Source organism: Gobio gobio (genome assembly GCF_949357685.1).
Source record: "Gobio gobio genome assembly, chromosome: 16".
Taxonomy (NCBI): domain Eukaryota; kingdom Metazoa; phylum Chordata; class Actinopteri; order Cypriniformes; family Gobionidae; genus Gobio; species Gobio gobio.
The window spans coordinates 37,177,390-37,241,019 of NC_137109.1; the positions used below are offsets into that span (position 1 = coordinate 37,177,390).

The 63,630-nt window shown below is 39.6% G+C and overlaps 1 protein-coding gene across 1 annotated transcript; it reads left to right on the top strand.

The window, feature by feature from the left end:
- Nucleotides 1-28,370: 28,370 nt before the first annotated feature.
- Nucleotides 28,371-41,352, top strand: slc7a11 (solute carrier family 7 member 11). The gene is made up of 12 exons (XM_079838658.1): nucleotides 28,371-28,944; nucleotides 32,552-32,678; nucleotides 33,201-33,316; nucleotides 33,447-33,572; nucleotides 34,564-34,663; nucleotides 34,740-34,784; nucleotides 34,902-35,025; nucleotides 35,645-35,748; nucleotides 36,072-36,168; nucleotides 38,304-38,453; nucleotides 39,712-39,889; nucleotides 40,183-41,352. Exons 1-12 carry the CDS (start codon nucleotides 28,659-28,661, stop codon nucleotides 40,236-40,238), a joined length of 1,509 nt encoding a protein of 502 aa, XP_079694784.1. The 5' UTR covers nucleotides 28,371-28,658; the 3' UTR covers nucleotides 40,239-41,352.
- Nucleotides 41,353-63,630: the final 22,278 nt, after the last annotated feature.

Below are 63,630 nucleotides of genomic sequence, written 5' to 3' on the forward strand. Positions count from 1 at the left end.
CGAAAATAAGGCGTGAATTTGATATGGCTAGCCTGATGGCTATCAAGCGGTAGGCCTCATCAGGCCTCCGTGGAGACGAGCCCCTAGGGTCTTTTTTGTTACTCTCACATTGTGCAATGTGTTTGATATCAGTTGGCAGGCCTTTGAAGCTAGGCCTCGCTGGAGGAGCGCTCTGAGTCTCAGTCGCTTGACAGCTAGCACGGCTGAGGTAGTGCTAGCAGGTGGTAGGCCTCACTAGGCCTCCCTAGTAGGCTTGCTCTCAGATAGAAGGCCTCTTTAGGCCTCTCTTTTGAGGGTGAGCTTCCGGTAGAAGTTCCCGGGCAGCTAGCATAGCTTGCTATCTAGGTAGGCCTCACCAGGCCTCCTGGGAAGGCAAGTATCGATGCAGGGCATCGTGAAAAATAGCCCGGCTGGCTTTCAGGGTATAGGCTACAATAAGCCTCCTTGATGGTCGGCTGTTAGGTGGAAGGCCTCAGTCAGGCCTCCCGGGAGGCAAGTACCGATGTGTGGGCATCGGGAGTATTTTAGCCTGGCAGGCTACTCAGGTGGTAGGCCTTATCAGGCCTCCCTGAAGGCAGAAGAACCAGCCTAGCTGGCTATCAGGGTGTAAAGAGCCATTACGCTCCCCTGAGGGTCGGCTGCCAAGTAGGCCTCTATAGGCCTCTTGATCAGGCATATTATCAGTTGGAAGGCCTCGCTAAAAAAGCAGGCCTCACTGGAGGAAGTACCGATAATCACATCGGGACAACTGGCCTGCCGGCTAGCAGGTTGCAGGCCTCATCAGGCCTCCCTGAAGGCCTGTTGTAGTGGAAGCAGGCTAAAATGGGTGGAAGGCTTTACAAAAGCTTCCCTGAAAAGGAGTTCCCAGGTCATGGTCACTAGATCAGTAGTATATATTGCTATCTGACAGTAGGCCTGTACCGGGCTTATCCCAGAGGCCGGTAGTAGGCCTTATTAGGCCTCCCTAAGGCGTTCTTGGGGCCCACTCACTTGAGAAACAGTTAGGAACGAAAAACAAACAGGTAGTAGGCCTCTCCAGGCCTCCCTAAAGACTGGCTATCAGGTTGTAGGCCTCAATAGGCCTCCCTTGAGGGCGAGTTCCTGAGTCAGGATGCTCGGCTAGCCTGCGTAGCTTGACTGTCAGGTAGCAGGCCTTCATTTGGCCTCCTTGAGAAAACAAGTTCAGTTTTCCAGCCTTGACAGACAGCTTCAACTGTTATCAGGTGGCCCACGGGACCTCCCTAGATGTAACCTCAGCAGTAAGCATGCTTCGCTGGCAGGTGGTAGGCCTCTTTAGGCCTCCCTGAAGGTGAACTCGAACGCTCTATAAGTTGGCATATATTGCTGTCAGGTAGTAGGCCTCTCTAGGCTTCCCTGAAGGTGAGCTTGAACGCTCTGTAAGTTGCCAGCATGGCGTGCTGTTAGGTAGTAGGCCTTTATAGGCCTCCCTGGGGGATAAACCTTTTATCAGGTAGTAGGCCCACCGGGCCTCCTTGAAGGCGAAGTTCCCGAGGTAGGCACTTCTTAGTTACCAGTTCTCTGTCTTAGAACTGGTCATAGTTGGCCTACAGCTGGAGGTTACCCGCCAGGCAGGCTCAGCTGCTCCCCTCACTGAGGGTCGTCTATGAGCACACAGCCGCCTGAGCCTGGTCAGACGGTTGTAGGCCTCTCGTGAGGCCTCCTTGTTAGATCAGTCCGTAGGCCTTTCCGGCCTCCTTATTGCTTTGAAACACAAGCACCTGATAGATCCTTGATTGAGCAGGCAGACTCCCCTCGCTAGCAAGGGTTGTAAAGCGCTATGCTGAGTATTGCTCTCTTGGATAACCCGTCTCTGAGTTCCGGGCTGAGTAGGACTGCCAGTTTTTCAGTCCCTTAGTTTGGATGCCTCCTGGGCACCATCCAGAGGCTCTGTCTCTGAACAGACAGGGTTGGCTAAACCGAAGTGTCCATAACTCTTAGGGCACCAGGTCAGGCCTCCCTGGTGGCATTCGGGAGAACTTGTTTCCCGAGTAGTGACTGGCCAGGGTTCCTTCGGGTCCCCTAGCCACATTCCCTTAAAGTAACCCCTTCTGTTGAAGTAGTGGTCTCGGGCCTTTGAGCAGTCTGGATAAGAACCTCACGCAGTTGCGTTAAGGTTCCGTTTAGATGTATAGCTTGGGCTATGACCGTAGGGAATGCTGTCGCTGACAGCCCAGTGTGACCTGAGGGAGTGGCTCAGGTTTTTGTTCAGTTGAATTTACTTGTGTTGACAGTGGTCACTGCCACTAGGCAGACACTCCCCTCAGCATGGCGGCGTTGGTATATCGTTCCCCATAGCGTCAGCTAGACGCAGCGAGAGTTCCCTTTCGAAAGGGAACGTTCTAAGGTTACGTATGTAACCTCTGTTCCCTGAGAACAGGGAACGAACGCTGCGTCGCTTTGCCATGCTTCAGGGCCTATCTGCCATACAGTCCCTTCAGACGAGAAGATGTGTATGTGTTGGCACAGCGCCCTTATATACTTCCGGGTCGCATAGTGATGACGTCATGGGTTGTCGTCGGTCAATAGGATTGACGTGATTCGATAGTAGCTTCAGACACCTGTGACGCTGGAGGCGTTCCCCATAGCGTCAGCTAGACGCAGCGTTCGTTCCCTGTTCTCAGGGAACAGAGGTTACATACGTAACCTTAGAACGTTCTCTTTTGTACTGTCTCTCATCTCTCTTTCAACAGTCTCTCTTTATTTAAATCTCCCTGTTGCTCACTCTCTCTCATCCACCATCATATGTCCCCTAATGCTGATTGGCTACATGTTTGTTGTGTAGCTCAGTCTGACCAACTTATCAACAGCGTTTTTAACAAATCACTTACTGCACCTTTAAGTATATAAGTACCAACTATGACTTTGAGATGCATTCCCAACAAGCTATGAGGCTTATATCTGGAAATGTTTATCTCAGAGCAGACCTCTGGCACTTACTCTCCCTCAACCCTTGCAAAATACCTGAAAATACATAGTAACAGTGCAGTTGCTTTGACATTTGACCATCCCAGTAAGCTAAAAATCTGAAATCTAAACAGTTTAATCTTAAAGCAGCCCTCTGACACTAAAGTTTTACTAGGCCATGTCAAATGACATGCCATGTCATTTTGAATATTAATCCATGAATTTCTGTATGGAGCCTTAGTGTGAATAATACAAATAGCTGGCCAACAGTAGCAAATCTGCAACATTCAAGAATGTCTCATTTTCATGGTTTATATATATATATATATATATATATATATATATATATATATATATATATATATATATATATATATATATATATATATATATATATATATATATATATATATATATGGGGTTGTTGCCATTTGGGGGATGGGGGGAATGTTGCCATTTTTCTAACTAAACATGTTTGGAGCTACAGGTCAAATACGAATTTTGAAAATTGCTATATTTGAGCCAATCAATTGGCTTTGGAATTGAAAATTGAGAGATTGAAATTGTAAATAGTGCCAAATTATATTTCTGCTATAATATATTTAATAGTTTAAAAGGGCACATTTTCAGATCCTCTAAGAAACTGTTGGCATGAGATATGAGTCTAATAAAGGTCAGTTTCTATGATGTAAGCATTTCAGAAAATCTCCATTAAATGTTACAGATCAATCTACAGCAATAAAATTTGATTAGCTTTATAGTTCAAGATTCCAGGTTTATGCGTTTCAAAGAGAACATTTATTCTCATTAATATCCCTCAAACCTCACAACGTGAACATGAGGTATCAAGACCTTGTCTGAAATACTCTCTGAATATTTATTAATATTATATCACATCATATAATTAGTCTGTTTCACGTATCATGTCAATGTTCACTAGATTTTGTACGTGTCTGTGTGTGAGAACTCCAAGCTCGCTTTCTGTAATAATGCAATGCCCCTTTCCTAATGTGGAATAATGGAATTATGCATGGTATTCGCATAACAAATCCCTACTCCACCAATTAGTTTAGCCGTGCCATGTTTTTGGCTCCGTCTTTCTTGTGCATTATTATTATTACCATTTCCTCTCCTCAGAAAAGCACTCCAGTGGCCCACGGCTAGCATTTTCTGCAGCTTCTCTGTCGGACTAGAAGAGTCCACACAATAATATAAACCTACTCTGCATAACAATAAGGTCAGAGTGCATACATTACATCCATGATGAAAACACTTCTTCAGTGTGTGTGTGTACTGAAATACGGAGTGTGACGACCGGAATACACAGAAGCAGCTCTGGCAAGCCACTTTATCTGTTCACCTCACGTAAATGTCAGCATTTAAAAAGCAAATCCTCTCCTGTGATATATGCTAAAGCATTAATATGACAGCAGAGCAGATTTCATTATGTCAGATGATGATAAATTAGGGCCGTTGACAAACTATTTGCAGCATCATAAAAGATGCAGATTCCTGTAGTCAGATGTTTAATATAGTTGGACGTGTGTTAAACTGAGGTGTATGACCGCAGTCAAGATGAAACCTTACATCAAACTGTAGGCAAAAAAGTTGAACTTTTATGGGATCATTCGTGCCACAGCTATGGACCTACTGTGGCAACAGCATACTGTAACCTTTTAATGAGTCATGCAGTCTCGCAGTACTTTTTAACATTCATCATCACAATACCTGTCATAAGGGGTGGCATCTTTGTGTTACATGCACACGCACACAGTCGTGACTAACACTTCCATAATTCCTTGCAAGCGCCTTGTGAAATAAACCACAAAGTGTGAGATGCACCGTCAGAGCGGAATGAGTAATTACTAGAGTGGGGAAAAGTACTGTATGAGCGCCCACCTGCTTGCCCACTGCTGAGAGAGAGAGAGAGAGAGAGAGAGAGAGAGAGAGAGAGAGAGAGAGAGAGAGAGAGAGAGAGAGAAAGAAGGGGAAAAAAACAACAAGATGGAGAGAATACGGTTCAGAGTGTTGGAGTCAGCGACTGGAGCCGCTCAAATGAACGTGTGACAGGACATCTGTCAAGTCCTGATAAGCAAGGCATTGCGTTTTGGCAGTCAAAACACGATTGTTTCTTCAGCGTTTGATACAATGTGAAAACGACAACCCAGACCCTGGCTCACACAGACAACATCGAGATTTTCTGCATTGGCACCCCTGTATTCAATATGTGTGTTTAGGAGTGTAATGAAGCTTGAGAAAGACAAAGCCCAGTGGCTTTAATACAGACACATTGTCTGAGAGAACAGACAGAACAACTGTCCATTCAGCCCACACACTTTCTGCATCCCTAAACAATCTCACACACACACAGATGTCCAAACAATGACAAAATCTACTGATATTACTATAATTGTGGGGACATTTGGTCCCCATAACATAGGGAATACAAGGATCACACACACGCACACGCACACACATATCACGGTTTGAATAAGAATATTAAGCAGCAAAAACAGTTTACACAGACACTTTTTGCTTCAATATGAATTAATTCATTCCGATTGATGAATCTGAAGGTAGTGTTTACATGAACGCTAAATAAAGTGATCGGGTTTGATAAAATAACCATTATTAATAATCAGTGTTGGGCAAGTTACTGAAAATTAGTAATTAGTTACAGTTACTAGTTACTTCTTTTAAAATTGAATTACTTGACCAATTACTGTATATCAAAAGTAATTAGTTACTAGGGAAAGTAACTTTTAAGTTACTTTTATGTTTGCTTTTTAAATGTAAATATGAACAGTACTGACCAGTCAAACACAATAAACATAATTTTTAGACCTATTTGTTGTAATCAACAAGGCAAAAGGACTTCAAATTCGTTTTCTCTGACCAGATATCTATCGGATTGTGAAAAGACCAGACTAGTAAATGCCTTCCGAGATTTTTTCGAGACGGATTTAAATCCGATTACTCAAACAAACCAATTCGGAAGGTGCAACACGCGTCGCCGCAAATGAGCAAAAAGCAAGCCAACACGCAAACTGCCGCCAGTGAAACTGAAAGTAGGCGAAGTCTTAGATGCTCAGAAACACGATAATCTTCATTAAAACTAATGAGACTAAATTATCTTAGCAGTGCATGGTTCGCTCTCTCATATTGCGGTCTTTTATCTTTTAACTGATAAATGAAACGCAGCTCATATATTTGGCTTTCGTTGACGTGAACTCTGTTAAATATGCATATAGCACGGAAATTGAAGATCGGATTTATATTCATTTTGTGGAGAGGTGTATGGTAAGACAACCTGCATGTTTTTATTTTATTTATTTTTTTAGATTGTGTAGCCCGTTTCATTTGCGAGCGCCTACCTCAACTTATACAAAAATGCCTTTTTACTGTGGTGGTGGTGGTGGTGATAGTAGTTTAAACTAACATTGTGATACTTGAAGTGTTTGATATCTATGGATTTTATTATAGGCAAGACAAGTCAAGTGTTGATTTGAGAGGCTAGTTGGGTTAACTCGCTGTCAGCTGACGGGCTGGTAGTCACTTTAAAGAAATAACTTTAACAAACAAAAAAATGCTCCAAACATTTTTCTAAATTAACATAATAAAGAAACGAAACAAAATATTTTGACATTAAACAACTACTTTGACATTAAAAACAAAAATTAACTATTTTAATGGCTGCAACAAAGTGTAATAGGGAGGATAAAAAAGCACGGGCCAGGCTAGGGACTAGATCTGCTTCTTGTCTGCAAGCGTTCATTTTTCACAAAAGAGAGTAACGCAAGTAACAAACTCATTTAAATTTCAGTAATTGTAATTGCGTTACTTGATTAAAAAAATATTTAGTTACTTGCGCGTTACCACTAAAAGTAATGGAATTACAGTAACACGTTATTTTGTAGCGTGTTACTCCCAACACTGTTAATAATTGAGCACCATATCAGCAGGCTATATTATAATGATTTCTGAAGGATCATGTGACACAGAAGACTGGAGTAATGATGCTGAAAATTCAGCTTTACCATTACTGGAATAAATTCACAGTATTGTAACATAAATATCCCCATAGTATGCCAGATCATGATTAGTGCATCCCACATTATAATGCAAACCATTTCTGGTAGATTCTCAAGGCATGGAAATTCTAGAAGTAGCCTCTGCAAATTTGAATACAGCACGTTTCATCCACACTTCCATGTGGAACTCCAGAAAGTCTAATACAAATTGTCTGACATCAATGTCAAACAGAAATACACATTACACATTACAAATAAAATAGGAATTTGGACAACTCCAGGTAAATAATGCCCTCTGAAACTGGAAAAGTTGGTCAGGGTTTTCTTGATGAACTGACAGCAGAGGAAAAGTCCTTCATCTGGCCCTTCCTCACATCAATGCATATCTCCCAATCTGACATCTATGTACCACTCGTGTCTAAAGAAGTTCTCTCCAAGTCATCCTCATTATTTCTCTGTGCCATGCCAATTCCTCTGAAGTTTAATCAAGAGGAATTGTCACTTAACTTTAAAAATCTCACATTCTTTCTGACTTTCTCTTACTCTTTCTGTCATAGTAATACACTTCAAACTCACACTGGCATCTAACTTCTTGCCAAACTCTCACCACACCGAAAGACAAAAAACTCTTCTATAAAACAAACCATTTCAACCAGAAGTAGAACGCCTTGGCCAGTGAAGGGTTCAGCAAGCAGCCAGGTCATTTAAACTTTTAAATAAATTAAAGTTCTATATTAGCATTAATTGTTCCATTAAGAACCTTTAACATTCCTGAAACCTTTCCATTGCACAAAATGTTCTTGATAGTCTGAAGAACAATTTTATAATCTAAAGGATCTTTTTCCACTAAGACTTTTTCCACTCTTTTATTTTCTTTGGGAAGCTGAAAATGGTTCCCCTATGGCATTGCTGTGAAAACCCCTTTGTTTAAACCAGCCATGCATAACATTATTCCTAATATTGTGTTAGTCTCCCTCTTGCTGCCAAAACAGCCCTGACCCGTTGAGGCATGGACTCCACTAGACCCCTGAAGGTGTTTTGTAGTATATGGCACCAAGATGTTAGCAGCAGATCCTTTAAGTCCTGTAAGCTGTGAGGTGTGGCCTCCATGGATCGGACTTGTATGTTCAGCACATCCTATAGATGCTCGAATGGAAGGTGATCTGGGGAATTTGGAGGCCAAGTCAACACCTCAAACTCGTTGTGCTCTTCAAACCATTCCTGAACCATTTTTGATTTGTGGCAGAGCGCATTATCCTGCTGAAAGAGGCCACAGCCACCAGAGAATACCGTTTCCATGAAAGGGTGTACATGGTCTGCAACAATTCTTAGGTAGGTGGTATGTGTCAAAGTAACATCCACATGGATGGCAGGACCCAAGGTTTCCCAGCAGAACATTGTCCAAAGCATCACACTGCCTCCACCGGCTTGCCTTCTTCCCATAGTGCATCCTGATGCCATGTGTTCCCCAGGTAAGCGTCGCACACGCACTCGGCCATCCACGTGATGTAAAAGAAAACATGATTCATCAGATCAGGCCCCCTTCTTCCAATGCTCCGTTGTCCAGTTCTGATGCTCATGTGCCCATTGTTGGCACTTTCGGCAGTGGTCAGCATGGGCACCCTGACTGGTCTGCGGATATGCAGCCCCATACACAACAAACTGTGATGCACTGTGTATTCTGACACCTTTCTATCAGAACCAGCATTAACTTCTTGAGCAATTTTAGCTACAGTAGCTCGTCTGTTTGATCGCCTGTTTGATCGGTTTGATCGCTCCCCACGTTCATCAATGAGCCTTGGCCACCCATGGTCCTGTCGCCGGTTCACCATTGTTCCTTCCTTGGACCCCTTTTGATAGATACTGACCACTGCAGACCGGGAACACCCCACAAGAGCTGCAGTTTTGGAGATGCTCTGACCCAGTCGTCTAGCCATCACAATTTGGCCCTTGTCAAACTCGCTCAAATCCTTATGCTTGCCCATTTTTCCTAGCCTAGAAATCTAGACGCACCCTAGCGGCAGCAAATCTAATCTGCCGGGAGTGTAGTCTAGCAACTCTCGGTAGACCTGCGAGCTGGAAAAACCAAACTCTGGTCAGGCCAATCACATTGTGAATAGAGTGGGTGGGCAGACTTAACATAATGACGGCACGTCACGGCAGAGTTGCGGAGGTTCTACGTGCTACTTGTAAACAAAAAAGCTGGCGAACAGCAGTCTTTCGAATCGGCTTTGGCCGCGACTCTGGAAGACTTGGAGTTAAGATTTTCTTTGAGAAAAGAACAAAGAACGGCACTGAAGTCATTCTTAAGAAAAGAAGATGTGTTCAGAGTTTTGCCGACCGGATACTAAGTTTAATAGTTTAATCTATCAACTAACGTTAGCTCCGCTTCACCTTCTTCTTTGCTCTGGTTGGTTGTGGCTCTCATGGCGCTATCCAATTGCATGCAGAGGGAATCTGAAAGACAACCGTTTATCCCGCCCCTCGGATTGAGCCCTGCTAATGGTGAGTTTCCAGACCCAACATCTTGATGTGGGTCTGGCTTGTCAGGCTACATTTTTCCTGCTTCTAACATAGCAACTTTGGGGACAAAATGTTCACTTGCTGCCTAATATATCCCACCCACTAACAGGTGACGTGATGAAGAGATAACAGTTTTGGCAGTGGCTCAGCGGTTCATGTAGGTTGTCTACAAACCGGAAGGTTGGTGGTTCAATCTCCGGTTCCACCTGACCAAGTGTCAAGGTGTCCATGAGCAAGACACTTAACCCCAGCTGCTCCCGACGAACTGGATGGCGCCTTGCATGGCAGACACCGTTCGGTGTATGAATGGGTGAATGTGAGGCAATATGTACAGCGCTTTGGATGGCCATGGGTCTGTTGAAAGCGCTATATAAATGCATTCCATTTACCATAACAGTGTCATAATGTTATGCCTGATCGGTATATATCTCAGGAATATAAAACACTGATTTGCGAGATGGTCAACAGCCACAGAAGAAAAGATCAATCCTCAATGCTACTAATCAGCTCATTTGATAATGTCCATACAATGAAAGTTAAGCATTTGTCAATCTTATTTTGTGCTCTACAGAAGAAAGTCAAACAGGTTTGGAACAACATGATGGTGAGAAACAAGGACACTTTTAATTTTTGGGTTGTAAATTTCCATCCATTAGCCCAAAAACCGAAAACTAATGACGTGGTCAAAAGGAATTCTGCGTGTAAGCCTTTTCAGCCTTTCGGTGAAGTTCTTTTAATTTATTGATATCTCATTTTAAATCTGACTCCATTAATAATTTTATCTGACTCCAATTCTATCTGACTCCATAAAGTGTGTTACATTTAGAGTTTATCAGCTGATTTGAAGATTAGTTGCGATTTAATTTAGATCAATGATTTTTCGTAGTATCACTTATTTTCAAATATTAATATCCTCCATGGGACACGGAGTCGCAAATAGGCTAAGCGTCCAGATTTCGCTTGCTCCAACGGTCACAGATTAGTCAGTTCTGATATTACAGAGGATTGCAGGGTGAACTATCTTACCTCTAAGTGAGTCACACATGTGCACTCATAATAAAACATGTAATTTTAGTGATAGTCACGGAAACTGCAACTTATAATAACAGTGGCAGGTCAGAAATCAGGTTTTCCCTCATGCATGGCTCAATGCTCCCGCTATGGAGTTCCCAGTATGGCCTGCCCTGGCAGAGAGATCTGCGGTAACCCCTACAAAACCCCGCATGGACATGAATAAAATAATGATTTCAGAAAGATACAGAATAAATCAAGATTAACATTTATTTTGGCCAGACCGGAAAAGTAAATAAGTAAACAAGAATCCATGGTACACAACTGATCAGCGTAAAAACATAAAACACAATTGCAAAGCAATATGAAAATAATTTAAAAGAGTCATCATGTCTGGCACATCTACATGCAGTTTGCACGGGGGGTCTGATTGCAGAATATTCCCCCAGAGAGTTAGAACATCCAGCCTTAAATACTCCAACCAGAACAAAAGGGCAGTAAATATTTGCAACACCCCCACCTGGTTTTGGGGGAGTGGATCAGATATCTTTGAAGAGACTACTCAAAGGAGAACTGAATTCTCATTAGTTTTCCAATCTTTCTAATACTACCAGTGACTGCAGTGAAACTGAGACCATTTTACCATTCGCACTGAGACCTTTAAAAAGACATCAAACATGAAAGGGATAAAACAATAGATTTACAAAATACATCATCACTGGTATATCTGCATTTGGTGACTTGAAACCAGGACAAGGAGAGGGCAAAATGGGGAGGGGGGAGGAATGTTTGTCAGGGTGTTGTCACAGTTTCTGTGAGATATTTTCCTCAAGATTAGTGACTTTTATTGTTCAATTACTGAGGTGTGTATCTCAGCTTTTGTCTTAGCAACAAAACCGACTCTTACAGGGTGAACTATCCCTTTAACTTGGCTGTGTAAAACACCTTTTATACCGCAATTAGTCCAGGTCCGGTTGATATTCAGAACAACAGTGCTCTTGCTCATGTGATATTTCTTAAATAACAACTTTGGGCAGTCATTTGTTTTTGTTTGTAATGTTTGCATGTCAACCAGACAGACCTGATTAGTATTCAGGCCAAAAAGGAATGCTCAATGAATGTGTTAACACCAAGCATCCTAATTCATGCCGACACATCTGTGTAAGAGCAGCCCTGTCCTCTGAGAGTTCCCAGGATGAGGCTGTGCTGCACTCACACTGACGAGCACTTTGCTCTGATAAATAAACAGACTAATTATTCCCTTATTTGCTTATATCTATAAAGCAAAGAACACATGTCTGATCAGAATCTCATCCTCCCAGCTTCACCACAAGCCCTTAATGTTAAGTTTTTTTTATTCTTTCACTCCCCCTCTCCATCTTTCATTTTTTCCCATGACTACTTTAATATGTGGTGGCTGATAGATCGGTACAGCTGAGAAAATGAGAGAGCAACTGATATAAGCCTCTGCTTTCATTCCCAACATATGAAACAATGGGGGAGAAGTGAAGAGAAAGAAATCTAATAAAATGTCTTCAATTAAAGTGGAATCAGGCGGTGTTGTCTGTCAGGTTTGGGGTGGATTAGACTAGAGCTGCGGCTCTCCTCTCTCTCACTCTGGAGCGGGTAATGGCATTATGTGAGCTGCATACTCATCTCCAGACATTCTTCGCCCCGTTCCTTTGCTTTCTGTAAGAATCACGTTTAGGATTAGGAAGCTAAAATGCTCAAGGATCATTTTGCTGGAAATTAGGACAGATTCTGTTGATTGACCCCCTCTAATCGCTTTGATTTCCCCTCTTTACTGAAATGAGGTGTCACAGGCAACTTGCACAGGAGAGTGAGTGTGTAATTACAGTTGTGCCCTTTGTTTTCCTGCACACTTCTAGAACCACAGCAGGGGAAACACATAGCAAAGGTTTGTGTATGTCATGCACAAGTATGTAGAAATAACATATTTCACAAATACGGTACCCAGTATTCCAGTATTTTCTTTAAGCATTAAAGCATAAAGTAAATCTCATTGTAATTTTATAATTGTTTATAATACAGTGGATATAAATAGTCTACACACCTCTGTTAAAACTATTTTTGTGATGTAAAATGAAACAAAGATAAATCATATCAGAACTTTTGCACCTCTACAGTTTTCCTCTATCGATTTGACACATTTCTCCAAATGAATGTAATTGTTCTCAAAACAACTAACACAGCAAACTAAACGAATGAAGCCCTGCATTTTATTAAAGTAATGCATTTATCAAAAAGGCTGGGGCACAGACTCAGCGAGGGGTGGCACATTTAAATTCATGTAAACAGTGAACCAGTATAAATAGCCCTAAATTGGAGGTAATACTACTGTATATTATTGATAACAAAACATATTATTCTGCGTGAAAACGAATTCAAAATAAGTCACTTGAAATGTGATATGAAATAACAAATAACTCAATTAATAATTAGTAATTTATTTATTGGTTGCATAGATATGAATTGTGATGGTATACGGCACATAAATGATAGTTCATAAATGGCAAAACCTTTAGAGTATGCATTTGAACAATACAAAATATGTAGCAAAAGAGGTTACCTTTGTTGAATTAACTTATTTTTAGAATAATTAGTGGGGCCTGTGATACATATTTATTATGTACATATTTACTAGGAGTGTAACTTCAAATTACTCATGGTTCAGTTTGTATCACGGCTTTAGAGTCACTGTTTCAGTATGGTTCAGTATGTGCTGTATGCAGGGAAAAAATAACTGTCAAATAAAAATAAAGAAAATAATAAAAAATAATCTAGCTAAGCAACAGCACAAATACATACAATTAGAGCAAATATACTAATAAAATAAACTGTGCTTTTCAGGTTTTTCTGGTAGGTCTTCCAGGTACAGAAATTGAATAAAGTAATCAAATGTAAAATAACATTGCATATTTGACTGTTTAAATTAAAGATGGTTCCTTATTAAAGTTACAAAAGCTATTCTGTTTTGAGAACAATGACTTGAGTTTAGAGAAATGTGTCAAATCGATTGAGAAAAATTGTAAATGTAAAAATTACAACCTAAGTGACACATACCAGAGAAAAAAGATAATAAAATCTTAAAATAACCTAACTACAAACAGTTAATGTGCACACACACTTTTATAATGCACGTGGCGGTGTTCAGAATGATCAAATCAAGTTCATGTGAATTACACACCTGTCTTCACTTGAAGTGACTAACTCTAAATAAATGTCAGCTGTTCTCATAAGATTTTTCTGACATCTTCTTGGTTGCATGCTACTACAAGAGCCATGTGCCACAAGGAAATGAACGAAACATCAATAGGATTCAACATAATCATTGTCGAAAGGTATCTGTAAAGTGAGGGCAACAAAACCATTTCCCAGGCATTTCACATAACATGGAACACAGTGTGACGACATTCATAAACAAGAAAGTATGAGACAACATGACATTATCAAGAACAGGGTGTCCCTCCAAAACTGATGAGGAGAAAACTGGTCATGGAGGTTGTCAAAAGGCCTACAGAAACATCAAACGAGTTGCAGCTCATTTGGCAAGTACTGGTTGCTCCCTACATGTGACAACTATTCACCATCTGTCTTGGCTATGGGGCAGGGTGGGCCTTTTCTGACAAAAAAAATAAAAAATAAATACAAATCCAAGTTCAGCTAATGTTTGCAAAAAACATAATTCCAGTCTCCCAAAACCATGTGGAAAAAGGTGCTATGGTCTGATGAGACCAAGATTGAACTTTGTGGCAAACATTATAATTGGTGCAAAAGCAACAACACATCAGCAAAATAACTCCAGAGTGAACCATGGTGATGGCAGCATCATTCTTTGGGATGCTTTTCTTCAGCTGAAACTGAGACTATAGTGAAGGTGGAGGGAATTGTGTGCTCCATGCACATCTAAATTAACAAAAGAATGACTTCAGTAAAGAAATATGAAAGGGGGGGTGAAATGCTGTTTCATGCATACTGATCTTTTGGCACTGTTAAAGACTTGGATTCCCATGCTAAACATGGACACCGTTTCATAAGCTAAGGTGGACGTTTAATGGGAGTATTTCTTTGCCAAAATTAGTACTTCCTGTTAGTCATAAGTTTCGGAAAGTTTTTTTCGATCATGGGTCCGCTTGACGTCAACAGGGCGGAATTTCCTTGTATGGGCCGTACGGACAATTCTACCGGAAGAGTGCGCGCGCGAGAGAGAGAGAGCGTGAAAGCAATAGGCTACGCCCATCAGAGCACTGGCTCGTACAGATGGAATTTGCTTTTCCGGATCAACAACTGAGTTGCGCAAATATTTATGTCTGTTCCCTGCATTTCGGTGCCGATTGTTTTATAAACAAGGCCCAGTTCGACGCCGGATTTTCAGATCGCCTAATACTGAAGGATGGAGCGGTCCCAACGATAAAGGTCCCAACGTTGGAACCGCAGGTTTGACTGCTTCAAATGTCTGTTTTTGCCTATGCCCATCAAGTAGCCCAAACATGATCACGTATTGATCAATGGAGCATGCGATATATAGTGTGTGTACATTTGTTTAGCTGGCCACTGTATGTGTATGTTTGTGTATTGTAAAAGCACTCCAAACAACAATACACAAAGAATGGGGAAATATGTTGAACTAAATAAGCGCGGTTCTTCATTCAAATGCGCTACTATTCCATGTCTTTCTATGTAAACACTAGCCTGACGCGCAAAACCAGTCCGCTTACTACAAATCATGTCTTCACAAACCACGCGTAAACACACACACACACACACACACACACACACACACACATACACACACACACACACACACACACACACACACACACACACACACACACACACACACACACACACACACACACACACACACACACACATTGTAACACTCGCGCTTGACATGGTGTTCTAAATAACACAAGCCGCTAAACATATTATATAGTTAGTGTAACTTATACCACATAGTCGACGTCCTGCTCTAGTCATTTTTGCTGCTGCTCCTGTTCAACTTCAGCCTCTGGGTCTGATTCCGGATCATAGATGTATGGCTGTATCTGATTAAAAGCCATTTTTTATGTTGAATAAAGTTTTTCCCCGCTTTTAGGGATGACGCAGCTTTCAGACGCACTCAACACAGTAACAGCGGCGCGCGCTCGACATTCTTTAGCTCCGCCCACACGATACGCCCCCAGCCGCACGGCTTTTTCCGGAAAGACTCGGAACAGCGCATCTTTCTTTTATAATTATAATAAAAATAAAGACTTTTCGGAGATATGCAGGATGCAGTGCTACTCTATAGGTACTCAAGATTGACATGAGACTGACTGAAACTGAGTGTCCCCCCCCCCCCCCCTTTAATGTTTTGGAATGGCCTAGCCAGAGCCCAGTGCTGAAACCTATAGAAAATCTGTGGTGGGACCTAAAGAGGCTGAGCTCGTGCAATTTGGTGAGATCGTGCAAATTGTAGCCTCTTTTGCCTACTTTTAGTGGAGATGAGTGGTACCTGGTGGGGTCTTCTGCTGTTGTAGCCCATCCGCCTCAAGGTTGTGCGTGTTGTGGCTTCACAAATGCTTTGCTGCATACCTCGGTTGTAACGAGTGGTTATTTCAGTCAAAGTTGCTCTTCTATCAGCTTGAATCAGTCGGCCCATTCTCCTCTGACCTCTAGCATCAACAAGGCATTTTCGCCCACAGGACTGCCGCATACTGGATGTTTTTCCCTTTTCACACCATTCTTTGTAAACCCTAGAAATGGTTGTGCGTGAAAATCCCAATAACTGAGCTGATTGTGAAATACTCAGACCGGACCGTCTGGCACCAACAACCATGCCACGCTCAAAATTGCTTAAATCAACTTTCTTTCCCATTCTGACATTCAGTTTGGAGTTTAGGAGATTGTCTTGACCAGGACCACACCCCTAAATGCATTGAAACAACTGCCATGTGATTGGTTGATTAGATAATTGCATTAATAAGAAATTGAATAGGTGTTCCTAATAATCCTTTAGGTGAGTATATATATATATATATATATATATATATATATATATATATATATATATATATATATATATATATATATATATATATATATATATATATATATATATATATATATATATATATATATATATATATTCAGAATAGAGAATTGGCAGGAAGTGGGAGAGAGAGGGGGGCGAGATAGAGAAAGGATCACAAACCAGTTTTCAAACTTTTAACAATTGTAATGGCACGTCTAACGATTATGTTCAGTTTTGGTTTCGTTTTCTCTGTGTTCTGTTCCTGTTTTTCCTTCATTGGAGCAGTACAGAATAGAGAATTGGCAGGAATTGGGAGAGAGATGGGGGCAAGATTGAGATTGAAAGGACCACAAGCCAGGACTCAAACTTGTAACAATTGTAATGGCCTGCCGCCTGAGTAACGATTACGTTCAGTCTTGGTTTCTTTCCCCTGTGTTCTATTCCTGTTTGCCTGTGTTCCTTTTGCTATTTTGTGTCCATGTTTTTTGATTGAGGTTTCACATGTTCCTAGTTACGTTAATTATCCCTGTATTAAAGCCCTTAGTTTCATTCTTTCTAATGTCCGGTATCGTATGTTACCGTGGTTGTGTTTGTTAGTTCTCCAGCGATCTCTTGAGGGTTCTGTTTAGAAATATTAAAGGCTGTCTTTGTTATCCAACTCATTCACCATGCCACAGCCACACCCTGACAGCCCGAAGCGCATCTGTGCTACATGTCAGAGCGCTACCTATGACTTTTTGATTTATGGCCTATAACTTCCCCCAATTAATAATATAATTGTATCATTTTAAAACAATGATTAAACGTGTCTCACAAAAAAATTGTAACAGTAGCAAACATTGGCCTCTAGTAAACCTGTTTGATGTTCAAAATTTGTTTTATTATTATTTATTTTTTTTCATTTATGATTCAATCCCTGTAATTACACAGAAACAAATAAATCACAGGCTCAAATATTTTCTCAAAGTCAGTTAAAGGGATCCCATGGTGTTGAGACTTGTATGGCTTAATATAACATAAATTATGTATCTTACTGAAATATGTAGTTGAAAACCCATGATAGATTCACGTTATTTAAAAAATCCATTATATATTTGGACAATGGGCAGCGGCATTTTGTTTGCGTTCTAGGTTGATGACGTAGAATGGTTGCACTCAGCAATCAACTGGCTCTACCCGTAGCTATTTTTACCACAACACAACTCGAAAAATGTTTCAGAGTTAAACAAAACCAATCAACTGCTTTGTAATTGCATTTAAAACACACTCAAACACACATATGCACACAAACACTCTCACACACACATACACAACAACAAATCGGCACGCGCGTGCACGCTCACACACACACACACACACACACACACACACACACACACACACACACACACACACACACACACACACACACACACACACACACACACACACACACACACACACACACACACACACACACACACACACACACACACACACACACACACACACACACACACACACAGGGGGGGTTTTGTGAAATGTGGGGACATTCCATAGGCGTAATGGTTTTTATACCATACAAACCGTATTTTCTATCCCCTTACACTGCCCCTGCCCCTAAACCTACCCATCACAGGAAACTGCGCAGTTTACTTTCTGTGAAAAAAACCTTGTTCTGTATGATTTATAAGCATTTTGAAAAGTGAGGACATGGGTAACGTCCTCATATTTCACCCTCTTTTTGTAATACCTATGTCATACTCATGTCATTATACACATTTGTGTCCTGATATTTCACAAAAAACATGCCCCCCCCCCCCCCCCCCACACACACACATCTGACAGACTGCTCTGTTCTCAATCGAGATGTGAATGGGCTGCCCTCGTCAGTCTCCACGACAGGGGCTGAATCTGAAATTGCCCCTAAAACCTGAATCACTATTCCCTACGTTATCCACTAATACAGTTCACTTGATGAGTGTGTGAATTCGGATAGCCGCTGTGTGTACATCAGCTGTACACTCATTATTGCGGTTCAATGTGGGATTGAAAGAGTACACTCAATAACCTCCATTATCAAATAGTGCCCTATTTGAGGGTATAGGGGGCTATTTCGGATTCAGCCAGGGAGTGCTGGCCTGCCGAATCTGGACCAGGTGACAAACTAGGCAAGTCAACCTCATGTATAGCATTACAGCTGATTGAGCGTGTGTGCGCGCACAGTGCGTGGATGTATGTGTGTGAGCGCGCCGATCTATTGGTGTGTCTGTTTGTGTGTCTGTGTGTGTGTGAGAGAGAGTTTGTGTGCATGTGTGTTTTAAGTGCAATTACAAAGCAATTGATTGGTTTTGTTTAACTCTGAAACATTTTTCGAGTTGTGTTGTGGTAAAAATAGCTACGGGTAGAGTCAGTTGATTGCCGAGTGCAACCATTCTACGTCATCAACCCAGAACGCAAACAAAATGGCGCCACCCATTGTCCAAATATATAATGGATTTTTTAAATAACGTGGATCTTTCATGGGTTTTATACTACATATTTCAGTAAGAGACATAATATATGTTATATTATCCATACAAGTCTTGACACCATGGGATCCCTTTAACACTTAAAGTATTAGCGACCCGAGACGTCATTCACTCCCCTCCTCCTCATTAATTTTTTAAAGTTAGACATCAACCTTCTTAGTATTCCTCAATCAATCCATTTTAAACAATATAACAAGAAAAAAAAAAAAAAAAAAAAAAAAATATATATATATATATATATATATATCATTGAATGCCTGTTTTTCCACTAGTTTTTTGTCAAATTTGTATACGGTCGCTAACGACCCAAGGTGTGTACGATTGTAAGTTTTTTTTTTCTGCACAATAATAAATTAATCTATAATGACAAAATAAGTACAATTCACTTTTATTCCACAAGGTGGCAATGTCTGATACACAATGATTAAGTGACATTTCACTCATACTTACTGCAGGCTGAAAACGAAACAATAATATTTATAATCTCCAAAACTTGAAATGGCTCAGCGATTTACTGCAGAGCAAGTACTGAACACATTCAAATATTACTGTCACTGTCACTGGTGAAGGAAGCTGTCAGTGATCAAAATATTTATTTTGAAGACGTTGAAAATGAGTTTTGTGAATATGCGTGAGATCACAAATATGAGCCAGATGCTGAATGTACTGGTAAATGAGCTCTGACGAGGAAAGTGATGATGGTATGAATGTTTGGTGAAACAGTCATGCATTTAAGAGTTAAGAGGCAACTATGCTCATTTTGAAGTCCTTAGACCCTATTTTAATGATCTGAGCACTTGGTCAAAAGCGCATGGCGCAGGTGCACTTAGGACGTGTCCGAATTTCCCTTTCCCTGTAAAAGCCAGTTGCGCTTGCACCATGATGGATTTGCTATTTACGTGGCGGAATTTACAAGCGGAAACACTCTCCAGAGAGGAATCCTTTTGTGTGCTGCTGCGTGTCCCTGTGTGTGCGACAAGCAGAGTGTATGCGTGTTGTGCACCTGCCTACAGGTCTTGACTTTTGACCAGGTTTGTTTTGGTCAATGCAATGGCACAGTTGTTTTCAGTTGCCTCAGAATAGCAATGCGTCAACAATACGCCTGAACACACCTCGTTTTCAGAGCAGCACACCCATGGGTGAACAGATGCGAGTGCATTTGCTATTTAAACAACGTGGCACTGGAAGTGAAAATAATAACTGCATCTGGCTGAAACTATAGCAAAAAACACTTGCGTCACACTTGGTGTCACGTTGTGCCGGGTGTATGATATGGCCTCTTATGTTTTTCTTTCTTTGAGTGATTGTAGTGATAACGTTCTTATAAAGCCTTTGGGATTTTTTTTTCTTACCCTGCAAATGCATATAAACTGTGCAATCTAAAGAATTAACATTTTCCATATGCAGTAAGAAAGAGCATGTTTTACAAGAAAGTTGAATGATTTAATCAGCTTTTAACACGAAACTAGACAGGATTAGAGCTCACCTGGAGTGAGAAAGAGTGGAAGAAACAGCAGTGAAAGGTACACCCACCAGGGACTAAATACCGGCAATTAAGGGTACATTACTGGTACATAATTAACCCTTGAAACATTAATGCCTTTGTATTATTTATCACTAGACCTACTTCCTGCTTTAAAGACTCACTCAATCAGCCTCATTTCTTACTCTGAGGTAAGCCATTGTGTGCTCACAATCTGAAGACCTAGCCTTAAATCTTTAGCGCATTTGTGACGCTACTGGTTCTGTGGGCTTAGTGGCTCTTGGCTCTGTGGCAGAGCAGTGTTAAATTAACAGAGACCTCCCTGACCTCTTCCTGTTAATGCAGCTATAGCAGTATGACACACCATGCCAAAAGTCAACTGTCCCCTGTTTCACAACACAATTCAATTACAATAGCTAGCTCTGAAAAAAAAAGAAAAAAAAAAGAAAGGAAAACCCCCAAAAAACTTAATTAGATTGAAAAAGAAAAGTCAATGCCAAAAAAATACAATCCGTGCTTCTGGTAATGCAACTGTTTTTATTTTTGCACAGTGACCTGCGACCCAGCACAACATTAAAATTGTCAAGTAAATATAACAAAAATGTCCTTAAAATCAGACATCATGAACAGAGCCATTGCACAGGGCCTCATGTTTTATGGGGGGCTTTCCAAATTTGACGAGGGTATCATGAATTGACTATGGCCCAGGATTATAAAAACTTTTCAGAGAATAAAATAGTAAAAAAACAAGAATTTATTGTAATACGTTTTAACTATTTGCAAATAATACTTTTTATTTTAAAATATGCACACATTCACTCTAATCATATGCCTAATCATATGCCTGCTCTGTTGATGTTTCTTGTCTTGTCACATTCCAATGAATTACATTAATCAGAATCACATAAACCATATATAGGCCTATTCATTTCAAATTCACAATGGCAACATTTGACAAAAAAAGTTGAGTAGATCACTTGATTGCATTCGGTCGTTTAATATTTCTATTGTATAACAGTTGACATTTATTATGTTTAGCCTATACCTTACCTTGAACTTTTGCACCATTAAATCATTGTGTTGGAATTCGCTCTGTTAATTCACAAAAGCGACCAGCCTAAAAATTTAACATATTAAAAATTTTTATCACCATGCTCGCGATGGCCCTGCCGGTGTATATCTTACTGACCCCAAACTATACAACAAAAGACAAATAGGAACTTTTTTTACCTCCCCTTTTATAAATAGATAAGCCTATTTATTTTGTATAAGAATATGATTATATGTTTAGGTGTATTTTATTATATTTAGCATTTTTTTTTCCTGCAACAACTGTATCATAACCACCAGTTGAGAAACTTGCCCCTAGAGGGTACAAATTAACACCATAGAGTAATTTGAAAGAAAAATATATTTTAACACATACATAATTCAAAATCTATTTTCAAGCTGAAGATTATCTCATTGTATTTAACATAATGCTGGGGGTGTGTTGACCTTTTTTCCATAATGCATGAAAATCTGCTTGTAAAGCAGGCAAGGCATGAGTTGAACATGAATGAACTGACGCATTCTTTTCAGATCTCTGAGTTTGAGCCACAAAAGAAAAGTTTGCTTCCCCTTCACACACTCTCAGATCTCATTGCAGCGATATAGGTGAAACCACGATCAATCATTTTCTTGGAGAGAAAAGTCACAATCAATATAAAATCTGGGGGGAAAAAAACCTTATGTGAAAATTGGGCCAGGTTTATGACTGAGAGATTCATGCTCCACTGTGGTATGACCAAACAGACCATTGATCATCATTCGCTGGAATTTTCATAAATGGTTACCTTCTCCCTGGATCATATGTCATGCACAGCTGTAAGTGCGTGAATTACTGACGTGTATTGTCAAATCAGTCAAAGTCAGAGGACGTTTTTGACAACCTTCTGAACTGTACAGCAGGAAATCATGTAATCACATGCTCTGTATGGCATTGCGCAGGTATACGAATGTAATCTCCCTTACCCAGCTGCCACACTGACATCCACATCAGTATCTTCTAGCATTCAGTTGTGCATTTCTTATTACACCACAAACACAATGCATTGAAATAATGTGGTAAAATGGGGCAGTTAGGTTGTTCCTGAAACCATTCAGTACATGATAAAAATGTTAAAGAACAGTAGATTCAGAAGAAATTTATGCTCCATCCCCATCAAAACAGTGAACACCTTCCTCCTCCCCACAGTAAATGTGATTACATAAAGCCAGTGGCTCTAAATGCCTGTCTGTTTCTCTGCAGGAGTAATCATATATCTCTCACAAATAACTGACAGCACCAGAATCCGTGCACAGAGATCTCCTGCTAGGCTCTGAAATACTCTAAAAGCTTTCTCATCTCGTTAGACGTCTGTAATGTATTCATTTAGAGCCTGTTTCACTTTGCGCGCCTCTTTACAAGCTCACTCTTATGGAAAATTTAAAGCCTTTTCACTGCACTGATTATTCATAAACACATCTAGCCGACTGTAGATAAATGTTGTCTGTTTTATTTCCATGGAGGAAAGAACGTTCATTTGCATCGCATCAATCTCTCTCTATTTCCTCATGTATAAGGAGACATTGGCAGGGGTACGAATTCCCAAGAAAGTCACAGATGGATTGGACCACAGACAAGTCAGACGTATTGAGGTTGAAAGCTGTAATCGTTTTATGCACAAAATCCAGTCACCGTCACCTTGGAGGGAATGAAACAAAATAAGTTTTATATGCAGTTCAGTTAATACTAACAATGTCAGTGGAACCTAATTTTTACATCAAATTTCATCAGTCAGACGGATAGAGCACATCCTGAGCCAGTTAGTCTTAATCCATTTGGGAAATGAAGGAACTTTTCAACCAAACGGTTGAGTTTATTCACAGTTTACAGCCTTGAATCTTGACTGGCCTTATGTGGGCGATAGGAGCATGTTTTTAAAAGTTAGTCTATGCATTGCAATGTTATATTGAGGACTGGATATGACTTGAGGATTACAGCAGCAAGTGAAAGCAAAGGAAGTATGTTTATATCACAGCAGCTCTTGAGACCCTCTGTCAATGAACAGGTCACCCTCTGTATAACCTGCAGGGCCATAGACCTTGGGAAGGAAGCACAATGTGAACAAAGTGGTCTGGCAAGCAGACAATAATAAGATCAATATCTAGCAGTGACTAGTGAACACATGAAAAGTGCTGTAGGCCTCCATTTTGATTTAGTGCAATGGCCTGGGTCCAAAATACAACTAAAGGCGTAAGGCTTTCTGAGGATCAGGGCACCAGACTGAAAAAAGGGAGCTATTGGCTTCTAAACAGAAACATATGGGAGCCTTTAAAAAACCCTGACCCCCTTACTGACCCCAAACTTTTGAACTGTATAGTGTACAATATTACTAGTAGTTGTATACTAATAATAAATAAAACAAAAAGTTGAAAACGTTTACTTTATTTATCTGTTGTGAATATCTATCTTTAATTACACATTATGATTCAAACGACCAGTTAGTAACATATATGCACACCACAGTGGATCCCATTTCATTTTGAATTGTACAAAACTAAAAAATTATCTGTGGTTCAATGAAGGAGTCATTTGTGAATTCAGTAATGGCTCTGAACAACTTACTGACTCAGTGAGTCTGATTCAAACTGCTAACTCATGAGTGAATTAATCGGTCACACTTTAGTTTAGGGTCCAATTCTCACTATTTACTAGCTATGACCTTTTCCTCAATAAACTCCTAATTACTGTTTATTAATAGTTAGTAAAGTTGTTAAGTTTAGGTATTGGGTAGAATTACAGATGCAGAATATGGTTATGCAGAATAAAGCATTAATGTGTGCTTTATAAGTACTAAAACAACCAATATCCTAGTAATATGCATGCTAATAAGCAACTAGTTATTAGTGACAACTGGACCCTAAACTAAAGTGTTACAGAATAATCTTATTAACCTGCTTTTTAAAAAGAACCAGTTCAGATCAGACATCATGGTTATTACGTCTTTTTTATTACGTGTATCATGGAGTGCAGTGACTGCTTATTGAAAAAGCAAATGGACACACACAGGTGTTCCTGAGTGACTAATTTGTAAATTGTTTTAAAAGTTAATTTTTTGTCGCATTTGTGACCGCTTTAGAAGTAGCAAGGAGCCCTGAAATGTTGGAGAATCAAATCGGCTAACTGCTTCACACAGCAGCAACTTTGACAAAGTTACTGAACTCCATTCTTGTTGGAATGGATCCGTGAGTGTTCCTGATCATTAAGTTCGGTTAAGTTAGTCTGGTCATAGCTTCTGGTAGAATGGAGTGAAAAAGCAAGGTGTTAACTTTCCCACAGGCTTCCCTAAGGCCTCACTGCTCAAGCTGAAAACACAGGCTGACATACAGCACACACACATAGACACAGAGAAAGAGAGATTAAAGGAAGTTTGGATACATGCCTGGGGCCTCCTTTATATAGGGAGATTTTACTGTTCTGGGGGAGAGGATGGGTTTGATCCCTCACTTATTTCTCCCTCGCATTTCTGAATGATTCTACAGAGAGACGACCACTTAACCTCCTCGCTTCTTCCCTGAAGCCACCCTGAAGTACACAATCCCTAACAGATGAAGGAAACCTTAATATATGGACTGTATCTTCTGGCTTACCTTAGGAGGTTAGGATGGCTTTGCTGCACTAATACTAGTGTATATATACTCCATAAAGTAACAGGAAGGAGAAAAGGAGTTTAAAGAGAAAGTTCACCCAAAAATTACACTTATGTCATTATTTAGGCTGTCATGCATCAAAATGAGAAAAAAAGTGATCCAAACTACATCTGCATAATATTCAGTCTTGTAAAATCACACAATACCTTTGTGTGATGAACAGACTGAAAATATGACAAAAACAGCTGCATGTTGACATTTTCAATGAATGACAACTTAAAAGATGTACATTTCTAATATTAGTTCACTGAATGTCATGACAGTCCTGTATAACTTTCTTTCTTCTGTACAACATACTATTTTGAGGAATGACTCAATGAAAGACATTGATACCCAGAAGTATTCTGTTACTAACATTCTTCAAAATATTGTCTTTTTTGTTCACAGAAGAACATAAGAGGCATGAGTGTGAGTAAAAGATGACAGAGTTTTCCTTTTGGGGTGATTTATCCCTTCAAATGACAGTTTGTTCCTCACACAAATCCATATACACAGTGAAGGAAGAGTCCTTTAGTCTGTAGTCTTTATGTCAAGCTGTGTTGTTGTTGAATACTGTTAGAAAGGCACAGCTTTCTTCTTATAAAGATTTGAAACCAGATATATGTTGTTGTTTCCTTTGTTGACTCTTTTTGTCCCTTGATGATCTTTCCTCCCCCTTCATCATATTATAGTTTATTGGACTTTGCAGGAGAGATGTTTTTTGAGAAAGTTTCTTGCTTTCTTCTTTCCAGCATGGCAAGTGCAAAGTGCAAAGACCAACCGAGGGCATGTTGTTGTGGTCAGTTGTTTAAAATTGTTCTGAGAGTCAGGGCCTTCAGTCTGACCACAGACCTTTTGAGGGGCATGAGCTGAAACTGAAAAAGGGCACCCTAAGAGCAACTGCATGTCTGTTCACCTACCCCTAACAATCTATTATTAAGGTACATGCTTTATTTCCACTTTTTGAATATTTTATTCATTTTTATTGAGAAAAAAAAAGCCTTTTCGAATTTCTATGCGATGGGAAAAGGGAGTAGAGCGAGTTCAGCAAAAGGTGGATTCAAATCTCAGGTCGATTTATGACAAAACTCCAAACCATGTACTTTACCCCTACGCTATTGCTGCTGTAATTAATTCGGTGTCTTCCAATTTTGGCTGGCCCAACCAGACCTTTAGTGAAAAAGGTGGTCTATTTGCATGTAATGTAAATGACAACATTACTGTACATTAATGTTTTACTATGTACACACACACACACACACACACACACACACACACACACACACACACACACACACACACACACACACACACACACACACACACACACACACACACACACACACACACACACACACACACACACACGCACACGCACACACACACACTACAGTTTATCTACAGTTTATTTTTATTGTTCAAAAGTGACGGAAAAGACTTATACAAATGCTGTTCTTTTGTAGCCTAGAAATCTAGACACACCCTAGCGGCAGCAAATCTAATTTGCAGCCAGGGTCGTCTAGCAACTCTCCGTTGGCTTGCGAGCTGGAAAAACCAAACTCTGTTTAGACCAATCACATCGTGTATAGAGTTGGTGTGCAGGCTTAACATAATGACGGCACAGTTGCCTCGGTTCTGCGTGCTACTTGTAAACAAAGAAGCTGGCGAACAGCGGTCTTTCGAATCGGCTTTGGAAGACTTGGAGTTAAGCTTTTCTTTGAGAAAAGAACAAAGAATGGCACTGAAGTCATTCTTAAGAAAGGAATATGTGTTCGGAGTTTTGCCGACCGAATACGGCGAAAGTTTAATCTATCAACTAGCTCCGCTTCACCTTCTTCGTTGCTCTGGTTGGTGGTAGCGCTATCCATATTGCGTGCAGAGGAATTTGAAAGACAACTGTTTATCCCACCACTCGGATTGAGCCCTGCCAATGGTGTGTTCCTAGACCCAACATCTTGATGTGGGCCTGGCTTGTCAGGTTCGTTCTTTTGAACTTTCTATTAAAAAAATCCTGGTATTCAAAGAAATTGCATCATGATTTCCACAAAACTATTAAACAGCACAAATGTCTTCAACACTGAATATAATAAGAAATGTTTCTTGAACATTAAGGGAAGGATCATATGACACTAAAGAATCGAGTAATTGCTGCTGAAAATTAATCTTTGTCATCACATGTTAAAATATATTTATATTTTAAAATGTAATAATATTTCACAATTTTACTGTATTTACTGTATTTTTTAATCAAATAAATGCAGCCTTGGTTAGCATAAGAAACATATATATTTTTTAAAGTGTACAAATTCCATACTTTAGAATATATGTATATATAATGACCCCCCCCCCACATTATATTTGTATTAATTTAAACAGCTCTTTGTGAAATAATACAAAAGGTTCTCCTGCAGCATTAAATTAAACATACTCACAAAAGAATGTTACATTACAGATGAATAATTACAAAAATGAAGCCACACCTAATTGTAATTTGCACAGTCATAATGATTCAAAAAAGTGAATACAGGGTCATACATTTTTATGTAAAAAGAAAATGGCTATGTTGCAACTTGCAAATCATCACAAGTGATGTACAGAGTGTCTAGGCTGATCTGATGTAATGTTACATCAGCCTTCATTCTTATTTACAGAACACTGTATCAGGCTTCACTTACATTGCTTTGTCTACACACACACACACACACACTACCCCCCCCATCTCTCTCTCTCTCTCTCTCTCTCTCTCTCTCTCTCCCACACACACACACACACACACACAAACACACGCATAAACTCGTACAGTAACTAATGCCATGTGGTTTGACCTAGATTCAATTCCATTATCTATATCAACATTAATAATGACAAACAGATCACACAGTCAGTCTACAAACCTGGAAAGAGGAGTTTGTTATCAGTCTATTGTTTGCTCACTTGCTAATCAGAACACGTCTACAACAAGTGCAGTGAAATGGGCCTTTGAAAGAACGAGAGAAAACAGCAAGTGTTTAAAATGAGAGCCGGATGCCTTTGAATGATCTGCATGTCACATGATGAAACGTGAGAATTGGATACTACTGCTGAAGCATCATGACTCTGGGCTACACTAACCACAAAAAGAAACACCCTCTTTACTCACACAATACACAGTACATTACAGGATAAGATGAAAAGAGGAAGATAAACAGTAAAGGAGGGAAAGGGGGAGTATTTGAGACACTAAAAAGGCCAACGACAGAGAGAAAAAGAGGAGGGAGAAGCCACTTCACATTGCATTTGTTTAGACTTGTCACAGCGTATCAGAAGTTTGCTTTACTTTGAGAACACCTTCCATTCAGGCCTATCATGTGCCACTGGCAAGGGGAGGCACACTAAACTGTGTGTGAGAGAGTCAATGTGTGTGTGTTTTTGAGTGAGCGAACAAGATGTCCAGAAGGACTGTGTCAGTTCCTCATCCCAATGGGGATCCGACTCCAAGTAAATTTGGAGAAAAAGACCCTCTCAAATCAAATGGAGATCCCCATGCCGGAGCCCCTGTGGAGAAGGTGGAACTGCGAAAGAAGGTGACCCTGCTCCGAGGAATCTCTATCATCATTGGGACTATCATTGGAGCGGGAATATTCATCTCTCCGAAGGGAATTCTGAAGAACTCGGGCAGTGTGGGAATGTCACTGGTGGTGTGGATTGCTTGTGGGATTCTCTCTCTTTTCGGTGAGTGTCACACATAACACATAGCTGAACATACGCAAGTGTGTACACATGAGTGTGTTAACATGTGCATATGCTCTCACACACAGGCTCACATTCACACTATCTTTTTCCACACATATTATTCACTTTTGACAAATGACCTAAATACCTCACCCACTCATCTGGTACATTTCAACTTTCTTATTTCCTGATATTGAGTTGCATTTTAATTAGAATCCAAGGAACTGTACAGAGACTGACTTAACTGTTTGTTTGTGGTTTTGAAATTGTGGCGTATAGCACCACTGATGCCACAGTCATTCATTAGGACACACCACTTTGCTCACTGAAAGAAACAAGTGTTCTTAAAAGGATACTTCAAAAATGAAAATTCTGTCATCATTTACTTTAGTCTCATGACATTCCAAACATTTTTATCAAAGAACATCAAAGGAGATGTTTAGCAGGTCTTAGCTGTTTTCTTCCACACAATGAAAGTGGATTGGGACAAGGGGCTGTCCAAAAAAGACAAAAAGGCACCATAAAAGCTCCTGATGCCATTTGATAGCTTTGTGTAAAGAAAGATTGAACCCTAAGGCATTATTCACTAAAAATCTTGACTTGGAAAACTTGTTTGTTATGGTCCACATTCACATTTACTGTAATTAGCAGCTTGAATATTCTGCTAAACTTCTCCTTCTGAATTCTATACAGCAGAAAGAAAGTCACATACATTATGATGGTGAATACATGATGGCAGAATTAAATTTTTTTTGGGTGAACTAAGGGGCAGGTTGATTGTGCACTCTCACACATAACTTACTGACATTTATTTTGCGCTCACCTTTTTTTTCTGAATGACTAGCTATTGCTAAAGCTACAGAGAGAGAAAAAATGAGAACTGAATGATTGTAATCATATTTGAAAATGTGGCCTTTTTCAAATATTGACTGTGGATAAAGATGCATTTGCTCAAATAGCGGATAGAAAGCACTGTCTTGCTTAATTTGCTCACTGTGTGCATTGCACAATTATTTAGACAACTCTAAGTCTGGCAACTCTAAGTCAGATAAACCATTTCCCTTAAAAAACATTACTCACAAAGTAGCTCATGGCTCATGATACCATTACATCAAACTAAAAAGTATTTGTAATGAACTTTGAATGAATCATTCAGTATTTGGTAACACTTTACAATAAGGTTCAGTTTGTTTACACAAGGATTCCCAAACTTTTGTTAAGCCTAAAATATTTACTTGAAATACCCACTGAAATTTCAAGTTAATATTTCAATAATTTAACAACACATGTTCACAGTTCTCAGATGTTGGTTAATGGTTACAGATAAACACAACATTTCATCTTTTGGTCACACTTTAGACTTTTTTTTGCCTCAATAAACTTAATTACGGCTTATTAAAATATAATAAGGTAGTTGTTAAGTTTAGGTATTGGGTAGGATAAAAGCAGGGCTCGTGGAAAAATAAGTTTCAAACAACCTGCAGCTTGTCTATTAAGATATATTAGGCTACATGTGATCCACCATGCATAATTTACAAATCATGCAGTTTCACAGTGTCAGCACAAGGTGAACCACTGGATTTTCGGTCAGGTGTTAAACCATGAGTGAAACATTTATGATAAATCCACGATAAATGTAAAGCGCTGCCATTTCCGTTGTTCATAAAAAAACATTAAATGCGGCAAAAGCGGAACGAAACACTGCTACTTTTTGAGTCGTTCAAACCGCTTCACACATAGGATAAGATTAGAAAACGGTAAAACTCAACTGTTTAACTCTAGGGGAGTTGGAAAATGAACATATTTTCAAAAATAGTGCCGTGTTGCTTTAAATATTAAAGGAGTAATACAATATTTATTATTACAGAAACTTTCTCTTCATTACATACATTTTACCCTTTAAAAATTTGTTTTATTGAAAATCAAATTTTGACTGATACTGTATAAATCTGGCCCAACAGGCATGTCCTCAACATCAATTCTGGACCCCTTTAAAAAAGGTATAAGTAGTAAGTAAATGTAGTATAAGGCATTAATATGTGCTTCATAAACAGTGTTGCCACAGTTACTTTGAAAAAGTAATCTTATTACTGATTACCGATTACTCCTTTAAAAAGTAACTTAGTTACTTTTAAAATCAAAAATTACTTTATTAGTTACATTCAGCAGTTGCCGACAACACCCCGCCGCCTCAACATCGAAATGACAACCATTTTTGCCAACACTCACTTTATTAGAAGTGCGTTTTTAACAGTAACGTTCAAAAATTTATCTCCTGACATTTTAAGTTGAAATTAAAAAATATTTCCTGAAAAAAACATGTTTTAATAAAAAATTTAATAAAGACAGTCTTTCTTGACTTCACTTAACATAAATACTCTCCCCGAGATGCAAGAAGAAAGCAAAAAAATATATTTTTACTAAGGAAAATGACAAAAATAGTAACTCACAGTGACTTGAATAAATTACTTTAATCTGATTACTGGTTTGGAAATAGTAACGCGTTAGATTACTCGTTACTGGAAAAAAGTACTTAGTAACACGTTACTAAGTAACTAAGCATCACTGTTCATAAGTAATAATAAACAATATCCTAGTAATATGCATGCTAATAAGCAACTATTTAATAGGGGAATTGGACTCTAAACCAAAGTGAGTTTATTTAGATTTTTGAAATCTTAAAATTCTTAAAATCAATTACATACTTTCATGATTTAACTAATTATTGGCTTTTCATCAACCCAAGAACTCCAATGGTTCGCAAACTCTGCTGTAAGCTCCACTTTAAAAACTATTTTGAAGAGGATCTGCCTCTAATTCATTACATTACAAAGAAGTTCATGCTTTACTGATAGTCTCCAAGCAAGAATTTCAGGCTATGCATGAGGAACCTGATCAGAGGACCCCTCTAATGCCTAATGTGTGTGCCTTTGCATGATAGAGGCTGATATTGTCTTACACCGCACTTTGATGGTGAGAAGAGCGCGGTCTGACACCGTGGAGGTTGATGGCTTTGTGCATGTGTCGAAGAAGAATTAGTTTGTGTATAAGAAGAGCATTGTTTGACAGTTTGTTTATTCATGTGTATGCCAGGAGTCATTTCACACTTGTTAGCTTTCTTTTGTGTGCCGCAGCCCACAGGCTTTGAGGAAAAGCTGAGCTGCCGATTAAAAAAAAAAAAAAACCTGTCCATTCATCCACAATTTCTCTCAGAGAGAGTTCAAATCTGCATTCTGAACTCCCCTGGTGGGCCTTGTATTTTAGAGCTCTCTTCACATTTACCTATTGAAGCTCACAAGTCAAGGGCTGCGTGTGAAGCTGGGCTTTGATTTGAACATAGTATTCATTAAAATGTTAAAATTCATAGAACTATAAAGAGCGTGGGTACTGCACTCTCTGAGAGTGGACAGATGGTCTTAATGAACTGATTTAACCATGTGCCTTTAGGGTTGCAGGTGTTGTGTAAATCTTGCCACCTTTCTGAATAGTTATGGCACTCGCTCTCCACGACTGGCCTTTGTCCAGCCACCATTGCCTCATTTTCCTAAAGTATAAAAGGTATTCGCCTTAAAATTTCCCAACTAGTTCTTCCTTTTTTCCCTTTCAGGTGCTCTATCATATGCTGAGCTTGGTACCTGTATTAAAAAATCTGGTGGCCATTACACATACATTCTGGAGGCGTTTGGTCCACAAGTGGCTTTTGTGCGATTGTGGGCTGACATGATTGCCATAAGGTCAGTAAATCCTCATTCATCCTCCATCTTCATTGTCAGGTCTCTGGGGCACTGCCAGAATAAACAAACACAATCCCTTCAACTCCCCATATAAACACAAGCAAACTCTCCCCAAAGACAGTTATATCTCAATATTACCGCTGGGCTCCAGTATAAAAACCAGAGATAAAGTGCCTTATGACAATGTAAAAGCCATTGCGGAGGCTTTCAAGCATAGGATCAAGGGCTGGATTTATTCCAGGTTCATATGTAATAATCAATCACAACAATGCCAAGAGTACCATCTGTACGTGTAGTTTGACAGTAAACATGTTCGTGGGAAAGGTTCAGTTCAGAATTTTGTAGGGTATTTGTGGGACTGGTTCACTGATTGTTACAGAAAAATGCGAGAAATTATGTTCTATTACAAGCATGATTTCTCACAACGATTACTCTACCTTACTTTTGAACAGTGTTTTATGAGTGATTACAAGATGTTCAGCACAGTACTGAGTGCTCAGAGTTAATTTTCTCATCTTGAAGACCTGCAGGTTTGGCTGTGATCGCTCTGGCATTTGGCCGCTATATTTTAGAGCCCATCTTCATGCCATGTGGAGTTCCCGAGATTGCAGTTAAATTGGCCACAGCAATCGGAATCAGTAAGCTCAAGCTAATTTTTATATTTATATATTTAGGCTGCTTGATTACAGTGTGTGTATAGCATCTTTGTGGCCTGGTTTATGTGTGTCATATTAATTTTGAGATATTGTATATTCCTTTTCATTGCAGCCTTGGTAATGTATCTAAACAGCATGAGTGTAAGCTGGACTGCCAGACTCCAGATCTTCCTCACGTTCAGCAAGCTGCTCGCCATCGCCATTATCATTGTTCCAGGATTATATCTACTCTTCAAAGGTATTTAGTTTATATTATACTTCTGGTTTCTCGAATAAGAGTTAAATATATACACACACACACACACACAGCACAACAGCACAAATATATATACATAGACCGATCAGACATAACATTATGACCACCTTCCTAATATTGTGTTGGCCCACCTTTTGCTGCCAAAATAGCCCTGACCTGTCAAAGCATGGACTCCGCTAGACCCCTGAAGGTGTGCTGTAGTATCTGGCACCAAGATGTTAGCAACAGATGCTTTCAGTCCTGTAAGTTGCGAGGTGGGGCCTCCATGGAACGGACTTGTTTGTTCAGAAAATCCCACAAATGCTCGATTGGATTGAGATCTGGGAAATTTAGAGGCCAAGTCAACACCTCAAATTCTTTGTTGTGCTCCTCAAACCATTCCTGAACAAATTTTTGCTTTGTGGCAGAGCACATTATCCTGCTGAAAGAGGCCACAGCCACCAGGGAATACTGTTTCCATGAAAGGGTGTATATAGTCTGCAACAATGCTTAGGTAGGTGGTATGTTTCAAAGTAACATCCACATGGATGGCAGGACCCAAGGTTTCCCAAGCTGTCCGTGCTTTCGGCACCAACTATGCAGCCCCATACACAATAAATTGCGATGCACTGTGTATTCTGACACCTTTCTATCAGGACCAGCATTAACTTCTTGAGCAATTTGAGCTACAGTAGCTCGTTTGTTTGATCGGATCACACGGGCCAGCCTTCGCTCCCAATAATGTTATGCCTGATCCGTGTATATATATATATGTGTGTGTATATGTGTTTATGTGTGTGTGTTAGTTATCGACCCCAAACTTTTAAATGACTGTTATTATATACTATTTCAAATATATTGTATAGTTCACATAATGTTGGAACAACACTTAAGGGTCCACTCAGAAATAGGTTTGGCTCAGGGAAAACTAAAATGACATAGACCGTGTTAGCTTACCATGATGCTAATCATTTGCTGCTGGTTACATCTGCAGGGGAGACCAAAAACTTTGAGAATGCTTTTGAGGTTAGCACAACAGACTTGTCAGGACTTCCTCTCGCCTTCTACTCAGGAATGTACGCCTATGCCGGCTGGTGAGTCCACCTTCTAATTCCACACAAATCCAATAATGCCCATACAGCGTTTGAATACATGTTTGGCCTCTTACAGGTTTTACTTGAATTTTGTGACTGAGGAGGTGGAGAATCCTGAGAGGTTAGTGATAGGATATAACAAATATGATTTCAGCTTAGTTTGATGTTTAATTCAGCTGTTTCTAGCATGGCAAACCAAACAGCAGTGATGACTTAGGTGTTAATTTCCATTCCCCAGGACGGTGCCTCTTGCCATCTGCATCTCCATGGTGATAGTAATGATCTGTTACACACTGACAAACGTGGCATATTACACCGTGATGTCAGCAGAAGAGCTGTTAGCCTCCAATGCCGTCGCAGTGGTGGGTCACTCCCTATTTGCTTCTCAAAACTTCTTAATTAATTAATAAATTCCATTAAATTCAACAAATTCAATTAACAAAGTCCTAATGGCTTTTCGTGTATCAGCAGTAACTGGAACATTTAAGAAAGAGAGCCAAAAAAGAAAAGGATACTAGCTTATAAACGAGTTTAAGCAATTTGCAGTAGTGACTGTAATAGTCAACACCTTCCTCCTCCCCACAGTAAATGTGATTACATAAAGCCAGTGGCTCTAAATGCCTGTCTGTTTCTCTGCAGGAGTAATCATATATCTCTCACAAATAACTGACAGCATCAGAATCCGTGCACAGAGATCTCCTGCTAGGCTCTGAAATACTCTAAAAGCTTTCTCATCTCGTTAGACGTCTGTAATGCATTCATTTAGAGCCTGTTTCACTTTGCGTGTCCCTCTACAAGCTCACTCTTATGGAAAATGTAAAGCCTTTTTACTTCACCGATTATTCATAAACAGACAAGTCTAAAAATTGAAGATCAATGTTGTTTTCCTATTTGTTTCACAAAATGAGTTCCTCTTTCTCTCTTCCATCCACACTCTTTTCATCTCTTCCCCCTCTCCATCCATCTTCCCCTCCCCAACAGACTTTTGCAGAGAAGCTAATGGGAAACTTCTCGTTTGCTGTTCCTGTTTTTGTAGCTCTGTCTTGCTTTGGGTCCATGAATGGATGCCTATTTGCCATCTCAAGGTGTGCATCTCCATTTTAAGTCTCAGTTTACAAGATTTTTACTAGGGTCAAACATAGAGTGATGAAGGTTATAAAGTATAAATACAAATGCGATTCACCAAAATGTAAAATACTTAAGAAATGCCATGAGAGGGTGTTGAAAATTATAAAGTATATGAATTTTATATTATTTTTTATATTATGTTGGTAGCACAGTTCTTTGTTTTAGGCTTTAACAAATTTTTTGTCTTTAGTTTCAAATGCTTCAGAACATCGACTATGTCTTGGTTTGTATTTCTACAGTGGACGTTTTAAACATTTTACATTGTGTTTCTCTTCCACAGAATGTTCTATGTGGCCTCTCGAGAAGGTCAGCTTCCTGAAGTTCTCTCTATGATTCACATACGCCGACACACGCCATTACCTGCTGTGATTGTCCTGGTGAGTCACAGACGCAGACATGTCCCACTCAACGGTCACCTGTACTGATACTCCTGTTCAGCTGAACAAAACCATTTGCAGGTTCCTTTCTTTCCACATTCAAGCCTAAATGTTCAGTGACAAAAAACAACAACATTACTTATAATGGCAGTCTAGACCTATACAGACACTTTGTAGCTTCAAAATACAACAAATTAAATACATGAAAATATTATATTTTATATTTTAAATATTAAAAAGTATTATTAATATTATTAAAAAAACATAAAAATATTGTAACTTACATATGCATAAACATTAACTCACATAACTTATATAACATACACTGATCAGGCATAACATTATGACCTTATATCCTAATGTTGTGTTGGTCCACCTTTTGCTGCCAAAACAACCCTGACCCGTCAAGGCATGGACTCCACCAGACCCCTGAAGATGTGCTGTGGTATCTGGCACCAAGATGTTAGCAGCACATCCTTTAAGTCCTGTAAGTTGCGCGTTGGAGCCTCCATGGATCGGACTTGTTTGTTCAGCACATCCCACAGATGCTCGATTGGATTGAGATCTGGGGAATTTGGAGGCCAAGTCAACACCTCAAACTCATTGTTGTGCTCCTCAAACTATTCCTGAACCATTTTTGCTTCGTGGCAGAGTGCATTATTCTGCTGAAAGAGGTCACAGCCACCAGGGAATACTGTTTCCATGAAAGGGTGTACATGGTCTGCAACAATGCTTAGGTAGGTGGTAAAGTAACATCCACATGGATGGCAGGACCCAACGTTTACCAGCAGAACTTTGCCCAAAGCATCACACTGCCTCCACCGGCTTGCCTTCTTCCCATAGTGCATCCTGGTGCCATGTGTTCCCCAGGTAAGCGACGCACCCGGCCAGCCACGGAAATGTGTAATATAAAAGAAAACGTGATTCATCAGACCAGGCCACCTCTTTCCATTGCTCCGTGGTTCAGTTCTGGTGCTTGGTTATGGACAGGGGTCAACATGGGCACCCTGACTGGCCTTGCGGTTATATAGCCCCATAGGCAAGGCAAGGCAAGTTTATTTGTATAGCACATTTCATACACAGTGGCAATTCAAAGTGCTTTAGACAGAAATGAAATTAAAATATTTGTAAGTGAATTAAAACAGTTATAATAGGAATGAAAAGAAATAAAAAATAAAGATGAAATCCCCTATCTGGACTGGAAGAAAATGTCAGGTTTACTTTAAAAATATTTGTCAGGTATCTGTGCATTTAGACAGTACACTTACAGACAAATCTTCTTGGCCTTACTTGAGAGCGTTCTCTAGATGTTTTACCCGTCAGAGCAGATCTAAACGGGTCTTCTTCGCACCGGAGGGAGTACTCAACTTTGGGACTTCCCCATATTGGCTGTCTGCTTCTGTGGTTTTTCCCCTCTAGCATCATAAATTCACACTGATTTCGTCACAGAGTCAGACTTCCCCTATGGTTTATCCCTCAATCTTAAATTTTAATTCAAAAACAAATTCAGCTGATTTGCTTTGGGACTTACCCATATTGGCAGTCTATCTCTGTGACTCTTCGTGCGCACGCTAATAATCTGTCGGACGTCTCCATTCAGATCTGACCAACTTACCCATACGCAACAAACTGCGATGCACTGTGTATTCTGACACCTTTCTATCAGAACCAGCATTAAAGTCTTTAGCAATTTGATCCATAGTAGCTCATCTGCTCCGCTCCACACATGCATCAGTGAGCCTTGACCCTGTCGCCGGTTCACCACTGTTCCTTCCTTGGACCCCTTTTGATAGATACTGACCACTGCAGACTGGGAACACCCCACAAGAGCTGCAGTTTTGGAGATGCTCTGACCCAGTCCTCTAGCCATCACAAGATGGCCCTTGTCAAACTCACTCAAATCCTTATGTTTGCCCATTTTTCCTGCTTGTAACTCATCAACTTTTTTTGGACAAAATGTTCACTTGCTGCCTAATATATCCCACCCACTAACAGGTGCCATGATGAAGAGATAATCAGTGCTATTCACTTCACCGGTCATAATGTTATGCCTGATTGGTGTATAACTTTTATTTTACTATGCCAGTAATTTTCCTAGTTTAATTACTTTAAAAAAGTGCTTGTCTTTCTTTCAGTATCCGATCACACTACTGATCCTCTTCTTAGGGGACATCTACAGCCTGCTGAACTTCATGAGCTTCCTGCGCTGGTTGTTCATCGGGGTGGCCGTAGTCGGCCTCATCTACCTGCGATACACACGCCCTGATATGCCACGACCTTTTAAGGTGACTGTCTTTTCTTTGCTGGTAGTCTATTACCTCTTTTCTTATGAAATATAATGGTTAAATATCTAGTGGTAAAAGGGTCATATCACACACAGTTTCGGCCAATCTCGTGTTAATCTTGAGTAGCTATAGAGTAGTATTGCATCCTTCAAATTCGCCGAAGAGTTTTTTAGTTTGATCAGATGCATTAAAGACAGATACAGCTGTACCGCTTCTTTCCAAAAACAGTCGAGCTCTTGGAGGCATGCCGTGCAGCGCTGCTGACAACTTCCGTAACCTGAAAGAAGCACGTTGATGGGTGTGCTCTTGCTTTCGCTCTGGTTGATCTGTGCATGTGCTCTTCCGGGAGAAGTACCCGTACAATTAATTCTGTCCCTTTATGACGTCCTACATGGCCATACTTATTATATGAACCCTGATGGAGTGTATTTGGCACAGAAACACTCCAGCATACATCCAACATGTTTTTTGAAACTTTGGCCTTGTTTAGCATGAGAATCCAACTCTTTAACAGTGTACATAAGTCAGAATGCATGAAATAGCAGTAGACCCCCGCAACCCTTTTAGGAAACACAGTAGATTGAATTCTAAAGGTGTAGGTTAGCAGAGGTGAGCCAAGAGTTGGAAAGCTATCGATATCTCAATTGTACTCTGTCACTTTGTTACTTTGTCTACTTAATCTTAGGTTGCTCCAGGGGGCCTTTTCTGGGATTGGTGAACTGGTAGTTACTGTGTCCAATATACTGTGAAATAACCATGAACAAAACCGATCTGACATATTTTGATGCATGAGTAACCGCACTCTTTTCTGTAGTCTTATCTAAGTATTTAATTTGTTGTAATGAAAAAGTATAGCTGAACTAACTAGAACAGGTTGGGTATAAACATGAAACATGCCCATGGATCCCTTTTTAGATAGGAAATTTCTGATTTTACAGATATCCCTGACAGTGGCCCAAATATGTTGTTTGAAGTAAATGAAAATTCACACTCAATACACTCCAAACCCATTTGTTTGTCTTCTGCAAAACACTAACTGTACAGGTCACAATAAACAGGCGTACACTTCAAAAAGCACCATAAAAATCACACATATTCTAAGTCTTCTAAACTCATATGATTTATGAGGAGCAGGCTTACATTTATACAGTGCATACAGTCTCAACTGAAAAACACATGTAATGTATTGCTCTTTCCAGACTCCAAAGAGCACCAAACGTTTAATGTCTCTTTATTTCTTTATTTTTCTCTTTCACAGGTCCCTATTATAATCCCTGCTGTTTTCTCCTTCACCTGTTTCTTCATGGTCTTCCTTTCTCTATATTCGGATCCAATTAATACAGGGATTGGCTTTGCCATCTCTCTCACAGGCATCCCTGCATACTACATATTCATCTACATCGAAAAAAAACCCAAATGGTTCCAGAGATTTTCAGGTCAGAGGTTACATAATTGCAAATATCAAAAGGCAACAGTGTAAAACTTCTGAATATGCGTGAACGTAATTTTTTTGTCTAGTTACATTATTATTATAATGACTATGCCATGCCAGTTTTTGATTATACGACCAAGGGGTTAAACTCTTGGAAATATATTTCTGGAAATGAATAAAAATATCCTTGTTATGCACAAATGATGGAGCATATGGAAATATATTCCATATCATATAATATGGTATGCTAATTAGTGAAGTTGACTAATTCATGTTTGTTTTCCTTGTGTTTCTCAGACTCTATGAACAGATCACTACAGATAATCCTAGAGGTGGTTCCTGCAGAGCACTGACTTTTATCCTTTATCTCTGTTCATGTATGTGTGGCTGTGTCTGTACAGTATCTGTAGTATCTAGTTCTCAACCGGTGGTGGGTCACGACCAAAGTCTGTTCTGATTGACAGCAGGGAGAAAAACAATACTAAATCCAAATAATAAAATAAACTGAAGCAAAGCCAGTTGAGACCTACTGCTGTCGTACATCCAAAAATGACCAAAAACAATATCTGAAATGTCTCTGCCTCAGTCCACCTGAGAAAGAGACGCAACACTGTCATTTTAACATATTATTAATCTTCCAATGCTGTGAATCACTGATATGAAGTCCATGCCAAACACGGTGGTGTTTTAGAACTTTGGCCTCTTGTTCAATTTGCACTGCTATATCTGTATACACGTCAATTTCTCAGACATCATAACAAGTGATTCTACTTAAGAGTGACTCAAAAATGGCCTCAGACAGTGATTTGGGCATAATGTTTCACTCGCCGCAATGGCTGAGGTATTTGACAATCTGTTATACTGACATGACTGTACATGTAAACACTGAATAATGGCTATCTTGTAGGGTCTTGTCTGACCAATAGCTTATTTAGGCAATATCACATACACTACAGTGAAATTTCTGTATTACGATACACTGGGTAATCTGGTATTTGTATTGCCTATACTGCTGCTTTATTGTACTATGCAGGAGAACTCCACAGTGCACTAATTTATGTTGATTATCACTCCAGAATTGCCTTTAAACCAATTGACAACTTAAACACCCATTCATCTCGCAAATTAATCTTATTTATAATCAGTTTACTCCCAAATGAATTGCCAGTAATGATTTTGCTCATTAACATTGTGCATGTTTGAATACTGACACACACACATATATCCTGGTAGGACACCTGCCTACTTGATTATGTCTGTTTTTAATTAAATCAGTATTATGTTATACTGTTATGACTCTTTTAGATCATTTTACATTCGCGGGTATATTTTTGTACAGCATATTTTGTAAAAATACTGACTGTATTTGTGACTGCTACAGTAGAAACAACTTTTTTAAAGCTACGAGCAAACTTTGTATCACCAATTCTACCAAAATAAATAAATCTATTTCCATTTATCTCTGCTATTTTTGCAGAAAATGTTTCCATTGTGTTTCAAAATGTTACCAATGTGTGTGTTTGTGTGATTACCTATGTATATTCGCAAAAGAGTTTAGCATACTTACCTCTCACACTGGAGACGCCGGTTCGAATCCCGCTCGGAGCGGGTCAAGAACTGTTTACATAAAATTGCACAATATAAAAACTCAATACATTTACTATGCAATTATTGATTAATTATATATTACTCTTCACTTCAGCCTATGAAAGTCAAATCAAAATGTAGTTTGAGCAGTTCTTCCCTTTAAAAATCACAGTTTAATAAAATTCAAAACTCAGAAAGGGGTTATCTGGACCATACGGTGTCCTGACAACACCTGACAGAGGTAGGAAGGTCTTAGTGAATAGTGGGCCGTACATTGGACATGGCAGGAAATATAATACTGAAAGCAGAAAATGTGTTCTTGAGTCACACTGTGAGGATTTTGATCAATGAACAGGTCTCACTTCACAGAGTCTGCTGTTGTAGAAAGAGACCAGTCAATGAAATAACAGTAGACATGCAAAACCCAAAACAGTGTTAGTGTGTGGGTCGGTTGTTGGCATTTGAAGGGATCTAGGAGCAGAATGATTGATCCATTCCACTAGAATGATTGCATTACTCCTCTAATATCTCAACCGCTTACAGAGCCGCCCTAAAAAGATGAGAATATAGAAAGAAAGAAAACAGAGATGACTGAGGAAGAAAATATTACTTCACCCACACAATCGTATCAACGTGAGTTATGTTTGTGTGTTATAGTCAGCACCAGTTTATGTGAGTGTGTGTTGGCAGAAGAAGGGGTCCCATATCGCAGACAACAAAGCTCAAATGACTTTGTGAATAAGTTGAAGCTGGTGAACCAGGATTGAGTGCCAAGATCATGGCACTGGCCCAAAACACTAACACACACACACACACACACACACACACACACGCAAACACACTCGAGTGAACATACATCCCTGCCATTGTTGGACAACTGCCCGGTACAACAACGTCAAGAGGGGGCCAGCTCCAGGGATGGGCATAATGCCATTACAACGGGAAGAAGCATGTCTGCATATACCAGTTAATTCACACAGTCTGAAGGTGGAGGTTTACAGCTATAGGTTAGTGGAGTTATACATTAAAAGATAAACTTTTTATGGGATTTTAAGAGCAGGGAACCCTAATATCTTCACTGGAATGGAGAGCGAGGTGGCAGAGCGCTATATCTAGAGATCACTAAAAGGGACAGAATGGGATGATAAGAAGAAATCAGAATGGATTTTAACTGTTTTTAGTAAGAAAATATATGGAAGTATATGGACTGAAAGTATATAGTGACAAAAAACTTTTCTTTTTCACACACACGTGTGCACACACACACACACAGTTTTTTTTTTTTGTGAAATATGGGGACATTCCATAGGCGTTATGGTTTTTATACCGTACAAACCGTATTTTCTATCCCCCTACACTGCCCCTACCCCTAAACCTATACCCATCACAGAAAACTGATTTATAAGCCTTTTGAAAAGTGAGGACATTGGTAACTTCCTCATATTTCACCCTCTCCTTGTAATACCTATGTCATACCCATGTCATTATACACATTTGTGTCCCACACGCCCACACACACACACACACACACACACACACACACACACACACACACACACACACACACACACACACACACACACACACACACACACACACACACACACACACACACACACACACACACACACACACACACACACACACACACACACACACACACACACACACACACACACACACACACACACACACACACACACACACACACACAGATTATAAGATTTAGATTATAATGTCATCTTTTCAACCATTTTCCCATTGTCTTTCTTCAATTCGTTATTTTTGCAGTTCCAGCTGCTGTCACATGGGGGCGATAATGTAAAGCTCAACAATCAGGCCTCCACATATGAAAGAGCTAAGAAGAGGTTGTGTACTGTGAGATCTCCATCGATCAGTTAGACACAGCAGCTGCTGCTCAAAACAACAAATAACTTTGTGATCTATAATGCATTTTCTAATCCGTGCATCTGCACACTCGTTCATCTCCGTGATCGGCTTCACGTCGAAGATCAACGGCTCCTTCGGTCCCTCCAGACAGGGTCATGATTCTACCTGACAATAAGACAGTGGGACTGATTTACACGTTCCTATACTCTCTTTTAAGACCTCTGGTTGCCTTCACATTTCAGACACTTTTACAGCTAATAAACCATCCATCCAGGGCCGTACCTACCACAGACATTAAGAGGGGCATACTGCTTCCAATATTGAGATAGTGATTAATCAAAGTGGGTTTTTCAATGACCACTTGACAAATCTAGAGTTTTTTGTTCCTTCCTTCCTTCCTTCCTTCCTTCCTTCCTTCCTTCCTTCCTTCCTTCCTTCCTTCCTTCCTTCCTTCCTTCCTTCCTTCCTTCCTTCCTTCCTTCCTTCCTTCCTTCCTTCCTTCCTTCCTTCCTTCCTTCCTTCCTTCCTTCCTTCCTTCCTTCCTTCCTTCCTTCCTTCCTTCCTTCCTTGCTTCCTTGCTTCCTTCCTTCCTTCCTTCCTTCCGTCCGTCCGTCCAACCAATGCAGTTATCACAGCACAAGTGACCCCAGTCGTTGCACTGCCATTTTGGACAGTAAACAAATGCAACAGATATGAGGACATTTGGTTTTTCAAAGCTGACTTTCCAAAGATAACCACCATCCTGCACATCAGTCTCAACCATTTAACTGCACACTACTATAAAAAATGTGATCTTTCTAAGTTTGGCCATTTATTTGAGATACTAAATTGCTTACATTTAAATGTCCCTTTCCATATTGTTTGTGTAACAGAATTTGAGCCTTTCTGTCTCTGTCTGTGACTACATTTGCATTGTGAATGTCCATTTGTCTGTTCTATAAATCTGTGCGTCTATATGTATGTTTTTTATGCTGTGACTGGCAGACAAAGTCACCAAAATTACTTACACTCCATCTCTTACAGAGTGATTCACGCCTCCCTGACATTTCATCAGCCTTGGGCTGTCTGTGTGTGCCTGTGTGGTTTGTGATGGTGCAGATATATGCACATATATGCCGATTATACCAGCATAAAGTAGAAACATGCATATGTTAAGCTTATATTCATGGGACTTCATTCACATATATACACACACACACAGCACTGGGTTTTGACACTATTACATTCTAATGTTGTCCAAGACCTTAGACCCCTTTAGAAAAACTCACACTCACTGCGCACCTACAGCATAATTGACCAATTTAGTGCAGTTTTGTTTTGTGTGTGCATATTATATGCATGATATATGCTATACACTGCATATAGATATGCATTAAGAATATTGCCAAAAGTTTTGGGACGCCTGCTTTTACATGTACATGAACTTTAATGACATCCCTTTCCTAATCCGTAGGGTTTAATATGGAGTTGGCAGACCCTTTGCAGTTATAACAGCTTCAACTCAAGGTTTAGGAGTGCGTTTATGGGGATATTTGACCATTCTTCTAGAAGCACATTTGTGAAGTCAGGCACTGATGTTGGACGAGAGCCTGGCTTGCAGTCTCCGCTCTGATATCGGGATGAGGTCAGGACTCTGTCCAGGCCAGTCAAGTTCCTCAACACCAAACTGGCACATCCATGTCTTTATGCACCTTGATATGTGCACTGATGTGCTGTCATGTTGCAACAGGAAGGGGCCATCCCCAAACTGGTGGCATGCTTTACACCACTGCATCCTACACTTTGCATTGCACTTGGTGATGTAAGGCTTGGATGCAGCTGCTTAGCCATGGAAACACATTCCATGAAGCTCTCTACGCACTGTTCTTGAGCTAATCTGAAGGCAAAGTTTGCAGGTCTGTAGCTATTGACTCTGCGCACTGTGCGCCTCAGCATGCGCTGACCCCGCTCTGTGATTTTATGTGGCCTACCAGTTCGTGGCTGGGTAGCTGTTGTTCCCAACTGCTTCCACTTTGTTATAATACCACTAACAGTTATTAATTAATTAATTTGTTACATTTATATGGCGCTTCTCTGGGTACTCAAAGCTCTTTACATGAAAGGGGTTAATCTCCTCAACCACCACCAGTGTGCAGCATCCACCTGGACCCACCTACTCTTTTTCCCAAGGACATCCCAAGATTTTTAATGACCACAGAGAGTTAGGGCCTCGGTTTAACGTCTCATCCAAATGACGGTGTTTGTTACAGTATAGTGTCCCCATCACTATAGTGGGGCATTAGGACCCACACAGACCACAGGGTGAGCGCCCCCTGCTGGCCTCACTAACACCTCTTCCAGCAGCTACCTAGTTTTCCCAGGAGGTACCCCATCCAGGTACTGACCAGGCTCAACCCTGCTTAGCTTCAGTGGGAAACCAGTCTTGCGCTACAGGGGAATATGGGTGCGGGTAGTTGACCGTAGAATATTTAGTAGTTAGGAAATTTCACGAATGGACTTATTGCACTATCAAGGTACCACACTTGAATTCACTGAGCTCCAAATGTTTGTAGAAGCAGTCTGCATGCCTAGGTGCTTGATTTTATACACCTTTGGCCATGGAAGTTATTGGAACACCTGAATTCAGTGATTTGGAGGGGTGTCACAATACTTTTGGCAGATGGTGTATCTTAATGTAGCATTTTTAGCTCAAAAAGTTGATGTCATGGGTTGATCAATTATATTGCCAATATTAAGTATCCTCAAAGTAAACCAAAGGAGACAGTGGCAAGGAACCCAAACTCCATCAGAAACATAAAAACAAAGAAAAAAATGCAACATATTTAGACCAATCTTTGCTGAATGCCCAGGCTAACTTCCATGTCAACTTCCCATGTCCTACCTAACCTATAGATCTTCCATCTTTGTTATTTATTAAATTATTGATCATGTTTATCTACTTTCTTATACATAAAAGGGTTTATTTGTGTGTTTGCAGGCTCATGTGTCCAGTGTAGCAGTGAATACTGCAGCTTGTGCATTATTTATATCAAATAATTTTTTTATCCCTGTTGCTTGCACACAGTGGTACTCATTTGTCATGACACAGAAAGTTCCTCTATTATCAGAGGCATTCGCACACACATACAGTACGCACACATGTGCAGTACGCATGCACAAACTAAACTTGTTTAAAGAATACAACTATTTAGACAGTTTCATGGACAAATTCAGTAGTACCTTCATCTGAACTCAATTTTCAGATTCCAGTTTGTGTGACAAACAAGAGACAGACATTAACCAAACTGCACTGTACTGTTTGTTGTATATAGACTGGGTAAACCCAGCCCGATCTGCCGTCGATTTGATTTTGCCCTGCAGCTCAGGCTGGAAACCTGTACATATTTATATTTTGCTTCTGTTACAAATTTGCAGGGACCAATCACAAACCGGCTTATCCACCTGGCGTGCGCGTTATTGGCAGGTTTAACACAATGACAGATAGAGAAGCTTTGGATCGTTGGTATGATTGGTTGAAGGACTATCCAATTGCGTACAGAGTCATTTGAACTATGCCCGTTGATCACACCTCTTGTGCAGTAGAAAATACAGAGCAGACTCCCCAGACCAATGTTCAATCTTAAAAGATTGAGCTTGATCTGGTGATAGCCAGCCAATGTTATATATTCACTGTGGAAAACAGAGCGGGAATCCTAAATGGCTACAAAGAAAGGGAATGTACAAAGGAAAATAGCTCTCAGTGCATGTTGAAGTCAATATTTGACTTGCAAATGTGACAAAATGAAAAAGGATGTATTTAAACGGAAAATACAACAACAGTACTAGCATCTATCTATGGTGCTTTCCAATTGAGTGATGTCAAAGGTTAATTTAAGAGATTTCAAAGATTTCCAGGAGTCATGTGCAAATAATTAATCAAATAATAAAAGACACACAGAATCATAACCAGACTGTGAAACAAATGCTAGAAATAGGAGACACATTTGTGTGAGTGTAGACAAAACAGGCATCATGTGAAAGCCATGTGAAAACTATCTGCATGTGTCATCTATTAGAGTGATGCTACAGTTGGTAACTTCCCAGTACCCAATACAAATACTACCATTGTTTTCAGGATCTTCAGAGAAATTCACATACTTCTGCATAGTACTTGCAAAGTTCATTTGTGTTGAACTCTATATACTTTCTGAAGATACTCTCTCTCCACCCACCCCTCACCCTTAGGCAGATGTCTACAGGGTGGACCGCAAAGTCTTCACCTGTCAGCCTCATTTAGACTCAAGCTCAACATGTCTATGGACCTTTAGATATTATGGTCTGTTTGGGTATGTGTCACTATTTTTTTCCTCCTTTTTCTATCTCTCACGGATGACTTACTCAGAATGTGTGCATGAATATTAAAACAACTCCAATCAACATGTCTCTTTACATCTTATCCACACAGTTCTCCACTGGTGGCACCAGATGTTGAGTTAGGACAACTGTTGTTCTGCATTCACACTGCTCTTATATGAGCCCAGCTCTCAAAAAAAATGCAAAGACTTTTACATTTTGGCTTCAGTCTTCACTTTTTACTCATTCGTCGTATCGAAAAGGGGTATACAAGTGCACACTGGTTATTGGCCTACTAAAATGTATTGCCAACATAGGTCAATAATGTATAGGTCAACACTGGATATATATCGGCCAATTTATTGGATATAAATGATATATAAAGAGTTAGATTACGTTTGCCATCATCTAACACTCACTTTAACACAATTACTTGTAAAGTGTACTACCTAAATTCACTTGAAAAGCATTGTAAATAATTTGTTTTAGTTTTTAGACAGATTTACATGTAGACAAATTAGTATTAATTGTTTAAATTGGGCATAACAATGAAAATGATTATCATGAATCAACCATCATTTTTAATATTAATGCATCCATAGTTTTGATAGGGCAAATAGAAAAATAATAATAATCTAGTGTAATCACCTTGCAGAATAGTAAATCTGAAGCACCATAAAACATGACCTCATTTTCTTATGACCAGGAATTTCTTCTTAAAAACACACAAATATACTTAATCACAAACTTTAAGAAAAAGCCACTAATTTACAAGCTCCTAAATTAAATACTGCAACATCCTTGACAGTGAAGTAACAGGGACAATGCAATGAATATAGGATGCCACGTTGAGGGATCTTAATGATATCTCTTTTTTGTCTGTCTTTATCTTAGTATTTTGCTTTGGAAATGGTAGTTATACATGAGATAACTGTTATTTTCTGTTTTGCTTTGTTGTCTCATTGCAGAGAATCAGAACAGGATAATCAAGAACAGGGATAGACATCCTCTAGGACCTGATTAGACATTATGTAGCCAATAAAAGGTCTTAAAAGTCAGCATTCTTATATGCTGTCCTAAGAGGTGAGCAACTCCTTGTCTTCCATATTTAGTATCTAGGGCAATTTGTTTCTCAAGGCCATTGCAAAGCATAGATCAGCGAAAAACTGAATATATTTGGTCTACATCACAAACTGTAACGGACTTCAGTGATATATTAAAGATAAAGTTCTTTGAAACAATTTCAGACTGGACAAAGGCCCCCTGAGATCAGTTTCTTAAGATGATGAAGTGCATCGTCTACTGTCTTCACCGAGTGATGAGGATAGCACTATAAATCTTCATTAAAACCTGTCTCTTGTTTTGACAGCCTGTGCAGGTTTTGCATCTTCATAACTGCAATGGAAATTTTGTAGAATATGTGATATCCTGCCAGTAGATATCTGCTCGACCTATAACAATGCATTAATTTTGTTTATAAAACAGTTAGTTCCAGACCTTGATTCTGATATCACCCAATGGCTCTGTGTATCACAGCACCCTCAGCAACCACTCTTAGAAGTAAACACATATTTGTTCTCAATTGATATTGTTCATTGAAGCTTACTTTATTGTGAGAGAGAGATTAAGTGACCCAGTGTATTAACTGCATTCAGATTTAGCATTTTCCTTCAGGCCAGTCCTTTGTTCATAATAAAAAAAAAAATCTATTTTAGAAATGTCCGCTGACATATCTTGTCCTTTTAACTTTTTCCCCGGCAAACACATAATTTTCTGTTATTTGTGAGAAAATGCTTCCCTGCCAAACACAGAATTTTCTGGGTTTCCACTGTTACATGCTAGGGGGCGCTTTTATGCATCTTCTAAATGAGTACAGAATCTCCTGATCACAACACAGGCAAGGAAGTTGCAAAAAAACAAAACAAGCGATTGTTAGCAGAGGCATATAACGAGATCATCCATATTAAACATCAGAAAAATCAAAACTGCCTAATGTTACTGAATGAAATGTCGACCCAGAACGAGCTATAGGACTGTGCACGTATTAGGGGAGTTGATGGACTCGATCTACTCCATCTTTGATCATCGTTCTGAATCTGATCTAGATGTAGTCTTTGACAAAACAAATATTTTCCTAGCTTTTTGTTCAAAATGTAGCCTTTTTTAATGAAACTTGCCATATTTAAGTGTTGATCAAAAAGGAATGCATGAAGCTAGCTTTTTTTTTTAAGCTGAGGGTCTACTCTTTCTTTTGATATAATTCATGCTCAGATATTCATACAACAAAATATTCTATGGGCCATTACATTTTTGTGAAAATGATCAAAAACCCTGGCGGTGGCTGGCAACTTATTTTAAAAACGCTGGCGGGGAAAGAGTTAATAGTTAAGAGATTTTCCCATGCCCTGACACTGACAGCGATAGTCAAATAATTTATCGGATGCAAGCCTGTAACACTCCTGACAGAAACTTAAGCCTACATGCCTCGATCGCCCTAGGTGGTTGGTCCCAGTATAGGTCATAACCTCCATTTATTCTAATATTCTTTATCCATTTATTCTTTAACCTCAAACCTCCATTTATTCTAATTGACGCAAGATAAACTAAACAATCAAATTCAACTTCAAATAATTTTTCCCCAAAGTTGGTTTCTGTCATTGTAGGCAGTTTTTATCACGATGATTTCATTTCAAGTGTTTGTTTTTTAAATAAGTTTAGTTTTAGTTAATTATTTGATGCTATAAAAACGGGGGTGCAACGTCATGAATGACAACCGAGATTGACGGCTTCTCTGAGTGAAGTTGTCACTGAGTCACTAACTGACTTTTTCCGGGATTTTTGGCAGGAGATTGGAGCTTTAGCTTTAATTTCTACATTTCCATAACTGTTTATTTCACACCAACATAATGAATTGTTCTGCATCTGCGAGAGTGTGGGCGGGCTTTTGATATCGCGCCTCTACTTCCTGATATCTACTGGGCAGATTCCAGTCCGGAGATCACTACTGTGCAGACTCTGTCCCAAATCTGCGCCAAAAGATGTCAGCGCCATATTCGGACCTCCAGAGGCTTCACTTCAGCGGAAGCGAATTAAGTCGTGTCGTCAATATTTTTTTACGGTCTCTGGTCGGATGCGTCTTCCCTTGTTCACAAAGAGTTTCAGTCCTTTCAAAATAAAAGACTTTGCTACTGAGTGACTCACTCATAAAGACAGTCTGCCATCTAATGGCGTAATACTGTAATTTCTGTTGTTGTTCATGTTCGGGGACTATTTTTTTTCCAGTGGAAGGAAAGCTTTTTTTATTGCATTGATGCATATTTTTTTTTACTTTAATATTTCTATTGTGTGGTAAACGTTTTATAAATACAATAAGGTACTCGAGGCTAGAGCTGTATTGTGAATAAGTCACGGTTGAAGAGGTTGCAGCGTAGCGCATCAGCTAACAACACCCTTCAGCCGTGATATATTATATAACTAATATATATATATATATTAATTAACATCAACCTAGAATAAATGATACAAAAATGTTGATTGTTATTTCATGATACTGCATTGCAACAAATCGACTCACAGTCCTAATAAAAACCTATCCATACAGATCCTCAAGACTCCCATACAAATACACACAGATTTATATTTATGACAGAAGTACAATCCCCTCTTTTAACACTCAATGCTCCATACATGACACGCCACAGGCATCCATTGCCATTCAGCATGCAATAAAATACCGCAGACACACTTCCCTAATGAAATCACTGGAATATTCTCTCTGAAACAGTGAATGTGTGTGTGCACTTACAGAATCATTCTCTCAACAGATAGAATGTGATGGTGGAGATGATAAACAAGGTTTATGTTTATCAGAGGTCATTAAAGCCCCTCAGGGCTCATTTCAGGTGGTGTGTGATCTGTCACGTGTGTCTGTGTGTGTTTTCTTGTGCAAAAGGGATTTACTGCAACTTATAGATGAAGATGTGCAGGGATAGATTTGCTCACTTGGGTTATTTGTTTGAATGGATTAAATGTCAGATGCAGAAATGATATTACTATGTGGATGACCTCTGGAGAATGAGAAAAGATATCAGTGATTCTTACTGTCGTATAGCAAACACACACACACACATACACACACCACTGCTGTGCTTCTCTGTCACCGGGCAGGTACCAATAGCCGGGCTCATGAAAATATAATTAAAAAAATAATATGAATATGTTATCTGTCTGACTTTTAATGTTCTGTGGCTCTATCTGTCCCTGTCCTGCACTTTTCTCTGTCCTGGCCCACCCTGAGGATGCAGTCTGGCTGGCCGGCCCTTACCCGGCTGTCCGAAAGTATTAGTGCAGCTCTGCTGCCCCCCAACTGCACTGTGTCTGCTTTAGTTACCTGTTTCCAAATGATCAGCCTACCTGAGCTTGACCGCAAAAACAAAAACACACACACACCACTGCTTCACATCGAAAGCTGGATGAATGCTGCTCAAATGGCACTTTAAAAACAAACCTCAACCTGAATTATATGAAAATATTATATAAAAAAGTGTTGTCTAATAAGAAAGTCACTGCTAGAATGGGAAGATTTTACTTATCTCATTATACACTATCTGTTCTAAAGCGCATCTACACAAGTCAAAGATTTCCATGTTGCTCACTTTGCTGCTGGTTCATATCTGTGCCTGTGTTCGTATCTAGAGAGTGAGTCTGAGGCTCATCTGGGATTTGCGATGGCCACATCCACAATGATCATGGGACTCAGAGGAGAAGTGTAAGGATCATCTTGGAGGGTGGATGAGAAAACAGGAGCAGTTTTACAGCTGTGGCACACAAAGAGTCTGTAGATCAAGTGTATAGCGTTAGTTCTGGTAGGTCACTTCAGTCAAGCTCGCTTCAGCTGACTCAGTTGATCACGTCTACCTATAGGAATATTATGCCTATCACAGCATACATATATAAGCTCCTTCAGTATTTTCAGCAGCTATCGTGTTTCTCAAGAGCTAATTACGCTCCTACTTCCCTAGCTCCTCCTCTCGTCCAGTCAAGATTTGACATTCTGAATCCCCTTTGAATCAGACTAATTTCTTAAATTATTTTGTACATTCAAATATTTACATTAATGCTATACATTTATGTTGGTTCTGTTCTGTTTACCCTAAGGGGGGTTATCGCTGCTCTCCCTGCTCTTTTCCATGCTAGGCTGAATGAATGCGCAGGAAGTTGCCCAGAACGGAACCATACCACCAGTCCAAACTGTATGCTAATTGTCAGTCATCTTTGACGATAGTGGTCCAGTCAGAAACAATGGTTGTATGGACTAATTTGACCACTAGTTAGCTACATTAACAGAGTCTTACATGCAATAAATTTTTTTATTATTTAAATACACTGCCCGGCAAAAGAAGAAAAAAAAAAGTTGCTGTTTGGATTTTAATTGGCAAATGCTTAAGTCAATGATTGGATCATTATCACAGTGATTTTTATGTTTCTAGCATGTTATATGTTTGGCAACAGTTCCTCCAACCCTAAATGATGGAGTGTGTAGCTTTTCATTTCTTAAACAACCATGTAGAAAGACACACTATGGCCATATTCCAGGATGACAATGTAAAGATTCACCAGGCTCAAACTGTACAAGAAAGGTTGGGAGGGAGCATGAAGAATCATTTTCACACTTGAATTGGCCATGAGTCCAGACCTTAAATTCATTAAAAGTCTTTGGGATGTGCTGGAGGAGACTTTGGGGAGTTCTGGACTCTTGCATTGTCAATACAAGATGTGGACCAAAAATTGATGCACCTCTTGATGGAAATAACATCACATCATTTATTTTCATTTCAATTTAATGCATTTATTGTTGAGTTTATGCACCATTAACAGCTGTGACAACGTTTCAATGTTTTAAATATCGCCTCTAACCTGCATCATCACAACTACACAGGACAAACTTTCCAGCAGACGGGTCATGGTGTGTTATTTATATAACGTAAACACTGACTCAGCGGCTACTTTTCTGGACAACGAGTTCACTAGTAAAACAGAATTTCCCCTAAAAATAATATCTAGATGTATTTTCTAATCACATATTATTAACTCAACACTGTATAATGATGTGTAATCATAGGTCTACTATACAACCAGACATCAGGAGGCTTGGGGGTAAAAATAAGCATGAGCCCTGGAAATCCAAAGTCATAAGAGACTGTTCACTTGCTGTCTGCGTTTGACTTTCTGACCTTATACTCACACTCAAAAGTGAAAAGGGTGAGGGTGAAAAAACTCAGAACACAGATTTAAAATTAACCTTCCCAAAAGGACTGCTCAGTGACAAGCAGTCCTGGAATCTAGTCATAACCTTCACAAGTTGAGAGGGCGAATCCAGTGCTGAGCGGAATGCCCAGAATGTGTCACTTTTGAGGGGTCACTGCTCATATGGCCAAATGTGGCCGCTTCCTGTCTCACAGCGACTGACTTTATACAACACTGCAAAAACATTGCAAGCTAGAACATTCTTTAAATTGCAGTACAGTTAGACAAGGTCGTTGGTTTTTACCACTCTTGCTCATTAAAACTAAATTTCTCTTCTATTAAATATATTTATCCGTCTTTCAGAGAGAAGTTGCAGCGCTAATTTGGAATTCAGTTTAATTACGCATATTTGGAGAGCTGTAAATCATCAAACCTTAACAAATAAGACACAACTCTAGTGTGACTAAAAAGTATTGCGAGGAATTATTTGGTTTATTTGCTGCATATTTGGGAGCAGAAAAAAATGTGGCAGAGTTTAATAAACAGTGTTCTGATGAGAAGGAATGAGAGACAACGAGTGTGAGATTCAGCATGGATATGAATGAAGTCACACTCCAAATGAGGCACAACATCAGCCGCAGGATATGGAATAATGCACAGGATGAAACAAATGTTGGAGAAAAAGAGAAACAGGCAGATGAAGTGAGCAACAGAAAGAGAGAGAGAGAGAGAGAGAGAGAGAGAGCCAAGGGAAACACTGTGACAGCAGTAATTGAACTGAAGCTGTCTCTTCAAAATTCCCAGCTAAAAGTCCAACACAATTACAATTGTTCAGATCACAGGAAGGAGTCTTTCCAAGGTCCTCCGATCAACGTGCCTTTCTCCCTCTGTTCCCTTTGATTCTCTTCTGGCACCAATTAAAACTGAAGAGAGAGCATGAAAATGTGTTACATGCTTAAAAAGAACAAGAGGAGGAAGTTGCGAGTGTATGTAGTGGGGGCACAAGTTTTATTTTCCCAAAAAAGGCGCAATCTAACTCATTTGAATACTTCATTTGTCTGACAGTATGAGCATCAGACAGTTCTTCCAATGTTTGAAGGCCCCATGACTCTTTGAAGCTAATCTGGGATAATAGTAAATAAATTAATTAATTAAAAAATCCTACTCTACACAAAATATGATTGAAGATGTTAGCAATAAAGAAGGTAGGTTTAACTGCAGCTAGAACATAATTTCTGATCATATAACCTTACAGCAAAACATCTACTACTGTGTTCAAATGTAACCAGTAACCAGAGTTCCCCATCTGTCAGTCACTACAATGTTATGCTGACTGACAAATGGGGTCTCGATTGGGAGTCCCAATACCCTCTGAGTTTTAGAAAAATGGCCAATGGAATTGGAGAGTGAAAGTGAAAGTGAAGTGACGTGTGGCCAAATATGGTGACCCATACTTGGAATTTGTCACCTCAGTCGTGGTATAGAGGGTGGAGGAGAGCGCTGGTATTCACTCCCCCCACCGGCAATTCCTGCCAGACCTGAGACTCTCTAACCATTAGGCCACGACTGCCCCGCAGCCATACATACAGGTATATAAGATGGCAGCACACATCCAATCATTTCAATTTTTGTTTCGGAGCCGAGTGGTTGCACAGTGATCACTCTTCCAATCACCAAGCAACTATTGTGCAACAGAGATCATTCTATGCTGGTGGAGAGGGTGCATTCAGCGGGTTTGGCCCTTCTAAAATAGCAATGCACAGTTAAGTACAGCGAAATTCCCCATGGCGCTTCATGGCAAAGAGCAGATTTCCCTAAAAGAGCAAGCACGGTTAGTGAATGTCTTTTTAAAGATGCCTTTTTGTCCATGTGCTTCTGGATAGGGTCATTTCATGTCTTCATCTGATGGCCACGATCACTGTCTCACATGTCTGGTGCGAGACCATTCTGAGGCAGCGTTCAGGGATCACTGCGAGAGCATGACCATGTCGCCACTGCGGTCACGACTCTCCTTCGTAATGGAGGCTGGAGTCCCCTTTGCTGTTACCAATCATGCTGCCTCTGCACAATGCAGAGCCACGGGCATGGTTAACACTCTGGAAGACCTGAGGGTACTGTGGAAGCGTTTCCGCCGGGCTAGTCCTCACGGACCTCCTGCTCCTCTGCAATGGCACGTGTCCTTCTCATCGGGGACCCAGTGTGTCCTTTGGCACTCTGGGTGAAGATCAGTTGCTGATAGCTGCATCAGAGAGTGGGCTATTGTCCTCTGCAGAGGAAGTTGAAGACGATCTTCCCCGTTCGGACGTTGTTGCTCAGGCTGAGTTGGAAGCAGAGTTAATGGCTATGCTTGCCCGGGCAATCGAGTGGAACCCTCCACATTGTCCTAAGTTCTTGTGGCTGGATGATTGGTTTTTGGGTGCTGGAGTCAATTTTGCAATCTTTAGTGGAAGAAGTGATAGTCCTACCATATTTTTAACAGGGAGTTGGCTTTGTAACCTTGGCTAAATGGAGTATACATGAGACTAGATAATGATCTGAGATGTCATTGCTCTGCTGCAAAATTTAAACGGCATCAACATTGATTCCATGTGACAATATATAAATAAGTATGATTACGACAATGAGTGTATCCTGACACGTATTGTCTAACTCCAATAGAGTTTAGAATGTCTGTAAATGCCAGTTCCAATCCATCTTTTTCATTATCTACATGTATATTAAAATCACCAACAATTAAGACTTTGTCTGCAGCCAGTACTATTTCCAATAGAAAATAAGCAGTACAAATGTCAAACGGGATCTATCACTTACACCAGATAACGTTACATAAAACACCATCACTTCAAAACAATTATTCTTGAAACTAGACCTCTGAGTAATACTGGAAATATTACTATAAATTATGGCAACACCTCCCCCTTTACCTTTCAGACGAGGCTCATGTTTATAACAGAACAAGCGCTTTCTGGCTCTCCAGGTGAGTTCCCAACTTGAGGAACCCTGGATTGAATTTGCACCAAGCATCCTTTGGCAGTTCAATGCCAGGCCCAGTACAAGAGTGGATGCCCGCTCGGTCAGCCTCTGTACTGGGATAGATGCACCATGTGTTGTGATTCCCCCTTGGTAATCCCATATGTGTATTATTCTGGTACGTTTCCCTGTCGGTAAACCTGTGTCTTTCACTGAGCAGATTTTTCTCTGCCCCATCTCTGCATTTGTTTAGTTACATCCCTGGCCAGACAGGCCTTCTGCAGAGGCCTTTCCATATGTAGCACTGCCTCATGGGTCAATCCATATGTGTATTTTCACATTTTCCTCCCTAGGTAGCATGTGGTCTCCATAGCCACGTCCCTCTCCTTTGGACTAGGTACACTTTCCCTGCGTTAATAAGGGCTGGTAGAAATTAAATTTAGAAATGTTAATTTGTTTCTAGTTAAAAAACCCATTAACTTACAATTTCCTTCCTGAGTTTATGATTTTTTTTTTTTTCCATATAAGTGATATGCTTCCTTACTTTAATGAAACTGTTAAGTACCATGCCATCTGCTGTAAAGAAATTGTGCCATGTTAGCCTTCAGGGTACAAAACTTAATAAGCTGTGTGATATTTTTCATATGTTTGATTGCTTTCCCTGGATTAGCATGTGCAATTGGTTGCATGCTGTAATTTGCCTTAATATTATCAAGCATGAGGTAACTTTTATACCACAAGTAAGCTCATTCCCTATGGGTGCAAAGGTTAACTGTTAGGTTAGACTAAATTAAGAAACCAGTTATTAATATGGTGAAAGAAATTGTAAGTTTTGGAAATTATTGATACTAAAATAACACATTATCCATCACAAAATGATCTAACACCAATAAAGTATAATAAACACATAAGACAAGACGGTAATTCGATTTCTACATTTAGAGTCCATATAAATGTTTTAAAAGTATTACTGTTTGTATCAAGGGATTTATTTTTCCTTTTATTTTGTCAATTTATTTGACTTACAAACTTGGTCCCCGAGGCAGGAAACAATCACCAGATGACTATTTGTTTACAAAGGCAGATTTCACAGTAAATGTGTTAACTGTGACATGCCATTCTATTGGTTGTTTGTTTAACATTCGAAAATTTAGTCCTAACCCTATCCCTATCCTTATCCTTGGCCTATCCGTATCCCTATCCCTATCTCTTCCCCTAAACCAAACCCTAACCATAACTTATCTCTAAAATAACAGGGAAATTATAGGTCATTGTAAGCCTAAACTTGACATAAACTGAAAACTTGTCACTCAAATCTGATTGGTTGACTGAAATGTTCTATTTGTTGAAATCACGTTCACCAATTAATATATTGTATATTACCTAATGATGCTGGATAAGTTTTAGTTTCGCCTTTTAATATTGTTATCATAGATTATGTTTATAATTTTAAAGTTTGAAAAAAAAAAAAAAAATTCTGGATTCAATATAAGTTAAGATCAACCAACAGCATTTGTGGCAATGTTGATTACCACAAAAAATAAGATTTCGACTTGTCCCTGCTTTTCTCTAAAAAAAAAAAAAAAAAAAGCAAAAATCTGGGTTACAGTGAGGCACTTATACAATCAAAATGAAAGGGGCCAATTCATGGGAGGGTGTTCCAAATGAACACATTTTGTTAAATTAACTTCAACAGATATGACATTTTCAGGGAACAGGGAGCAGTGAACACTGTGTAGTGACCCTGACAGTCAGAACGCTTATGTGGGTTATCATGATATTAGTGTGAAAAAACTAAAAAACTAAACCTTTTCTGTGTAAAGTCATATCCAATTTTACACCTTTGTTGTCATGAAAACATAACACCTAAAAACCTATAGTTTACAGATCAAATAATACACAGTTTTAACTGATGAATTAACACGTTTTTAAAAGCTTTAAATTTAAGTGCTGCAACCTTGAATTTTGTTTATTTATTTACTTGTTCTTTTTTTTTTTGCGGTAATCTACAACCACAAATTCTGTCGAGCACAAATTCTGACTAAATGGGTTAAATTCTGCAGGCATTGGCACATTATTCATAGACATCAGAGAATACAATAACATGAAGTCCGAATTGACTACTTAACAAGGATTACCATGCTAACGACTAATGTTACTAAATGATAGTAAAATTTGAAAATCAAAAATACTATACATGTCAATGTGTCCCCATACAGTAAGCATGTATTTGTGGGCTCATGCTAAGCCTTTATTTGGCTGAAACTGGCTCTAGGAGTGTTAAAGTCTTGTTGTGTGAGCTTATGTGTGTGTATGTGTGTGTGGCGTGGCACTCAGAACTTCCTCTTGAACGCCACTTCTTACCCAGCTCTTAAATGGATTTCACATCATTATGCTCATGCCCAGAGAACCCAGGGCCAAATCAACCAAAAAGAGTTCAGCCATTAAAACGCGACATTTCCACGGCTCTTAAGGCCCTCTTCCCTCATCATTAAAAAGGCTATGACTCACACGGAATTGACTGACGGATGGGTGCAGCCCTCAGGTCACTGTCATTGCCACACTTACTCAACACACACACACACACACACACACACACACACACACACACACACACACACACACACACACACACACACACACACACACACACACACACACACACACACACACACACACACACACACACACACACACACACACACACACACACACACACACACACACACACACACACACACACACACAGAAAGCCCTCCGTCCAGGTCCCGGGCTTTAGATAAAAACAATCTTTCCTCAAAAAAAGCAGTTTATTTATTTATACTCTGAAGCCCTTTGAGGAACCACTGACCTTAAAACTGACCAGCACACTCTGGAAAAAAGAAGAGCCCCGAGGTCACATTATTAATACAGTCATTCTTAGTAAAATGCACAATGCTGTCTTTCTTTTTTATGTGGACGAGCTACACAACCACTTAGAATGAAATGAATTGGAAATTTTGGCCATTTTGTTTATTTATCTGGTCTATAATGCTTTTTCAATTCACTAATAAGATTACCTTTAATCATCCAAAAATTTACATTCTGTCATTGTTTACTCACCCTCATTTCACTATAAACCCATTTGACTTTCTTTCTTCTTTGGAGAGATCCTGAGTAATGTATTGGTCATTCTTTTTCATGCATTACCAATGAATCAAATGGCGAATAAAAGCATCATAAAAATACTTTGCATGACAAGTGCAAGTCTTCTGAAGCCATACTATAGCTTTGTGGCTTTGTTCCTTTCAGTATTGTATCATTGAATCAATAATAAAAAATAAAAAATCACAAAAAAGGAGTGGGTGGTGTGGTCAAATTTTTTCAACACATTTTTCAAATCAAGTGTGTCACACGAGTCCTAAAAAGCGAAACCAAAGTGTATCGATCGCCCCCCAGGTGGCTGGATGCAGTATAGGTCGTAAACCCCGCCCTCGCCATGAAATGTAATGGGACATAGACAAACTAAACAATCAAATTTCACTTCAAATACATTTTTCCAAAGATGGTTTCTGTCATTTTAGACAGTTTTTATTACGCTGATATTAGTTCAAGTGTTCGTTCTTTAAATAAGTTAGGTTTTAGTTTTTTGATGCTATAAAAATGGGGGTGTGACTTTATGATTTACAGCTGAGATCGACAGCTTCTCTGACCGAAGTAGCCACTGAGACACCAACGGACATTTTCGGGAACTTTGGGAGCTTTACCTTTAATTTCTACATTTCCATAACTGTTTATTTCACAAATACTTATTGATTAGGCGAGACTGTGGGCTCTACTTTGCGCTCACTGCTGCACAGACACGGGCTCCAAGATGTCAGATGTGGACACTGGCGGCTTCACTTACTTCAATGGAACAGATTGAAGGCGCGTCATCCATCTTTTTTACAGTCTATGGTTGAAATCCAGTCATTTTAAAAGGAATCAACATGATCATGAATTACACATGAGGGCGAAAAATTTCCCAACGCAAAATCTGCTTGGTTTGAAAGTGACTTCTTTGTCTGCAAAATATTGATAAAGTGACCATACTAAATGAACTTTCCAAGGAGCACTATGACAGATATCATGTAATTTTCAATTCATTATGCAAATTTTGGTCTGTTCATCACATAGACTTGGAACGTAGCACGCTAGTCATTATGGACTATTTTTATGGTGCCTGGCAGCCACCGTCCCCCTCTACTGTAATTATATTGAAAAAAAGTGACCTGGATATTCTTCAGAAATTCACCTTCTGGGTTCCATGGGGGAAAAAATGTCATATGGGTTTGGATGAACAACATGAGGACAAGTAAATAATGACAGATTTTAGTTTTTCGGGGGAACTTTCTTTAACAGCAACTGTTCTGGGATCAGAGCAGCAGACCTTTACACATACTTTCTGACAGACAGATGAATAGACAGAAAATGTTTAGAATCTTTCCAGCCTTTTTCTCCCTCTTTCATTTTGTTTTTTTCTTCTCACTGTTTTTGTGATCTGGAGATGAGTGGGAGTGTTCCCCTGAGTGTGTGTGTGTGTGTGTGTGTGCGTGTTTACATCCATACACTCAGGGTTAGGGCTCTGTGGGGGTGTTAAAGTGGGGCACCCTCCAAAGTTGCTCCACGTCCCTACGGCAAGTGAGCTGTCAGGGAGATTTGGGGGAGTGATGCGATGCCCCCATCACCCCTTCATCCCCTTCAGCACCAACAGAGCCTCTCTAGCCTCATCCATCCCTAGGCTGTAGTGTCTGTTTGGCTGTTTGTCGGCATGCAGATGCTTCATGCCCACTCAAAGCACCAGGCAAACGGCATTCTGGGGGATTTACAGGCTTTGAAATCGGCTGTCAAACCGTCACTGTGCAACATGGAGCTGTGAAAAAAATGTGCCAGGAGAGTCACCCGAGTCTCCAGAGATAAGAATTCACTCAAGGCAGAGGGAAGATGAATTTGGGACCGGCAAAACTTTGACAAGTAAGCGTGTAAAAATATATGGTTGAATGTGTGTGACTAGAACATCAGTATTTCATTTTCTACAGCCCTTCTGTAGCGCAGGACAGTTTCGCCGGAGGAATGTAGAATGTGTACAAACAGAACGCCAAACACGACAGGATATGATCCTTACAGGCTCACATCTGCACTTCAAAACCAAATGTCTTTCATATTTAGGGGAACTTGGGCCGTGTGGCGAATGGAAACACAGGCTGGATGAGAATATGTGGATAACTTAGTCAACTTAACTTTCTAGAGTGTATGTATCACATCAAGTGTTTTCAGTATTGCAATAGGTCAACACAAAGAGAAAAAAAAACTTTTTTTCACAGACTTACATCATACAGTTGTTGTTATTGTCTGTGGAAATGTGCTGCTTATTATGCAAACATTAAGGTTTATGTTTAAATTTATAAAGCTTTTTTTAAAGAGAGTGAAGAGTATATTTTCCCAATAACGGCAAAAAATAATCCATAAACGAAGTTGGCGACAAATTTCACGGGGAAGAAAGGTCCATTGTCTATTGTCAATAGGGATGAAACTATTGAAAATAGACTATTTTTTTTGGTATATGTGGCAAATCTTTGTGACCAATTGATTCTGTTGTAGAATCTGTGTGGGGAAATAATTTGCCCTGATCACATGGATTGCTAATAATATTTTTAACTGACATATTAACACATTTCCACTTAACTGTATTTTATATATATATATATATATATATATATATATATATATATATATATATATATATATATATATATATATATATATATATATATATATATATATATATATATATATATATATATATATATCAGGTCTAATGATAAATGGTCAGATAAATGGTATATATATCAGGTTTATCCCGTTTCTTTTCCACCGGCTGTGGAGGTGAAGACCACATGTCCCAAGATTCTGCGCTCAAACTTGGCGTCATCAAACTACGCCTTTGTTTTGAATAGGCGACCTCTAGCGGATGTAAAAGTTACATAGTGCACCTTTAAATGACCTAATCTCTCAAAGCACATTACATTATAATAATAATGAACGTTAACGACTTACAGAGCCTGACTGCTGCAGATTCATTTTGGCTTTGATAGTGTTGACATAGAAATGCATAAATCCCAGTCTGAGGATGTGAACAGCTGATGTGTGATGTCTTCGCGAGCAGGGTGTGAGGAGCTATGGATAACATATGTTGGCAGGCAAGTAGGACACCCTATCATTGCATTTGGAACAAATGTACTGATTGGATTAAAGGTCCCATGGCATGAAATTTTCATTTTATGAGGTTTTTCAACATTAATATGAGTTCCCCTAGCCTGAATATTGTCCCCAAGTGGATAGAAATGTTGATCGGTGTAAAACCGAGTTGTGGCTGTCTTTCTCTGCCTTTGAGAAAATGACAGGCCAGACTAGCCAATCCTGAAGTCTCCTGGTTTGACGTCCAAGCAGGCACGGTTTCCTCCCTTTCCTCCGCCCAGAGAATCTGGCACGCCCATGCAAACGCTCGTCGAGAGATCATTGCATCATTGCTTGTGAACGAGTGAACGCTGGCAGTTTCTCAGTGTTTGGATGTACAAATGAAAACAGAAGTCTTTTTTCAGTTCCTTCTGATCTGTGATCAGTGATTTCTGATGTGTAGCTAATTATTTATTATTCGTGCACACAATGCGGCTTCTCTCTCTCCAGACAGAACGGTGTTTT

Bases quoted from the DNA above. Each gene is read 5' to 3' on its own strand.
- slc7a11 (XM_079838658.1), top strand. From the start codon at position 28,659: ATGTCCAGAAGGACTGTGTCAGTTCCTCATCCCAATGGGGATCCGACT. The intron at 35,026-35,644 runs GTGGGTCACTCC...CCTCCCCAACAG, and splicing joins CCTCCAATGCCGTCGCAGTG to ACTTTTGCAGAGAAGCTAAT. The intron at 38,454-39,711 runs GTGACTGTCTTT...TCTCTTTCACAG, and splicing joins ATATGCCACGACCTTTTAAG to GTCCCTATTATAATCCCTGC.